The 70,019-nt window shown below is 49.5% G+C and overlaps 1 protein-coding gene and 1 long non-coding RNA gene across 5 annotated transcripts in view; both read left to right on the top strand.

The window, feature by feature from the left end:
- Positions 1–6,653, top strand: part of LOC138067473 (uncharacterized) — an 8,509-nt gene extending 1,856 nt beyond the window's left edge. Inside the window, exon 2 of the long non-coding RNA XR_011141460.1 lies at positions 1–6,653. This exon is cut by the window's left edge and continues 1,236 nt beyond it. This is a non-coding gene — a long non-coding RNA (uncharacterized lncRNA).
- Positions 6,654–18,080: 11,427 nt separating this feature from the next.
- On the top strand, positions 18,081–68,209 carry CREB3L1 (cAMP responsive element binding protein 3 like 1). Of its 4 annotated transcripts, XR_011141459.1 has the most exons (13): positions 18,081–18,250; positions 45,551–45,779; positions 50,623–50,783; positions 52,440–52,518; positions 53,456–53,616; positions 54,227–54,376; positions 55,098–55,156; positions 57,472–57,540; positions 59,967–60,066; positions 64,688–64,808; positions 65,284–65,530; positions 65,924–67,679; positions 67,787–68,209. XR_011141459.1 is itself a non-coding variant. In XM_068945831.1 (12 exons), exons 1-12 carry the CDS (start codon positions 18,143–18,145, stop codon positions 65,958–65,960), a joined length of 1,518 nt encoding a protein of 505 aa, XP_068801932.1. In that variant the 5' UTR covers positions 18,081–18,142; the 3' UTR covers positions 65,961–68,209. The 4 variants fall into 4 exon arrangements, 3 of the variants coding, with proteins under 3 accessions (XP_068801932.1, XP_068801933.1, XP_068801931.1); XM_068945831.1 differs by having other exon boundaries at positions 53,459–53,616; positions 65,924–68,209; XM_068945832.1 differs by having other exon boundaries at positions 64,688–64,802; positions 65,924–68,209.
- Positions 68,210–70,019: the final 1,810 nt, after the last annotated feature.

Below are 70,019 nucleotides of genomic sequence, written 5' to 3'. Positions count from 1 at the left end.
AAGGGGTAATTCTCTGGTGAACTTCTCCAGAGCCAGCTTCTCTGCTGCACTCCATGTGTAGAGCCTTGGGAGTTTAACCCAGCTCTTCATTAAGGTTCCTGGTTTTCCCTATATGCAACCTGGCCTCCTTTGGATACACCTCAGAACCAGTGTTCGCTATGAGACGGTAATATTTTCCAAGGCTGGGCTATTCTTCCATGCCAGCCTCTAGAGGGTATCAAGAAGCAATGCAGAAAGGGCCTGGGCACACTCAGCCACACCCTATATCCAGCAGTAGGATGTTCACAGTCTGCCAATGTAAACTGCGTGAGCAGTGTGCCTCGATTCACAGCCAGATCTCCAGCGCAAGAGCAGTGGATGAAGAGTGGCAGAACTTTTAACTCTTTGTGAGGAGTTAAAAACAGAGTTTACCGTGGAGAATCAAAACTCCTGGAGGGTACTTCCAGATCTGGGGGGAGCATATCTTACAGGATTTCCTATCAGAGTTTCTGCCAGCACAGCCTCCACACATGACGTTTCTGCATTTAGGGCTTATTTTTTTCAGCAGTCGCCTTCAGGTGTTTGTTCCCAGTTAGCTGAGTGCCTCCCAAACACTGGCTTTAACCTCTCTGTTCTCTGCAGTCCCTTTTGAGCACTAAGACCTGGTGACTAGGACCTCCTGAGGCCTAACCCAGTGCTTTCACCCAGGAACCGTTCAATCTGCCTCTTTAATTAATCAGATTATTTAGATAAGGCTTGTGCTCCTCTCCCTTTCTCTGAGGCCACATGACTTCCACTCTTTCCGTGCATCTTCCAACCTTCCTGTCCGCCTGGTGTTGTTTGCTGTTCCCTTTCCTTCTTTTGAGTCTCTCTGTCACCAAGTGTTGCACAAAACGATACTTTCGGATGTACAGTGAAGTGTCATTGTGGGCATTAATCCTGCTCTTAGAGGTCCCTTTAGAAACCTGAAAGCGTTCTTAAAACACCCACAACGATTTTGGCCGAAAAGGTTTTCACTTTTAAGGTGATGAGCAAATATTTTGTCCAAAGAGCCAAAATACTTGCACTGATAATGGTGATGTGCCCCAAGGGAATTGTCATTTGCATATCTTACATTACTGGGCTTTCAGACTCACAGATACCTTGGTTCACACTATGTTTCCCATGTAGCATCGTGGTCATAGACTCGCAGCCCCACTCTTGCAGGAGGAAAATGTTGTATCTTTGGAAAACTTGGGTGTAATATGAAGTGGCATAGCCAGAAATAGAACCCAAGAGCAGTGAGCTTTGCTCACTGTTACCCAGCACATTTTGGACTTGTCTATCCAAAATTTAGGATTAGGTCAGTGGGATAAAGTGGTATAAAATTGCTGTTCTACCTAGTAAGATGTTACATCTGCCTTGCTCTCACAACGTCCTGATGTGGGTGGCCGCAGAAAAGAGCAGCAACTCCTCTGATCTTGAGCCCATTGCTGTAGTGGAAAAAATAACAGAAGTATCATGCAACTGTTAAAAAAAAGCTTCCTAATTCTCCTGTCACTAGGTGCAGTCCAGGAAACTTTGTGTTTATAAAGCGCTGTGTAAATTTGCAGCTCTCTATAAATGTATAATCAATAACAATGTTTACAGTAACAGTGCTTAGTCCAGTTCTGGTAAAAACTCAAGACTGCTCACTTCTTGATAAGATCACTTGCTTTACACAGGCACCTCCTCTCCATGTGAAAACAAAACATGAGGAGCAGAACAGAAGATACTTGTGTTCCCTGACAAGAAAAGAAACACAGAAACAAAATATGTTCCCTGCAGCAGGTGACAATGGCAGCAACGACCCAAGGGACTCTCTTAAAATCTTTCAAGCAGGCCTTAGCCCTTCCACTGAGTGCTGCAAACACACTTCCTGTTCTACGAAATGAAAATCTTAACAGCCATTTCCTTGTTGATGGCATCATGTCTTCATCTCTTCTCACAAGTACATGAGAAGGGGGAAATCCCAGCAACCTGATGAGGTGAGCAAAATTGTGTTTCTGGAGGACAGAGAGAGAAGCCAGGTGCTCTTGTGGCTGGCCCCTCTGAGCTCTGGTCTTCATCAGTAACGCCACCACAGAGCTGGTTTTAGTAGGGTGCAGCCTGGGCAATTTCTAGGGTTCACAGCAGGAGTTGCTGAGTAGGTGGATGGGACCCCACCTCCACCTCTCTCCAGGCTTCCCACAGCTCTAATGGCAGCTCTGCCAGCTCAGGCCTGCCCCGGTCACGTCCAAACAGGCAGGCAGAAGGGCCTTAGCTGGATTTTTGCCACCACTGGCAATAACTGAGTCTGTACCATTTTAAAGCAGCTTGTGTACTGCTAACGGTGGTATCTGATAGTCCTTCTGGCTGTAGCCCCTTCCCATAGGTGAATCCCTTAGTGGTGAAACTGCCTTACGCAGCTCAAGTTGGCTCTGCTCCTGTTTGACCAGGTCTCCTTTAATGCTAGTTTAGGGTTCCCAGATTGTTTATTGCCATTTCCCTTCTGGGCTTGGCTGGCCGCAGTCGTGACCTCTCCCAAGCGGTTTGCTGACAGAGGTGAGACGCTCTCCTGGCAGAGCCAAGGTGAGACCCCAGAAGGAATCTGTCCCTCCTTCCTTACCCACCTCTGTCAGTGAGCCAAACCTCATCTTGCTCTTTGGTAGGTTCACGGTCACCTTTGGGGTTTTTCTTTGCCATGCTTCTGCAGTAAATCAAGTCCATCTGTACCTCCATTCCCTTCTGTTATCTCCTTCCACAATCCCTGCTTGCTAACCTGTTCCTAGATCCAGTGACCTCCAGCACAGGAAGAATCCTCTTTAAGTGCCTATCCCAATGGGGGCACTCACACCATTAAATAATAATCATACGGTAATAATCACCGCAGGGCTGGCAGGGACTTCAGGAAGTTATCAAATCCATCACTCCCTGCGCCGAGGTAGAGTCACCCAGGAACGGTGCCTGACGTGTGTGTGAAATGCTTCTAATGATGGGCATGCCACAGCTTCCCCAGCAGCCCCCTGCGGCCCAGGAGACCTTCCTGGGAAGAAAGCACTTTCTTGAATGCAGCCCAAATTTTTTCTCCTGCAAATTAGGCCAATTGTTACTTGTCCTTCTCCTAGAGGATCTGGAGAACAATTGATCACTGTCTGCTTTATAGCAACCTTTTATATAATAACAAGACAGCTTTTAGAGTAACTAAAAAAGAGGCGTTTGCTCACTTGCAAAGTCAGGAAATTCCCTGCCAATGAACATTCTTTGTTAGGGATCCTTTGCCAGCATAGGCTGAGTGCTAAGCCCCACAATCTGCATTTTCCTTTTGAATGACTCCCACAAAATAAACCGAATATCACATCCAAGGAGATTTATTACATCCCTTCCAAGGGCGAAACATTCCTCAGCTACATTCCACTTCTGTCTTTTGTGCTTAGGAAAGGGGAAAAAAATCTCTGTGATGCCTCTGGATCCCACCCCTTGAGGGCTTCTGTCATTAATAAAGCCGAGCAGCTGGAGCCAGATTTGTCAGACCAGTTCTGAATGGCTGGCTCAATGCTGCTTGCAAGAGCAGCAGCATGAGAGCAGCATTAGGCAGACGGGGAGGAATACTGCCTCTGCCTCTGCCTCTGCTATAAGGTTAATAAATCATGGCACCATGTTTCCCCAGTAAAAACACCTTTTGTTGTTCTGAGCTACACCCTATCCCCTATGGCAGCAGCTGCCAGAGTGGATCTTCTCACTTCCTAGCTGCTCTGGCTTCTCCTGCCTCTGCATGATGCAAGAGTTTGCAATGATTTTTGGGAGCTCAGACGTGCTCTCGGGGACTCTGCTTGAAGCTGTTGCTGCCATTCATCTCTCTAGGCTTTGTAGCGAAGCTTTTATCCAGATGTGCAAAGGAGGATTTGTGTAGAGGCAGGGCAAGGTGGGTGGAATCTCTGTTGTATTATCTGAGCTTAATCAAGCTTTTCCCGAGGCAGTGACTAATTGATTGACCCCTGGACTGCAAAAGGGAGCAAATTTGCTAGAGCTCATTACAAGAACAGAGTTTGGAATTTGCATTTTTTCTTCAGAGATGCAAACCATTGAGTGGTGTCTTGCTTACTGATACCCAGTGAAACAAACACTACTCAGCAAATGCTCGTAGGTGGATTTGGCTTCTTAAATCCAAATGAGAGAAGCACTGGGTCATTGCAGGCCGGTTCATCATCATATCCTCTGCCACCATTTATAGGTATCACTCAGTTGTCGCTCTGAAATTACTATCTGGCCCAGCCTGGGCTGTGAAAGCCAGCCTGTAGTCCATGTAAGTGTGTGTCAAATCCATTTCAGTCTCACAGACTTCCAGAGCATTTCACAAAACTAACAAAAAAAAACCAAAAAAACAATTCACCCACCATAAAATGCAGCCAGTGCAGATCTAGGAGAGACGAGCTCTGCAACAGCACAGGGCAACACTGCATCACAACTGTTTAGGGAGTGGAGAAGAGGAAAAGATGCTGTGTACAAGGGGAACTGTAGGAAGAATGAAAAGAGACTGTCACTTCCTGAATGGCTGGGGCATTGACATTACCAAAAACCCTGAAAGGTCATTTCCAGTTTGATGATGTTCAGATCTGTCTTATACAATTCAACCCCCCAGAGCCACCCACAGCACAGGACAGTCCCTCTTCCACCTGAGGAGGAGTTCAGGATCACGCAGAGTGACAAATGCTGCCTTCTTAAATATCTGCAGCTTGGGGCTTTCTTTGCAGGTCTGCTCTGCAAGTACTAACCTTGGCTTTTTGTTGGTGAGGTTTAACCTGATCAAAGCTCACCCCATCAGGACTGACACGTAGCCAGCCTGTGGAAGAGGCTACAGGAAGATGAGGCAGATAAGGTTACAGAGGATACAGGAAGATTCTGCACTTCCAGAACAGCATGGAAGTGGCACACATGCTTGAAGGAGAACATCATGAGCACAAGGTGGCCAGGGTGGCTGGAAGAGCAGCCTGTGGCCAAGCAACAGAAGGCTGGTAAAGCTCTTCATATCATTTGGAGCCTTCTCTCCACTGTGGCTCCAGTGAGCCATAAAGCCATTTCAGCTGGACTTTGAAGCTATTTAGAGCAGGGAGGGAAAAGCCATGGAGGGCAGCAAGCTGAAAAAGTTGGTGAACATCCTGGGTCTTTTGAACTTTCTCCTCTCAGCGTGTACCTTGCTTCTCCTCTTTTCCTTGCTGAGACAGACCGTTGTTCCATTCCCTTCTATTCTCCATCCCTGAACAAGATGTTCATTCCTCTTTTGAAGAAGTTGTTTCTATGTGTTCTGCAAAGTGTTGAGGAGATTTGGTGGAACTGTCATGCTTAGCAGTAACATGGACAAATGACACCTACCCTATATGGTTTTCACTGTGAACACAACTCTGCAGTCGTGGCTGCCTATCCCTGTTGTGGACCTGTTCGTCTGTAGGACCTGAGCACTTCCGGGTTGCTTAAGAAATGTCTAATACCAGTGAGCACTTTACAGGAAAGTGCCAATTTTCACACTGTGTTTGAAGAGAACTGGTTTGTTGGATCTCTGGGTTTGTCTCGTGGCTGGAAGAATAAGGCTCTAGCTGTACCTATGAGGAATAGGCACTGCCGTTGTCTCTGAGGTGAAATGGCATTTGTCAGTGAGGGGAACAGAAGCAGATGCTGCTGAGGCAAGAGATGAAGCCAAGTGTCTCCTCTCTGGAGCACACTGACTTCCTCAGCTTCAGGAGGACACTTGTGACCCTCACAACCCTTCCCCCGCCTGTCTGCTCTGGCTGCCTCTTTCTTCTTTTCCTCTCTCCTCAACCACACCCACGATTTAACCATTTAGATATAAAAATAAAAAATAAAAAACCACCCAACCCACTAGACAGAGGGTTTGCTAAAGAAGGGTAATTTTAAAAGTAAGTCTTTGAGGTCAGCGTGTAATTGTAACATTGGGACTATGTGATCCAAGACAAAAATAATCCAGTGGGTATATGGTCAAGGAGGAGAGGATGGCTGCCTGCAGCGAGGGCAGAATAGCATGCACGAGATTGATCAGACGGAGCAAAAGACTAGGCAGAACTACTCACTGGCACCAGGACTAATATTTGTGTAGGGTACTGTAAGATTTCTGCATGTGACAGGATCGTAAGAGCTGCTGTACTGGGTCACAGCCTCCCTCGGTCGATAGGCCTGCCTCTGCCAGGAGCTGGCACTGGGCGCTTCTCAGGAGTTTTAACAGCCTTCCACAGAAATGCAGATACGGTGTCATGCGTATTTGTACATTAACCTGCTTGTGGGGAACCCTTCTGTTAACTAACAGCCAGCTGATAGCTGGACTGTTCTGCTGAGGCCTGGCTTTCTAACCGTGCTTCGCTCTCCTGCTTCAGAACTTTCTGAAATCCTGCCTTCTTCGAAGCGTTCGCAGGAGGTTGCCAGCCATGCTCTTCTCCTAGGTGGCATCATGGAGGATGCTTTCGCCCTTATAAATATCCGGTCCTTTTCTCTAACCTCATCACAATTCTTTCTCAGTTCTAATTTATGGCAGTAAGTTACGTGGGGCCGATAATATAATATATTGTAACAGTATTTCCTCTAATGCGTTTTAAATGAAGAAATGAGTCCCTGAATGTGTCAGCTGTCCTCTTGTCCTGAGAGTACAATAAAGGAGGAGGACCCTGTGATGGTGCTATTTTTTGCTATTTTCTCATCACACTGATGAGAAACAGTGGCAGCCACATCACTTGGAAATAGTGATGCTAATCATTAGACTGGGGGAAAGCACCAAATGTCCACAGAGGACCAAGATTTTCCTGGCTCCAGAGGTGGCATGGATAGGACCCAAGGCAGCCTTTCTTCTCTGATGTTCCTAAGACTGAGTTTCTCTCACATTTGCTCCCAGATGAAAGCACCACAAAAAATGAGACTTGTTTTACTGTGAAAGAAGTCAAGTAAAGAAGGGGAGGAATCATGTCTGTACATTGATGCCAAAGGTCAGGGGTTTAGAGCTGTACCTGCATTAATGCCACTCGTTTTTTCATTCCAAGATGCCCAGCCATCAGCTCTCCAAGCTTTCCTTGCATTTCAATATTCCCCCTTCAAAAAACACTGTCTGTGCATGACAGGGGTTTATTTTTAATCAGAGGTCAGCATTGGTTGCAGGGGTCTTTACTTTATGACCTTCAATTCTGTTTCTAGGAGGAGACAGTGGGTTTCAGTACCTTTTTGCTGTGGCCATCTCTGGGTCAGCCCTTCCCAGAACAAATGCCACTGATTCAGGAGGGCTTGCTGCCTCCCCTTTATTTAAATGCTGGTTACACTGCTCAGCCAGGATCCCTTGCAGTTGTAAACCACGCTCAAGGGATGAGCAATTTAGGGTTTGGAGTCATTGTGGACCAACCCTGGAGACCTCATGCAATTGTTTTTCATCTTTCCTACACCCACGGTTTTACTAGATTAGAGTTACTGCAGAACCCAGAGAGTTTCTGCCTTGAATTTGAGTTGGGAAAGACACACAAAAGAAAAGAATTTGTGTTGTAAATTAGATTTCTCAGGTTTCAGTGATTTGTCATGGAAATGTGGCTCAATCTATGCAGTCATAAAAACATTTCACATGTTCAGACTCTTCTTACGCTACTAACTTCCCCGATGTGACATGGAGCAGTGACTGTGGGAAGCAAGGCTAATTTCACATCAGCTGTGGTAGAAAACAGACTCGGCACCCCAACTGGAGAAGCATTAAACCTACAAAATGAGGATCAACCTAGAAAACATGCCCTAGTCCTAATGATTTGTGTTAGAAGATTGGATTGTTTGCTCAAGGTATTTTCTGCCTCTTCCAAAGTGTCCAGTAGGGTATACGCCTCTGCTTTTCGGATTTATTCCCAGTCGCTCCCCCTCTACTTGCTATTGCTCCAGAGCGAAAATGACTCCACTAGATAGAAACCTAAATGCTGCCTCACCCAGCCTGCCACGGCCCCTTTAGATGAATGAGTTAAGTGGCTTTCCATGGTGGAAAACTTTCAGAGAGGTTGTTCTGGGCTCAGTGGGGCCCAGCCCCAGCAAACTAATGGCCTCTGATGTCCTCCTCTGTCCTTAGCTTGGCAGGGTTAAGAGCTGCCTCCCTCTTCACCTGGGAATGAGGCACCTAGAGCTTGGCAAGGCGCTTCCCTCAGAGGCCAGGTCCTGGCTGGGCCCTGCTCACACTCCCTTCTGCCTGTCTCGCAGCAGCTCCAGGGATCAGCCCCGAGCTGTCTGGGCAGAGCAGCCTTTCACAGCTGGGAGAGCCATTTGCTGTTGTAACTGTGCCTCCGCTAAGGGCAGAGGGAGAGCGCTCAGGTGGCTCCCTGCGTGTACTGTGTTCCCCCGTGTTCCAAATGAAAACCATGATTCAGGCCTCAGTCAATGGGGTGGTCTAAAATAGGATTAAAAAGCAATAAGTGATGGCTTCCTCTATTTGCCTGCCTGTGTCCCAGCTGGGGTGTTTGCATTTTCCATTGTTCCCTGCAACCATCAGAACCTTTCCCAAGAAAAAGAGCAAGGAAGATGAGAAGCTTCCTCGTTCCCAGGACTCCAGGAGCCGAGGCTTTAAGAAATGCATTACATGTCATGAGACTACGGATGAAAGAAAGATCTGGCAATCAGCCAGTAGCCCTATTTGCCACACAAAGCAGAACCTCTCATTTCTCTTGCAGATCAGCTGACCTTATAGGCACAGGCGCATTGCTGTGGGCAGCGAGTTCTTGAGCACTTGAGAGAGCCTTTTCCTTAGCAATGCTGTCTTTGGGCATGCCTTGTGCTTCACGTCTGGGCTGCTGTCATACTCGAGCTCTTGATGAGTCAAGAGCTGTGCAGCACACGCAGCACTGAAGGGGCTGTGCTCAGCAAACTGGGGGCATGGGCACTGCAGGACAGAGGAGCCAGAAACCCCACTGCCTTGCCTTGCCTTGCCTTGCCTTGCCTACCCGCCTCAGTGAGCCTGAGAAACCACATCTGCTCTTTGCATCTCTGCTTCCTTGCAGGGCCTCTATCTAGCAGGGGTGAAGGCCTTCCTCAGTGGGGCTTCTGGAAGGCAGCTGATAATTTTTATCTCTTTTATTTTGGAGCTTGATCAGTGCATGAAAAGGGTTGTGATACATGCTTGGCTGCAGCTGTCAGAGACTCATGGACCCAGGAAGACCCTCTGTTCCTTTTTGCAGGTTGAAAAAGCCACACGATGGCTTTCTACCTGGACCGGCTCCCTGCCGGTCAAGCAGGGAGCTCTGCAAACCGCCGTTACCAGGACTTCACCCAAAGTGGCTCTTGCTAAGCAAGAGGGTGGCTGGCCAGCTCGGGTGAGCTTTTCTGAGGCTGGGAGAGCAGCAAGGCCGGACCTGGGCTGCATACATGGGCAATCAGCTCCCAAGCATGGCTGCACGCCCAGGCCTCATGGGCAGCGCCAGCTTCGCGCTGCCAGCCCCAGCCCCGCGCGGCTCGGGGTGAGCATGCGGCAGGAGCCGGCTGGCTCAGGCAGGGAGGGCCGGGCAGGGGAGTTTGCTGCTCAGAGTGACATTTTTGCATGTGCCTGACAGCATCTGTTGCCATGGCGATGCCTATTCGAGCCTGAGCAGAACTGCATCTTCCCTGAAGTTGTGAATTGAGATTAGCTTTATTTATTTAAAAACAACCATAACGAGTGATAGAAAGAGAAGAGACACGTTACAAATCCCCCTTGCGCAGGCTGTAGCCAAATGAGTCAGAAGCACTGCAGGCTTTAATCAGCCCACCTGACGTCAAACCTCTCCATCAGAGGAGAGTGCCGCCTGGAAATGTCAACATGCCCAAATGGAAAGGCCAGAAGGTAAATCTTTTCCTGTGCTCACTCACTGAGTAGGAAAGAACAATTAAAATTCAGCCGGTACCCCAGACACATCTTAATAGCAATCTGATTGAACCCTTTTCCTCTCCTCTTCCTTCCTCATCCCTGCCTTGAGCTGTGTGGTGGGTGACAAGGCCTCTTGGTTTAAAAGGACCTTTCTAATACAGCATCAAACGCCAGATCCTGCAAGAACAAGGTGTTATCACCAGCAACAGAAAATGGGCTCCGCAGATAAACTACTACTGAAACGAGCTCTCCCATAAAAACTAATGTAACTGTGCCATAAGGAGCAGTTACAAGCCTCACACGTGCGAGCGCCCGGGGGTAAGAATAGTAATTTATGCTTGGATCTATGTCGTTTGCTGACGTAAACTACAAGTCCTGGGATGAGGAAGAAAGCAGTGGGAATGAGACTGTATTTGCTATAGAAGGTGCCAGCTGCCTGTCAGCAGATGAACAACCACCCTACCTTGGAGAGCTACACCATGGCGACAGGGAAGCGGTCTTGTTCTGTAACAGAGGAATGACCTACTCAGAATTAAGAATTTCTTTCGTGCTTTTTACATATAACAGAGCTGAAACTGTGGGTCCTGGCGATACCGGAAAGACAAACAACAATGGTGAGAAGGAGTCCTCTGCTTTGGATACAAGAAGCCCATGCGTTAGTGTGTGTCCTAATTGTCGGTTAGATGTGCAAAAGGGAAGGGGTTCAGCCAAGGACACCTCCACCTACAAATTTCTGAAAGGAAAGGAGGCTAGTCCTCCTGTGAGGAAGGCTGGGTGCCTAGGGAAACCTTCCCTTCCTGCCTGCTGGCATTTGCCGGGGTGACAAAGGGACACACACAGACATCAGGGGACATAAGCACGCGGCAAAGGAGGAAGGAAGGAAGAATGTAAGATGCAAACCACACTGCTTAAAAGCAGGGCGCATTGCCAATTCCTCCTAAAAGCTCCCCACATCCAGTGCTGTACAGCAGCCAACGTGGTGGGCTTCTGATCTTCTCAAATCTCTTAACACTTCTCCCCCTTTTATTTTTGTGCTAAATGTACGCTTTTTGTCTTGGTGGATGATCCTGGCAAAGTGCCGCAGACGTTACACTGGGGTTTCTTTTGCTCTGGGAGATGAGTCTCTAATGAAGGTTTCCTCCGCTGTGTCTCTCTTTCCCCCATAGTGAAAGTCTGTAATTACCCACGGAGGGGCGAGGCAGCCAGAACTGAAACAATGTCATTTGAACTGGGGTGAGACATGCCTGAATTGCTGGGTTGTACTTTTCTCCTCTGCAGTACTGCTTGTGGATCCAGACCTTGCTTTTAACTATTTGCAGGGTAGGGAAAGCAGCCCTTCCTCCCCCACCCAGACAAACCTGCATGTGCTAGATCTGCTTGGCTCTCAACGGGGGAATCCTGTTCCACATGGGCAAGATGTGAGTGTCCAGCTTCTCTGCTCGAGGGGCAGAGGAGTCAGCAAAGATTGCCCCTTAGTTGTTTTGGGGGTAGCTGGGGTTTTGCTGTTGACTCCACCTGGCGCAGGCAGTATGTCAAGGCAGAGCTTTTGCAGCCTTCTTGCCCGGACTCTAGTCCTGTTCCAGTGGGTGTTCAGCTCCCTCCTGCACCGAAGCCACCTGCTGCCAGCTTCTTGACACAGGACTTCACATTGGGGTAAAATTTAGTCAAACAGGGTGTGCAGCTGCACCCCATCTGGATCCACCTTCACCCTTTTAGGAAAAAAGATTTTAAATGTAGGAAACCGTTAAGAGAAATGAGGCAATGCAGCCCCCTCAGAATGACTGTTTCACATTGTCCACAAGACCCCGAGAGCCTATGCCTGGGTGCCTTTTGCAAGCTCTCTTTGCAGCCGTGTGGGCTAGAAGCTTAATTAGAGCGAGTAAAAGTTAGGAGTTTGATACTAGTCCGTGATTCTGGGAAGCTCTGGCCTAGCCGCTCTCTTTGCCTGTCCTGCAGCTTCTTGCCGACCTGAGTTTCCTGAAGGGGGTTGATCTAGAGTGCTTTAAGCTCTGTGTCTTTTGTTAAGAAGCAATAACTTCAAATGCTAATGAACTGCTGGAAAGGGATGCCCTCATGCTACAGTTTCTCTTCATTCAGTTAGTCACCCTGAAAGTTGCCTCGTTCTCCAGGGAGACTGCCAGCAAAAAAAAGGAGGAATATCTATGCTTTTTCTGAAGTAAAGACTAGACAAGGCAGATTATGCATAAGGCAAAGAAATGTTCTTAGTCCACCATGAAATGAAAGAGGTACAATATGATTTTCCCCTTTTATCAGTTACCCTCAAAGTGGTCATTTTTCAGTTCTCATCCTTTGGTCCTCACCCATTAACTATTTTGGGACTTCAGTTTCCAGCATAGCTAATCCTGCCACAGGCAGCTCAGTTGCGTTCACAAGAGGGTGAAGGGTTGCCAGGAAAGAACGTTCCTGGGGTCTAATGCCTCGTATTAAAGGGTTTTCTTTCCCTAAATCTTTAATTCCCTGTTTCCCTGCCTGTCACTCACTCCATGTTTGGAAGGCTGATTTAGATCTATCCAAGGGCCCTAAGTTCACCCCAGAAAGAATAATAATTGCAGCACTGAGCTCTGTGGCTTCCCTTTCATTCCCCACATAGCATTAGGGTGCTCACTGAAACCACAGCATTCATGGATCCCTGCCATATGCAAGCATGCAATTAATACACTCACTTTCCCCTGCACTTCCCAGGCAAGAGAGGGGAAAAAAGCACAAGTCGTAGTATTCGTTTTCCTAACATGCACACATGTGTGTCTCTGCCTCACCCGAATGCTCCAGCATGTCTTGCACCTAACTGGACTTAGTAGTTCCTAGCAAAACATGTCTGCTCACAGGCAGAAATTTAATTTGATGCAGCACCAGTTCTGTGTAGCTGCACGCAAAACAACATGCACGAAACTACTCGTTCCCTCTTTGAGCTGCTGCAGCAGATTCATGAACAGTCTCATTTCACAGGTCTCCCTCCTTTCTCCGCTTTTAGCAGAGAGCTAAGGTATGTGTGCTTTCCTTGCTGGTTCACCTCCCTGTCCCTCTCATGCTCACAGGTGGTGCTAGCAGGTGTGCTGGGTACCTGGCTGGGAGGCAGCGTAGACAAGGAAGCAGGAAATAGAAAGCAGCTGAATCTGGCTGGAGGGAAAAGTATGTGTGTGAGAGAGTTTAAACCAGCTGCTGGAAGAAAATCAAAACTGAGGCGATTTCCTGGATGAGGCGGGGCTGTGGGATAGAGGGCAGAGAAAGACTCCAGCATCTGCAAAATCCCTCCTCGAAAGTGACCTTCTGTTAGAAGATGTTTCAGTAAATTCCTCGCCTCCTGTCTTGACTTTTTCACAGCTTTTAAATCATTCCCGCAAAAACCAAATGAAGAAATTGCAGCCTGAATGCTGGATCTGTGGCTACTTGTATGATGGGTCTTACACTCTCTGAGACTGTCTGGCGACTGCAGTACCTCTCCTCTGAACTAGGCTGAAAGTCCTGTCTCCATCCTCACCTTGTTTTGGTGGGACTTGAGGAGCAGAAGGGACCTAGAGCACAGCAGTTGCTCCCTCAATCTGTGGCGCACAGGTCAGTGAGCAAACCCACCACCAAGCAATACCCAGAGGTAATCACATCCAGAGAAGAACTGGAGAGAAATAAAGGCAGGACAGCTAGAAAGAACTACTGATAGGCCAAAATATGGAGCCTGCAAGGCACGGGCTCCGGAAAGCCTTAGTGGCTAGGAAGATGGCTTGTGGTAGAAGCCAGCAGTTCCATTCATATGATCACCAAAGCTGGAAAAATAAACAGACCAAATGGTATCCATTGCCATACTTGAAGTAAAAACTTTGTGCTATGGTGGCAGTCCCTAAAACCAGTCTGAACCCCAAAGCAAACAGTTCTAACAGTGTGAATCAGTCCCATACTGGCTTTCTAGGCTGAAAATGAAGGCAAACATCAGCCAGATGATCCCTCCTGTAACAAGGCAGTATGCATGCAGCAAACCAGAAATCACTGACATATGCAATTTGCCCACATTCCTCAAGAAACACTCATTCTCTATGAGTTTGTCAAACCTCCTGGCTCGGTCTGGAGGGAAACAAAAATTTCAGCTTTGTGGGCTGCAAAATGGACTGGATCGCTGTGCACATGTTCAAGCTCAGAGTCTGGTTCCCTTGCCTTGTATGCGTTGCCCGCCACAGCGCAGAGTGAAGGCAAAGTGAGCGCAAAGTGATATGATGAGGGACTTGCATTTCCTACTCTCTCTCTCTTCACAGGTATAAAGGAAAGCAGCAGCAGCAAGACAAGGCAGAACGGAGCACAGAAGAGTAGGATCCTTTTGTTATGAAAATTTGGTTGATTATTCCATTATCAGCAATGATCTTGGTCATATATGTGCATTTGCAGTATCAAATGCTGCAAAGCCAGGAGGGCCTCTTTGTGGTCAGTTTGGGGCTTGTTCAGTCTAAACATACTTGGTTGCTCTTTCAGAATCTTTCTGTGATCAGATTGCAAATAAACCTAAATATAAAATCAGATAAAATAGGGCTGAAAAGGAATTTGAGCGATCATGTGATTCAGCCCCTGCCCGAAGGGTGGATGTTGATCGGCGATATTTATGTCCCAAGAGATGTCTGCAGAACTTGCTTTTAAAAAAGCTCCAGTGGTAGAGACGTTGCCACCTCCCAGGCACCTAGTCACTATTTTTGCCATTAGGTATTTTTTTCTATGACCTGTTCTGAAGTTTCCTTACTAGGATGTGAGTCTGTTACTGCTTGTCCCCTTCACTGTGGCAATGGAGAGAAATTATTGCCTTCCTCTTTCCCACAATTGTTTGAATGCCTAAAGACTGCTGGCATGAGACTCTTCTCTTTAGACAAAAGAAGCTCAGTTCTCTCAGGTTTTTTTGTAGACTTCCAGTTGTTCTCAGTGCCCTCCTCTGGACTCTGCCCCGTTAGTCCCACCTTCCTCGAGGTGTGCAAGCCCAGAGGGATATGATGTTCTGGCTAACACTGTGTTTTGCACCACTACTCTGCAGGGCAGAAGGGGAGCTCTTATATGTCTTAAAGGTTTGTAGGAGGGTTTCTGCATTTATATCGCAGCATGGCACTTGGCTTTTTCACAGCTACAGACACTGTTAACACTTGTTCAAGCGCTGCAAGCCCTATAGTTCCCAGGCCTCTTCCACAGAACTGCTACTCGGCCTGTCCTTCCTCGCCCTCAGTGTGTACACCCCAGTGAGGTGCACCAGATCGTTCTGAATTCTGGTTATCTCCCTTCACCCCATCAACACTTTCTTTATCCTCAGGTCTCTTTTGGAATACAAAACTGCTAGTCTGCAGAAATAACTCTCCTTTTTGGCTCCAAAGGGTCAGCAGTGATTCTCACTGAACGCAGAGGTAACTACGCTTGTGTTGCCTTTACTGGACTGCACTCATGTCTAACGTGGGAAGAGTGTTACTTGTCTCTTGCAAAGCTTCATAAAAGTGCTGGAGATGGGGTTTCCCTTCACAGTTCTTCAGGATGGGACAGACTAGCTTTGCAGTGCAGATATTGAAAAGGAAGATTTGTTACAATCATTCCTCACCTGCAGAGGTACAGCAACAGCTTCAGTAGACCGAGTCTGAGGCATTTATGTTCAGTACTAAATATATGAAATACAAACAGGGTCTCAGAACAGACAATTTCATATTTTTGAGATGTTTGAATCTTTAGGGCAGACTTCACAGAACTCCTGTTGGACTGTGCCAAAGCATTTTCCCTTTACAATGCAGACAAACAAGTCAGGTTTACTTTGCTTGACCTTTTCTGATGACACCGCCACCCATTCAGTGCAAACAGTTGCTGTAACTCACCGTCTCAGATTCCTCTGCCTGCACTGAGGATAAATACAGTGTATGCCTTGACTTCTCCTGCTTCCTTGTGTTAACTTGGGTGAGGCCCTGAACCACAAACGCTTAATTTCATTGGTAAATCTTAGCAGTTACGGAAGTGATATCCGTGTTTGGTTAGTGACAGGTGGTGGAAGCTTCCCCTGTTGTAGCTCTACAACAAAGCGTTGTAGCACCTTGACCCTCATCTGGAACACCATTACTATTGCAGTCCTTGGTCCTTCTACCCCACCAGAACTGAGAATTCCTCTAACTGTTAAGTTTAAGGAAATATGTCTGTCACCTTCCTTGGAGATAGAGATTCACCGCTTTCTGAAGGGTCTGGACCCATTTCTTCTCCTCATCTTACAGTGGTAAAGGTTTCTATGTTTCCAGCTTTATACCCACTGGCTCCCTTGTTGACAAAGCTATTTCTTTACCATTAAGGAAAGAGGAACAGTCCGGTGAGAACAGCATTATTTTATCTGTTTAATGGCAGTGATTGGACAGTTATTGTGGTACACTGGAGCATGAGGGATCAGGATGCGATGGCTATGCCATTCCAGAAGCGTGAGAGTGTGAGTTGCTCATGATGCCCCATCAAAGTGATGGGAGAGCAGGGCCTGCATTGATCCTATTCACAGAGAAGACGTATTTTGTTTTGTTCCCAGCATTTTATTGCAATAGGATCCAAGTACTGCTTTGCAGAAACTGCAAGTGTCTTCTCTCTTTAGAAGATGATTTCCAAATGCCATTCCTCCCTCATATACGTAAGAAATTAACTGACTTTGTGAAAACAGCAGCACAGTTCCATCCTGGCCGAATTTATATCTTTGGCCGTTTTACCTGAAGGCTCTTTACACTTGACTGAAACATAAGGTAAAAGTAAATGTAACTGAAAGAGCCCTTTGTGTGTACCAGTATAAAGGCTTTTATGTGGGGAAGGTAGCACGTGGAGGCTAGTGTGATGAGCAGCCAAGGAGTGTCTAGGGTAGTGGTGATAGTCCTAAGGTCTTTGTGGAACATGGCAAGAGCCCATGAGGGCCACACAGTGGAAACCTAGCGTCTGGTTCAGACACAGGCCCCAGCAAGCCTCAGAACTGCATTTCCCCACAGTGACCCTCACTGTTGGCAACTTCTAGCTACATTTCTCCCAGGAGAGATGCACTGTTGTCTTTTTTTTTTTAATCCATATGCTTGTGATCAAGAAAGCCACTGCTGGGAGTTGGGACTCTTGGCCACCCTTCGTGGAGCCATGAAGGCAGGAACAGATTAATAAAACATCAGAGTTTCTTCAACAGGATTATTATAAGTGGTTTTCTTGAGTGTTGGTTGGAATAAGGATCTGAGAGGACAGGGATCCATAATCCTATTTATCTGAAGCCATATAATCTTCCTGAAGCTCCTTAATTACAGAGCAGTCGGATGGGCTGCTGCAGCCAGGCCCACCTGCAAGCCTGTTATTGAGAGCCATGGCAAGAAGATCTCCCTGCAGGGCTTGTGGCTGCACTTTAGGAACTGAGCTCTCTGAAGACCCATCTTTTCTGACTCTGCTCCCTGAGGGATACTCAGGGGCCGCCACAGACCGCCATTGCCTATCAGCTTGCAGTGGTATCTCTGGATCTGCTAAAGGGAGGGTTTGCTCAGTTCACCAAACTGAAATCACACTGCTGGGGATCTGTTTTGCCCTCAGGCACCCGCTGCTGTCCGGGGAGCAGCGAGGCAGCCCCAGGGCCTGGTGGCCCAGCCAGCCCCGGGCAGCTGCAGGTCTTGCCCTCCCGGTGGTCCTGGTGGCCCAGGGCCTTCTGAGCATGGCAGCGGGTCACCCAGCCCCTCACCACTAGTCACTGGTGTCCTGGGGCAGATGGGGGAGTCTCAGGAGGAGGCTGGCTGGTACCTTGCCTCCAGCCTGCTCCTCGCTGCACTCCAGATCCCTTCCCGGGGCCCCGCGGGGGGGTGAGCGGGGGCATCGCGGGCAGACGCTGGGGGCACGGCGGGGGATGCCCTGCCGGGCGCGGGGGGGGCTGCAGCGCGGCGCCCGGCGGCGGAGCGGGCCCGGCCGAGGGTGCTGCCCGGCGGCAGCCGCGCTCCCTTAAGGGGGTGTCGGCGAGGCAAGTCCCGCCCCGCGGCCGCTTCCCTATTCATGAGGCGGGGGCGTGCCGGGCCGGCCGGGCGGTGCAGCCTGCCGAGCCCCTCCGGAGCCGGCCACTGACAGCTGGCCCGAGCGGGACCCCGGCGCGGCCCGGCCCGGCCCGGCACGGCGCTCCCGGCCCCCCGCTGGCAGCTCGCTCCCGCGGCGGCGCCGCGCCCCCGGCCGCGGCCCCGCCGCCCCATGGACCGCCGCCGGCCCCTGGGCGGCGGGACCGTGCCCTGCCCTGCCCGCGCCGCGCCGCAGTGAGCCCGGCCGGCGGAGCGCGGCCAGCCGCGGAGCCGCCCCGCCGCCGCGGGCACCATGGACAGTATCCTGGAGCCCTTCCCCGCCGAGCGGCTCTTCCCCGCCGGCGGCCCCGGCTTCCTCGACCTCGGCGACTTCAGCGAGGCGGATTTCCTCAGCAATGTGGTAAGGGGCGCAGCGGGCGGCGGCGACCGCCGGCAGCCCCCGCGCGGTGCCCCCGGCGGGGGCGGCCGCCCCGGCAGGGTGTCCCGGCGGGCCCCGCCGCAGCTGGGACGGGGCACGCGTCGGGGCTCGGCGCCTCTCTCGCGGCGCAGCCGGCTCCCGGGGCGGCGTGTGCCCGGGTGCCTGTCCCGGGGCTTGCGCGCACCGGGCGCGCTCGCCCCGGCGCGCGGCGGGCAGGTACCCGGGCTGCCGGCCCTCCCGCCGCCCACGGCCAGCGCCTCCCGGGGCCAGCCCCGCGCCCCACTGCCCGCAGGCATCCTGCAGCGCGGTACCCCGGCGCTGCCCGCCACAGGCACCCGCCGGAAGAGGACCGATTCTTCCTAACATGCCCTTTTCAAGGACTCCTGCCTTGGAGAGAGGCGTGCGGTCCGAGGGGGAGCGCGCAACCTGCCGCGGCTCGGCTCAGACAGCGCGGGAGGCACGCACGGTCGGGTGGTGTCGGGAGACCTTTCGGCTCAACGCCTCTGTTTTCATGTGGTTATAACTTCTTTGCGGAGTGGCATTTGGGAGATGAAGCATCTCCCGCCTGTTAAAGCTGGGAGGATTTACTTTGGAGCGAAGAGTGAGGGGGAAGAGTGACTTGGGAGAAAAATGTATTGCCGGTCCCAAGAAACCAAAGGGGCATTGTTCACCTCTAAGGAAACTGCCCAGCCTCTCTGTGGAGTCATGCGAGTCCTGAGTCCGGCAGCTCCCTGAACGCTGCCCCTAGGCTCTTTGCTGTCCTGCCTGAGCAATGGGAGCTGTGTCTTTGGTGGAAATTTGTGCTGCAAATCTTGCTGCCCCTCTACCAGGGAGGATGCTGCCCTGATGAGGAAGGGGAAGGGTCTCACATCATGGATGGGTTGGGGTGAAGGTGGGGGATCCTCCCACGCTCGGCAGAGAGGCACTGCCTGCACTCGGGGCTCCCCCAGCCTCCGAGCAGCCTCAGCCACGGGACAGTGTGCCTGCCACAGACCAAGCTTCCAGGCAGAGAGATTTTAGCCCTGACTTGTTATTCCCTTGCCACAATACTGGCACCTCCTGTGCTCTCAGCGCAGCACTGTGAGCATCTCTGAGCACTAGCCTTGCAATGGGAGTAGGGGTGATGCCAGCACTATGACACAGGAGCAGGGGGCAGGGAAAGGGGGGCTATAGCCATTAAGCACCTGATAAATCCTCTTCTGCTTTCCTAAGCAGAAGCCTGAAGCCCTTCCTTTTATGCTGCCTCCCTTATGAAGGAGATAGTAGAGAAGCAGAATTTGCATATATGTTAAGTGTACCACACTTGGTGTGTGGAGACACAGTGGGTCTGTAAGAGAGATTATCAGCAGCCAATCCTGTCTCTCAGAAATCTCACCAACTCCTAATTTCCAAGACGCTGCTGTGCCTCAGGGACTGATGCCAGTTGGGGACTACGGGAGGCAGCAGACTCTCGCCTTGTTCTAGAACTGCCGATGGCAAGTCACCCTGAGACTGAATGCTTGCTCGCACTGTGAGGCCTTGTTTGCTCACAGCTGAAAGACCTGTTGTTATGAGTTCTGTGTTTTCCCTAACTCCATCTACATCCAAAGTGGATGAAGCTGTGCTGATAGAGAAGTGCTTTATGCCAGGACCGTTCCCTTACCTACATGAAAATAATAGGGCGTAACATCAGTCCTTTTATATAGGTCCAACATGGACTGCAATAAGAAGGCAGGGAACCCCTTTAAAACACACAGGGTACCTCCTTATAGTTTGAATATATCTTCTGTGTGCAAGCAGACCATGCGAAAAAGAAGCTTTTGTGTAAGAGTGCCATCTGGTGCCACCTGCCAGGACAGTGTTTTTAAAGTATACACTGATCATGAAGAGGCTGGCTCTTTCCTACCTGATTTCAATGGCCTTTCTGCTTGCAATGCTGCTTCTCAAAGTTGCCTGCTCTGGTCTCCACTTTCATTAGGTTGCAGTGACTCTGGCACTGTTGTGCTCAACTTACAAGTAGAAAAATAAATGCTTTGGTTTTTTTTCCCAATTGCCAGCACCATAAACTTCCCTGGAGTATGAGAGTCAAGCTGATACCTTGTCTTCCTGTGTATGATAAATAGAAGAGATTCTGTAGCTGTTGCTCAGCTATCAAATCTGTTGATGATACATGAGCCAGAACATAATATATCACCCTCTTTGTTCCAGTTCTGCATGATAACATGGTGGAAAGGAATACAGTTACATTTTGCTATTAAATCCAGCAATTCTCATGGGATCTTGAAATCTTTCGAGAAGATCTTCTTACACAGAACTGTGCAGAGCATCACCATGCACAGTAGTGCTCAAAGGCTGCCAGTGCCTTTGCTTCAAAGATGAACAAACATTTCCAGATATTGTTCAGCAAGTATTTTTCTTCAAACAGGAATTTTGGCCATAAAATGCCAGTATGAAACTTTTTCTTAGGAAGATTTCTTCTGTTCAGAATTGAAGCAGAAAGAAAGAAAGGATGGATGAACCTTCATATTCCCTACTGATGAGGCTGTGCTCATTTGGGATGAGAATTACATTCTTCTGAACTACTCTCCTTTCTTGAATGCTAGCATTCTTAACTAATCATCATGTCCTTTAAAAAAAGATTCTCTGCATTGTTCATTTGAAGGTGTGACAAACCGAAGTAATGACAGCACATCTGTTGATGCATCCTTAAAGAGGTCCATGTGCTTGAAAAAGAAAAAAAAAAAATATTGGTTTGAACAAGTCTGGGAGCTGCCATCCAGAGGGACCCAGACAGGCCAGAGGAATGGGCTGACAGAAGCCTCATGAAATTCAGCAAAGACAAATGCAATTTCCTGCACCTGGGATGGACTAACCAGGGGTCTTGGCGGAGAGTAGCTAAACATGCCAGCAGCAAAGGAGGCTAGCTAGCAGTGTATCAGCAGGAGCGTAGCCAGTAGGTACATAGACGGAAGTGATTGCCCCCCCCTTTCCTTGGCAGCTGTAGAACTGCATCCGAAATATAGCCCCCAGTGTTAACCCCGATACCAGAAAGATGTTGATAAATTTGAATGAGTCCAGGGGAGAGACACTAAGATAGTCACAGGCAGGAGGACAGACCCTGCGAGGAGGGGCTGATGAAACTGGGCTTGTTCAGCCTGGAGAAGAGGAGGTTTTGGGGGGATGTAGCAGTAGCCTGCCAGCACTTGTGAGGAAGTTACTGAGAAAATGGAGCCAGGCTCTTTACATAAGTGCATGGCGGGAGGACGAGACTGGAACAGGGAAGGCTTAGACTGGGTATAAGGAAACAATTTCTCACTGTGAGAACAAATAAGAATGGAGCAGGCTGCCCAGAGAGGCTGTAGGAGCTCTGTCCTTGGAGGTTTCGAAGACCTGACTGGATAAAGCTTTGGGCAACCTGGTCTGCATTTAGTGTTGGCTCTGTTTTGAGCAGGAGGTTGGATGAGAGACCTCCTGAGGTCCCTCCCAACCCGCATGAGTCTCTGATTATATGATATTTTGTTTTGAAAAACTTAATGAAAGTGGTGTCTACTTGGTATTTGGAGAGGAGTTCTCCAAGGGACACAAAATGCTTCTTTTTACCTCACTTAGCTTCTGCTAACAAGACTTATATACGAGGACTGCTAACAACAGTATCAGAGTCTCATTTTACTCAGGAAGCTCCTGACTACTCTTGAACTTAGACAACTTTGCTCACCTTTTTTGCCAGAAAGAACCCATCATGAATAAGGCTAATCCTTCATGCAGTGTTTACTTACCAGTTTCACCTGTCTGTCTCCTGTACAGTCCAAACCACACTTCCATATTTCTAGTTGTTCTTGCTAGGATCCATCTGTTCACTTACTTACAATCTATTATAGCTGCAATCAGAGAGCTCTTTCATTCTCTCTCAGCTCTTATCAGTATTGTGAAACTCTTCAAAATGCTTATCTTTTGAGTCAGATTCACCACTATGCTCCACTGCGTTTATGATACTCCAGTGTCAGAATGAAGCCAGGATAAACCAGCAAAACAGGATGCTCGTGTTTCTTTTTAACCCTGTACCCCAGTGGGTTTGTTATTTCCTATGCTTCTGTATTTTATAGTATGAAAAATATCTTCAAAGGGGGCTTTGGAGGTTGGATGTTCATGAAAACACAGTTTTGTTTGGGACTCTATGCTTTTCAAAGCATATTCTGTATCTCCTTGATGCTAGGTGAGTTCTCCCCTGTTAGAAGTTGCAAAATTGAGATCCAAACCATCTCAGTGGTCTTAACCAAGCTCTTTGAGTGAATGCACTGCAATGTGCTCTTTCATTCTGTGATCCCCTAAGCCAAGGCAATGTGACAAGCAGCGTCTTCTGGAGCCTGCTAGGATATAGCAGAATGGCAAAGACTGCTTGTCTTTGAAGGCTGCTCCTTGGGTGTAAATTGGGTTTTGTGCCTGCCATTTGCTCTTTCCATTAATACTGTCATGGCCTGCAGACAGCAGGAGGGTTGCCGGACTGTCTGTACGGAGCAAGCTAAGAGCAGTGCTGGCAGAACTCGTAGAGGGGGCTTCCCCTGAAGGTAAATACAAGCTATTCACCATGATTGACCGTCACTCTTGCAAAAGGCCTGTACACACTTCTATTCCTCTTATGCCTACTAAACAGACATAAAGAGCACCTATGTGGTGTTTAGGTCTTTTGCTGGCCTTTGGTCTGAGTGAGTTTCATGCTGTGTAAGCTCCCTCCCAGCATCTCTGCACATAGTGAGGATGAAGAACTCAGGCAGATTTTCTTATCCATTTCTCATTCTTTCCAGCTGCTACAGAAAGAAGCTCAGCTGTAACGGGAGGCAGACATCTGTCTCTGGGACTGGTGGTAGTCCTGCATGGGGACACATGCAGAAAGTATCATGGCCTTTTGTTTCCTGCGCATGGTAAAGTTTGGTCAGTGACACATCCCTGGCTAGTCAGACAAGTACTGGGCAAGGCAAGAGTCTTTTCTTTAAATTTTGCTTAGAACTTGCCAGTCAGAGATTCCTGTGGGATCTGGACTACAGATACAGAGAGAACTGGCACGGCCATCAGATCTGGCCTGAAGAAAATGAATCGTAAAATAATAGTTCCCAGATTTTCCTTATTTCACAAGTGTCTCTGGATCCATCTCATGGTTCCTCCACCTCATCTCCAAGTTGCTCCTAGTCATCTTGTAGCTGGACTTATATCTGCAGAGGTCAAAGAAGCAGGATGAAAACCAACCCAGTTAAACACAGCAGTTCATGGGGCTCTGAGCCGACATCATCATCGCCACAGGGTCTTCACCAGGAAATGTATTTCCATTTTGGTAAAGAAGAGGGGGAGAGATGTGAACGTCTTTTGGAAGCCTTTAGGCAAATGCTCCCTCCACAGCAACTGGGGATCATTTGTGTATCCCTCCTATCTGGAAAGAAACTGGGAAACATTTGGAATACTTTACCTGAATAAAAATGTTCACCTATTGGACAACTGCCAGTACATGCTCGGGTTCTGCTGCCCAAAACGCTCATCTCAGCCAAAGCTGAAGAACCCTTTAGTTACCCTAATAGGCCCGAGCTACGAGAGAGATTATAACTCAGAGCAGGGACCCAGAAAGGCATGTGTCCAAAAAAGAGTTAAACAATCATCTTGGTGGGGAGAAGCAGGAAGGAGTGTGGTGAAAAGCTTGCAGAGTAAACAAAGGCAACATCTGGCGGGGGGAAAGCACATCTGTGCGTAGAGTCTACTCCCCCCAAAGGATGTCAGCAGCACCAGCTGGGAGATGCTGGAGATTTGTACAGCTGCAGCCATGTCTGCCAGGCAGTCACCATTCCCTCTGGCATGTGGCAATCATTCAGTGCCACCACTGCTTTCAGAGAGAAGGAAACCTGAGGGTTTTATCTGTGCGGACCAGGCTGTGGAAAACCTCTGAGTTTATCTACCAGGCCACTGAATCTCCTCCTGGTACCAGTGCTGAGTGCCTCAAGCATGGCCTATTTGACTGGGAGAACCAGGGAACTTCTCTTGGCAATGTTTGTGGCAAGAGAAATGCCATATCCCATTCTTTAGCAAAGTAATCGTCCCTACCCACCACTCTCACAGAGGAGCATGAACGCGCAGCAATGGAGAGCACGGGCCAGCCTGTGCTGATGGCCTGTGATGCCCCTATCAGGGTGGCAAGGGGCACTCCAGCCCAGCTGAGGTGCTGAATGCTGGGGCAGCGGGTCCCGCCACCCCACACACCCATTTTCCAGAGGCACAATGAGCAGACTAGGAAGAACATTTTGGGGCAGGAAAATACACAAGCACTTTGCCCTCATCAGGTAACTTGAATATCTTAGGAGATTTTAGCAGTGCTCCCAGTCATCTTTTAGCTGTTTATTAGAAAATTTCAGGTCCTGAGGAGTGTCAGGACGCTGGGATATGCCTCAGTGCCTGGTGGATTCTGAATACAATGACAGGAGTGTTCGGTTCATCAATGCAAAGTGTATTATGGTGCCCAGGAGTCCATCCGGCACTGTGCTGGTCCTGCTGAAGGCTGCAATGGAGCTGTCTCTGGTAGAGAGGGTGAATTTCCTTGTAGTCACAAACAAGGAAAGAAGAGAATTTTCTGAAGTAGAGCCTTTAAGGGAAACTCTAGAGTGACTTCATAGCTACAGATGGAGTCTCACTATTCAAAATACATCACACTCCTGTGTTTTCTCGAAGAAATGTCTCGTTTGGGACTCACAGAATCCCAGAACGGTTGAGGTTGGAAGGGACCTCTGGAGATCATCTAATCCAACCCCCTTGCTCAAGCTGGGTCACCCAGAACATATTGCCCAGGACCATGTCCAGACAGCTTTTGAATATCTCCAAGAATGGAGACTCCACAACCTCTCTGGGCAACCTGTTCCAGTGCTCTGTTACCCTCACAACAAAGAAGTTTTTCCTTATGTTCAGACAGAACTTCCTGTGTTTCAATTTGTGCCTGTTGCCTCTCATCCTATCAGTGGGCACCACTGAAAAGAGTCTGTCTCCCTCCATTTGTTCTCAGCACATCCCTGTAAGTTTTAAGGCTGTACTATTTAGTTAGCATTTAGCATATTATTTATTCACTATTTAAAAAATTCTCATAGTGTTAAAGGAAGTCAATGAGAATACATCACTCTCTGGTAGTGTCTGGTAGTGTCTCCCTGACAGCCAAATGGCAGGTTCTCTTCTCTTAGCCACATGTTTAGGATTGTACTTGGTACGAAGGAGATTTGATTCTCAAGACTGGTCTATATCTTTGCATTTTAGCAAAGGGATATCTCATCCAGCTAAAGCCTGTGCATCCTTCATTAGTTTGTCCTGTTGTAGAGAGTCCACCACAGGAAACCAGATGAGATGCAAAACCTGTTGGTGACTCTCCTTGCTGCAGAGATATAGGGGAAAAGGCAGAGCGCTAGTGAGAAAGTGGATTGTTATCGCTCAACTAAGAAACAGCAAAGAGTCATCTTTTGGCCTGATTTGTCTGGGAGACTTCCCAGGGAAACTCCAAGTATGCGCTAAGGGGTCAGATACAGACACCGATCCCTCAACAGTCCTTGTTCCTACATCGTTCCTCACCAGGAGAGGTATCTGTTGGAGGGGCCAAGTGTGTTAGTCCTTCAGTTCCAGGCCAGTCTCAGTCCCGGCATAAGCACATCCCACAGACCCCTGCTTCTGTTGTACTTTCTGCTGGGGACTGTATTTTCCCTTCTTTGCTCATCGGAACTGCTGGGAGTTCGTGTCTGCCTTGGAGACGAGAAGTGATAGTGAGGATGGATCCAGGGCATCCATCTCATGGCTTCTCAGCTGCCCTCCATGCTGGCATGGTGGCTGTCCTGCTGCAGGAGGTGACTTCTGCACACGCCACTTAAACACAGTTGGGAATTCTCTGCCCAAAAACATCATGAAATTGTACTCGATAGTGTTTTCAGCCTGGTGATAGGACAGGGTGGGTGCTTGCTGGAGCCCTTTCCTCACTCTTTCCTGTCTTTCGAGCTCAACTTGTGTGATGAGTTGTTAGATGTTTTCTCAGGTTTCTGTCTGCATGTTTTGCATCAGTCCTCAGAGCAGAAATAGCTGAAAGGATATGAGGAACCCAAGGGCAAGGCCAGAGCAGCAGGGGCTGCAGGTAGTATGCTGAAAGGCAGGCTGTGTCTTTCAACCCAGTTGCTCCCCATGTGTCTGCTGTGCAATGTTTACATCTGTCAAACCTATTCCCGGCTGCTCAAAAAAACAAACTTTTGCTTCGCCTTTCCTGTAGGGACACATCATTTAAGATTTTCCTTTCCTCTAGACTCTTGAGCTTACTTGAACTCTCCAGCCAGCCGTTCTCCTCTCACCCATCCCTTTCTGACTTTTTTATCCACCATCTCTTCTCTTCCTTTGCCATCTCTGCTTTTAGTCCTGTTTCTTAGATGTGCTAAAGGCACATTTGTGTTATGAGTGTTAAAGTCTGTCTTTGAAGTCATCTGGAGATGCTCTGGTCTTGTCAGTATTCAAGTGATAGATGCTGGACACTGATGTGTTGCTCATTCTCATGAAGTCTGTAAATCCACAGGCTCTTTCATTCCTTTCCTTCTCCTCCTTGTAAAAACACATCCCATTTTATCTTTTTACTTTCTAAGACTGCAGAAATTCCTTGTCCAGGATGGGAACAATGTGGACGGCTATTCTGACTGAAATGAGTGCGTCATTTAAACCAGTAGTGGGATAGCTGGGGTAGTTAGTACTGTCTGTAGGGCTCTAATGTGATGTCTTGTATGAGGTCATTTGCTGTGACCAGTCCAACCTATTTCAGAGGAAACTCACCCTTGATTACCTCAGCAAAGTTGCTTTTGGCTTCTTTACACTGTGACTTTGTCTTGATTAGGAAGAATGTTTGTTTAGTTTGGGTCTGGCTGACCTGAGTTAGGAAAGCCTGTTCAAAAATCAGTTATCAGTTTTCCTAGAATAGATGCAAAGTAACATGTTCAGCTCAGCAATCTGTCAGGAACTTCTATGCAACAGGAATGTCAGGTTTCCCTTGGGAGGAACCTGGCAGCTGAGGCTGGAGGATAAATACAGCCTGGGCCAGTTACCAAGCATGTTACACAGGAGGGAATGGGATACAGCATTCATTTTAGACACTTGTAGTTAGATTGTTAGGATTCCTCCTGCAGGTGAGCTTTCTTAGACTGATGTCTGAAGAAATTCCCTCATGCTGTGCTCCCCCACCGCAGCGTCACTGGAACAACTAGCTTTTCCTCCAGGATGCCACTGCAAGTCTAAACGGGAGCATTTGAGCTCAGTAATAACACATCTCTGCTGGCTGAAGCCCAGGGGTCTACCCTGTGAGCCTTCTCCTCCCTTTGCAGTACCTACAGCCCTGCCTCTCCTGGGAGAGCTCCTGGGAGGGGTACATTGAAGCAGCAGGTGAGCAGGAGGAGGAAGAAGACCCAAGTTCAGAGCTTTGATAGTTAATTGCTGCATGTCACAACAGCTTAGTTTTAAATGAGTACCATAAATTCATGACAACCGAAGGAAAGAGCTGGGCAGGTGCTTTTGGCTGAGCTAATTGCTGCCCCAGGGGAGGGGTTGTAAGCTAAGCAGTTCAGGGAGGAGGGAGCTAGCTATGACATTTGTTAAGACCGTTGCAGAAGATTTCTTTCAAAGTATTTTCAGTCTCTCGATCTGAGAGCTCTTTGCCCAGGGAGTGTCGGAAATCTGGCTCTTCTTTCCAAGCAAATGCGACAGACTGGGAGTTGATGAGGTGCTGTTTAGCCACAAATATTGAATTGCCAATTGAATGAGGTTGTGTTCATTTGTTTTTTTTCCTTATGGACAGTGGGGCAGTAACTGGGACGTGAGGCTGTCAGAGACAGGAGAACTGTATTTTAGTCTCAGCTCTGCCAGTTACTTAGCAGAGGACCTTCAGGATGTCACTGGTTATGCTGCAGCTTTTGCTGTCTATAAAATAATGCACATCCTCATTCTCACTTGGGTCACGCAGTGCAATCAGTGGGTGAAATGGACTAATGAAATGTTAGACTGTGATGGGTTTTTGCTAGTAGATACTTGTCAGAAGAGCTTCGTAGGGGCTATTACTTTGCTTCCAGAGTCAAAGTCTCTTTGTGTTACTTTGCAGCTATGGATGATACTTGCAACATTTTCAGTTTGACAACTTCATCCTCAACTGATGTCATTCCTATCCTTCACCCCTCTCCTGTACAGGACCCCTTTGGACTGCACGTGTTTGATTCTGACCCCAGATGCTGCAAGCTAATCCAGAGCAATCTTGCTGTGTCAGTCTGAATGACTAAGTTGGTCAGCATCAGGATTTAAACCAAAGTATTTGGCCCGCACTGTTGCTGGACTGGCCTCTTTGGGCCACATTGAAAACCAAACAATTTGTTCTTTATAAATCCAGTGAATGGGCTGTACTCATACCTCATCCTCCAGTGAACAACCAGATCCTGGCTCAGTTGCAAAACCTAACTCCTTCCTGGGTTTTGGTGCCACTAGCTGAGAGCACCCCATTACATTTCTGCCCAAAACTGCTATTCAGTCAGGGCTGCGCTGAGTTCCCTGGTGCCCAAAGAATGTCTAATCTGGTTTTTATCTAGGAACAAGGTGAAAGTATCAGAATGTCATGCCTTTGTCAGTCCATTATTAGGGCCATGTCCGCCCCTTTCAGGCCTCCCTGCTGCTCAGTGCATAGTAGTTTAGCACTTTCCCCTTCTCCATCAAGAGGTATTTTCCCCACAGTAAGTCTGTTTGGCCTGTTTGAAGTTAGGATTGCTATCGTCCACTTGGAAGAGCGATGCAAAGGTTGTTTTCCCATTCTCTGACTCCTTGTCTCCTCTTTAGGACTTGTCAAATATAATTGACAGCAGTGCAACAGCTGGATTAGCATTAAATAATGAGCAAAAGGCCTGAAGCCCTTTTTCAGACCCAGCAAAGCACACACCTTTACTTCTTTGCTTACATGTTTTCTAGCCCTATTTTTACCAGAGTGGTAGAGAGCTGAGTACCACATGCTTGTCTGGTCAACTTTGGGGACAGAACAAGGAGTGCTACCCTGTTTTTGTCACTAATTAGTACCAGGGTGATGGCTAGAGGCTGCAGGCTGCGAGAGCAGAACTCTTTTCTCCCTGCACATCACTAGAGTCATGGCTGAGCAGTCCGTGGCAGCTGTAAGCAGCTGGGGTAAGCTGTAGCAGAGTGGGAGCACAATGCTCATTTCTTAATTTTCCTGTATGCTTCAGGCTCCAGGGGATGTGCCCTGGCAGCCTCCTCTGTTGTAGCCAGGGGCTGAAATCCCAGGTGAGATCAAGGCTCTGGGTGCTATGTCAACCTCAGCAGCAACATAGTATAGTGGAGTCACCCAGCAGCCTAGATGTCTGCGAGTAAGAGCCAGAGATCTATGTCCTGACCAGTGCCCTGTCCACTGGTCTCAATGCCTTTCTGATATTTGAAGAAACTGGATTATGTAGAGTTGCCAGAGGATTTATTTATTTATTCTGAGGGAAAGGGAAGAGGGAAGGAGGCCAAGAGGGATGGAGAATAGGGAAAGAGAGAGGGAAGAAAAAGTAAAGACAAGAGAGAAGTAGCTATGCAGTTAGCATTCCTGAGCCATCTGGACCTGTTGGCATGGCCCCAGCTGGACAGGCTCACAGGTTTATCCACAGCATGATGTAATCTCCATCGTCCAGCTTTTGATTTTTCTCCTTGCTCTGGATGGCTTTGTATCTGGTGCATGTCTGGAGCGGGCATTTTGATTTCCTGTTGCTATTTGTGGACTTTTCCTGGCTGATCCTCAAGAGCAGCTCAGGCGGTTTGCATTCCGCAGGCTGAAGAAGCAAATGCCATCCTGCCGGAGCGGAGGCTAGCTCTAGCCAGCCTGTCCGCCAGGGAGCGGTAGCCCTGCACAGGGGACCAACTGTGGTTTGCTCTATGCCGTGGGCTGGGGAGAGGATGACACCTCTGCCTGGTGCTTGGGCTGCTGCTACTGAGCTCTGGAGTAGGCCAGCCTTTAACACCAGCAAGAGTGGGGCTGTGGAGAGAGCCTGGCAGGCCATCCACTTCCTGCTGCTTGTGGGCTTCCCTTGTCTGCTTATTCTTGCAGAAAGGGAGGAAGAAGAATTTTATTTGACCCCAGGCCTATTTGTCCCTCCAGTAGATGTGAGCAAAAAGCAACAGATCATGCCCAGCGCTCCTGGCTGCTTTGTGAATCAGTTAGGCTTCCCAGGAACACGGGAAGGGGACTTAGGTGAGGATGGGGTCTGGAGCTGCCCGTGTGCCCACCCTCGCTAGATTGAGGACTGCAGTCCCTGTACGTCTATCCCTCAGTGCCATTTCCTGGGTGCAGTGTCGCAGGGAGGACCCAGCTGTGCTGCTTGAGGCAGTGCAGTCTCATGGGTGGGAGCCAGGCTTGGGTTTCCTCCATGGTCTGTCCGAGACTGGGCATGCCCCACCGAGGCGAGCCATTTCCTTCTCCCTCAGTCCTTCCCAGTCCACAAAACGGAGAGGGTTTACAGTTCTACCTCCACAACTACACACTGTTTTAATGTCTTTAAGATAAAAACGCCACACAGGAGAAAAGCGTTCTTATTCACTACATAAATTCAAGGTGTGGAGGGGCAAATAGTGGAGCCACACATCCCCTTCTGACTTCAGACACAGAGCAACCCCCAACATCCCACATGGCTGGAAAGGTCTGTGATGCCCAGAGGATGAAGATGGGATTGCTCTAGTGTACTACTGCTGCAAGTAAACCTCAAACACAGTTAGTTATACAAGGGACCTGCTTCAGCGAACACTGGTCTCTGCTCTGACTCAAGAGATGTGGGTAGCTGTATGAGGAGCCATTACGCAATAGTCTGACACGAACACACAGTATTCCCTCATGATGCCTCATCCTGCCCACATGCCCTGCTTAGCTTTGTTTCCTTCAGGAGCTTGGGGACAGGGAAGTTGAGCAGAGTGACCTCCAGGCAGCAAAATTTTCTTCAGCGGAGAATTCCACTGCCTGATTCAGAAGTTGTCCTGGTTGCATCCAGAGGGAGCAGGGCTCTGTTTTCAGTAATACCCCAGGGCTGGCCTGTCCACAAGGGCTGGGATGGACTTACTGGAACCGCACAGCTGAGCTTTTCCACCCAACTAAGCTCTGCTGAGCGAGAGAGTAGCTGAAGCAAACGATGGCCTCTTTATAAACCGACTGGCAAAACTCTTGCATCTCTCCTGGGAGCAGGCCAGGGATTCTGAGTCATTGCTTAAGTTGGTTGCAGCCAAGGTAATCTTACCCAAGACATTGAGAGAGAGAGGGAGAGATCCACCCAGGAGTGCCAACAGAAAGAGAAGTAATCATAACCATAATTAATAATAATATAATGATGAAAAGATTCAGAAATGCACTACCCACTCCAAAAATAAAACTTGAGGACAATTCAAATGCTGTAAAGAAAAGAGGAGAGGAAAAGAGCCGAGAAAGACTGTCAAAGCCTGCATGTCAGCTGCAATGCGGGGAGTCCCGTCCAGCTGGCCTTGGTTCAAAGAGCTCCTATTGTCCAAGAGCATTTCCAAGACACCATTCAAAACTTTCAGAAAATGAACCCAAGATGCAGGGTGAGATTTATCACACAATAAAGGCAAGCCAGATGTGTGCACCCTTTTGCAGAAGGGAGGAAGGCAATAGGGGAGCAAAGCAGGGGAGAATCAGGCCAGAGGCTTAAGTGAAGAGATGGCTCCGGTGCTGTGAGTACCCACACAGGACCAGGGGCTGGGCATTTGTGAGGAGTTTCATACATAAGGAGAGCTCCATACTCACGAAAAGCCACTTGTCGTTGTGAGTAAGGGGAAGCAGGGGCAGATTTCACTGATCCTTTTTCTCTTTCGCTGCACATAAAGCATCCATGGATACTAAGAGCCTATCATTGCTTCTGGTCCTGGATGATATACCTGTTTAATAAAGCTGTATCTGAAAGGATGCCCAGAAGCCAAACCACTGTAGATTTGATCTTAATTTTCTAGCAGCCTTTGTTATTTTTTTGCAGCACTAGCCGCCATGACAGGGTTGTAACTTCTTTTCCCACAGGAATTACTCAGTTCCACCCATGCTTCGATTATGTTAAAATCCAACAATTAATTATACAGAAGGAAAATTTAATCTTTCAATCTGCAGCTAACATTCACTTGTATGACTACAACCTGCCATCACTAAATAGATATCCGAATTCTCCTGCCTGCAATGAGACCAGCACTGTTTTTGCTGTCTACAGAACAACCTGTTAGCATGGCTACGCCATACTCCACTCCACAGATTAAAAGGTGACTTGTTTTTCTTCTGAGGAAGATCTCTAGTAGTAAGGGCTTGTTCATCTAACAGCAAAAAGCCTGAGAAAGCCCTTTGTCTGGAAGCTTAAGCTAGACAACTCACTGTTCGAAATGACTCATACGTTTGGTGAGTGTATTTAGCTTCTACAGCAGTTTTTTTTAGAAAGAGGTGGATTTGTTTGAAGTCTTTAAAATGAGACTAGATGTTGCTGTGTGGCTCTGTCGCAGATGAAGAGCTGCAGGAGCCATGAATAAAGGTTCTGCGCTTAGCTATGTAAGGAACCATATCTGCCTTTATCAGAACGGTTCCCCCCAGCCCTCCAGCCTGTGAAGCTAACCATCAGCTCCTTCTGCACGCCCAGGGACATCAGCAAAATGTAGTCTGAAATTCGCAGGTTTCTGCAGAGACCCCTCCAATGCTGCAGCAAGGTGCTTGGCCCAATCCCAGACACAGAAGCTTTCCCGGGTGGGGAGGTGGGGGGTATAATATGTTTACTGTCAAAGGAATATGGGTTCTCTTCTTTCCAGGAGAAGCTTCTGACTTCCCTTGAGCAAACGAACCCAGATACCTTCAGGTTTCTATTTCTTTTCACCAGCTAGAAACATGAGCAAGAGGGAACTCAGGTCCCAGCTGCTGAGCCTTGTCATGGAGAATTCCTGCTCAGTAAGGGTATGGCTGGAGAAGAAAGTGTTGGGAAGGCCTTGGCACAGGCTGCCTTTCTCCTTTGGGACTGATTTTCATCCCACGGCTGATGCGTCTGAGCTATCTCCGACCATCAGATCTGCATCCCTGTCTTTGGAAATGTACGGCTTTGACATCTCACTCACTAACGTCACTGCCTTCGCTCCCTGTATTAATCCAGGCTGCCCCAGGAGTGATGAAAAGCCTGTCTGAGGGGTGTTACCACCCTTCCAGGGTTAGCAAGGATTTCCCCATTCTCCAGAGACTCTTGCTTCTTCAGCTCCACTGCTGAGGTGAAAATGATAGCCTCAGAGTTGGAGCTGAAGTTTAATTTCCTATCTACTGCTCAGGGCACAGGATTTTCCACTGGGATATTGGCAGGAGGTCAGAAATCTGCATTCCTAGCTGAATTGCTTTGAAAACAGTCCTGGTGCCCAGAAGCAGGAACGTCCTTCTCACACACACACACGCACACACGCACGCACACATATGCACGCACGCACACATGCACATGCACATGCACACACAGTTGCGTCCCCCTCCATACAGGCCTGCGCTTATCATGTCGCCAGAGCCATTAAACAGTTCAGCAGCTGGTAGGACCCCACTCAGCCTGCTGGTTGCATATCCCAACTGACAGCAGCTCCTGCTCAGCCTGGCCACTGAAGAGAGTCCATGCTCTCACTTCTCGCAAAACTTGGGGTGAAAACCCCTCATGTGCCTGAATCACAGTTCATTTCTACTCGGGTCCAGACTTACTTGCTCTGTAATTGCCCTTTACAAAGTCCCAAGGAATGAAAGCCACCAGTAGTGTTTCCTATTAGCTGCATGTCTTCACTTTGGGACTTGAACTGAGTATGACTATCTTCCTTTTCCAAGGCCTGCTTTCTTTATGGCTCTCCTGGGACTTGACAGGGGACAAAATGTGAATTATCTCTGATTTTGCTCTCTGAACGTTAAAGAGAAATAGTTTCAATGAGGCAAACGAAGCTGATCATAAAGATAATACAGATCTTTCCTCCTGCTCTGGTTATCTCCTGAAGCAGATTTCTTGTGTCTCCCAGGGTACCTTTCTTAGGCTGCCTTGCAAGCAACGTGCAGAACAAAAGGCCCATAACATGGTGATGACAGGCTGTGTAAGAGCAGAGATCTGCCTGCTCTGGTGGCTCCAGCCCAATATTGGACAGGGCCAGAAGCTTCCAAGAAAGGTGGAAGAAACAGTGGAGTGGAGTTTATTGCAGTTCATTTCCATTATGGAATAAACTTCCCCTTACCATTGACTAGTAACTGGCTTGTGCAGTTGCACCTCTCTATTTTTAATTGTAGTGAATGTTTGTGCTGTATTTCATGTATTTTCAGGATCCTGTGACTTCGGCTTCACTGCAGCATGGCAGTATACTTCACACAGAGCCATGCAGAGCAAAGCAGTATTTTCTTTTATGTGCCCTGCGTGCTGCCTTTTGTCATGTCATGTATGTCTTTCCTCCAAGACCATAATGAGACACCAACAGGCACTCCCAGGTCACTGCCTTCAGGCACTCTTTTAAACCATAGATTTTTCCTTGTGTCCTTTAGGCACCTCCAATCTTTGTGTGCAGCCCTCCCAGATTCCTAATCGTTGGAGCTGATGTTCTCTGCATCATTTGTGTTATGTCCTGTCCTTATGGAGACCCTATGATCAGAAAGGAAATCAGATGAAGCTCTCCCATAGCATGGCATAATCTTACTCGAAGTATTTTCCCTAACCTACTTCTTATGCATTCTAGCCTTTTGTTCACTCTTTTGACTTTCACTGTGCATCAAGCAGAACTTTTCCCTAAACTGTCCAGGCAGACTTGCCACAAACAGTTAAATCTATGTGGACTTTCTCTGGGCAGATTTTGCCTTTAGGTTTGCAGGGTTGGGCCTCAGCTGCATCTCTAGGTTGCACAGGGGTGCTGCATGCAAATGTGTATGGCTGCTGCAATCCAACTGCATTCTGGTGGTCTAGGCAGGGACTGAGGAAGGATGCGTTTGGGTTTTGCAAAGGGCAAGCCTGGGTGGAGGTGTATCAGGGTAACACAGAAGATAGTGCCTTCTCCAAACTGGTGGATTATATTTTCACACCTCACAACATAAAGCTCCAGTTAACCCCTCCCCTTGCTACAGCAGCTGAAAGGCGCATGGGACTCCTTCACTGCATAGAATTAGGGTATGTCTGGGAGCCTGTTGCAAACTCAGCTGAGGCTGCCAAGGCAACCCAAAGAGGCAAAGCACCAATTTGACATGAGGGCGCCTGACTATCCTTCACCTAGGGGCAGTAATGGTTATAAAGCTTCTTTTTCTCAGAGCTACTGCTCATACAAAGTCTCTGCCCAGAGACGGTGCTGTCCTGGGCTTGGGGGAGGGTGAAGAAGAGGAGAAGACTGTGGAGAGCTTGCCCAGGGAGTACCTGTACTCCTGTGGAGAATGCCTCCTTTCGAACACAGCCCATCCGCCACCACGACTTAGAAATAAAGGCTGCTTTGTTTGGTAGTAGGCAGGTGTCTACAGTTCTCAGAGCTCAAGAAAGGCCTTGAAGCCCAAACTTGCCATTTACCTTTCATGGACTCCTAGACATAGCCCCCAAATCCTCTGCCAAACTTGGGTTAAGAATATCTGATCTAACTGTTTCATTTTGAGAGGGTTGTGTCCACTTCTGAGTATGGTTTAAGTCCTACTCTGACTTTTTTTTGCCCAAGTCAGCTACAAGCAAGTTGTAAGCCAAGGGAGATTTGGGATGTTCATTGCATATGTAGTGTACACGCAGCAAAAGCTAGCTGGAAAGCAGAGGCATTCCTCTTATCCTCCAGGGTGCTGCTGCTGGGAGGAGAGATGCTCCTGTCTGCAGACTCAGCTAGTCTCGTGCAACATGCAAACTGCATACTCTAGCTATTTTCCACCCCGGGCCAATGGAGCCTTGTTTGCCCTGGTGGAATCTGACATGTTCACCCTCCTCCCTCACACATACATACCTGCTCAGCACACTGCACCTGTGGCTCCAGGGCACATGGATGGCCACACTGCTATGCCATGTGCCTTTTGATTCCTCTCGTCTTGGGGCTCTGCCCTGTCCCACAGTCATTCACTTAGCAGGGTGCTTCCAGTCCCTTCCACATTATCACTACCCACAACCAGTTGCTAATCCCATTTATGCTAAGCAAACTAAATCCAGATATTAATATACTACTGTCCCTGACTTCTCTGCGATTGTAATAGCAGGTGCCTTTAGTGCCTCTTTCAGGGCTACTGGGAAATCCACTCATGGACTGGGAGATTGCTGCTTTCCATACCTTTTTTTCTCATTTCTTGTGCTTTAGGGGCAAAAATATTTAAGCTAAAAACCAAACTATCCCTGCCTCTCATTCCCCCAGCGTCTGGGTGTCTCCCAAATTCTTCCCCAATGAATGGCAGACTTGAGAAGTTTGAGCTCGGTATTACATGACTGTGATTTCGGCCACAAAATTTTGATGTGGTCTGTATTGTGTGTGTGCTTTTAACAGTATCATACATTCTGTCAGCTGCTCTTTTTTCCACTGGGGTTGTGGGGGAGGAGGAGAAAAATAGAAAACCTTTGTGTCTGATATAGAAGTTACTGCAAGCCATAGGAGTGGTATGTACCGAAAGTGGTAACTCAGTGGAGCTCCTGGAGAGACTGGGACTGCCTCCTTCAGAGACTCATTAAGTCCCAGGGTGAGAAAGAGCCAAGAACATAAAGGGGCAAAGAATCAAGGTCACACACACATGTAATAGTTGCAGGGATAAATGAGGCCACCTTATGGTTCAGGTCATTTAGGGGAAAACAGTACCAGGTGCTAGGCACAGAATATTATTTTTAATATTGTGTCTATTTTGGGCCTGGATGTCTGAGCTCCAATGTTGGACCAGCAAGTCAGAGAGGACGACAAGTCCATTATAAAAAGAGGATAGTGGGACCCAGGTAGCAAGCCCAGTTGGTGTAGCAGCAACAGAGCCTGCATAGTCCCTGCATGAGGGCAAGCGAGCACACAACACTCACCAAGCGAACCTCCGGCTTGAATAGTTCACAAAAGCAAAACCACACACTCCTAAAACAAAGAGCAAAGCCTGGGAGAACTGTGCCCTGGTTGGAGTCCTGGGGTGGTAGTCTGAACTGGATTTCTATGACCTCCCTCCCCCCGACGGCGATTGTTTCATGCTTGTATTCCCCCGTGGAGGAAGGGGGGATGGCTCCCGCTGTATATAATTTGTACTAACATCCTCTGGATGTCAGAGAGGAGGACAAGGTCCTGGAGGGGTTTACGGGTGGGCTAGCTTTCCCTTGCCGTTTGCTGAGGCAAGGCAGTTGGGAGCCTTGCAGCCAAGGTGGAGTGACCCTTAGGAGTGCTCTGCATGATACAGGACAGTTGCTCTCTGGTCCCTCCACTGTAGAAACAGTCCCAAATGCCCTTAAGCTTTAATTCGCCCCAGATGGCCTGTATCGATGGCAGCGTGGTGCTCTGCAGACGCAGTGAAGCCCTGGGGACAGTTCTGTTTAGACCCAACTGTCCCCAGGAAGCGCTGCCAGGGAACTCGGAGGCCATGCTCGCATGGTGCAGCCCCGAGCTGCCGAGTTTGTTGCTTTGGCCGTTTGCAGCTAGTAAGCGGTATGTTGCGCGAGTCGGCTGCAGGGCTGCCTTCCCACCCCACCCCCACGCAAGCACAATGACTCAAAGCCTCGGACTCCTGGGCCTCGGGGAGGCCAAGGTCTCCGGGTAGGAGAGCAAGGCAATGCTCATCTGCCAGTGAAAATGCCGAGCCGCAGCGACAGGCCCCCAGCCAGCCGCAACAGGGGGCTGCGGGGCCGCAGCAGGCTCCTGCGCCTGGCAGCTCGCCACCCCTGCCCCAGTGCACAAGCAGCCACAGTGCAGAAACTTGGGGTGTTGGGGGGGGGGGGGGGAAGAGCCCCCTCCTCAGGAGCCCTGCCCCACTGCCTCGGCCGACGCGGCCCTTCTGGAACTTTCCTTCTCCTCCTCGCCCCGCTCCGCGGCCCCAGAGCCCAGCGTGCGGGGTGACACCCGGCGGGGCAGCACGGGGGCGGGGGGCGGCAGGCTGGCCCCCAGCGGCGGCCCGGCTCTGCGCTGAAGACGCGCCGCCGGCCCGGCCACGGCACCAAGAGGCGCGGGGAGCAGCCGGCCGCCGCCATGCCGGCCGCGGGCCGAGATCGGCGCGGGGCGGGGCGGGGCGCAGCGGGCCCGCGCGGCCGCTCCGTCCTAACCCTGCACTCCTCCCGCGCGGCGCGGCCCCGCTCCGCTGGCAGCCGCCTCCCATTGGCCCGGCTCGCGCGGCGGCGGCCAATGGGCTCCCGCCGCTGCCGGCGGTTGGAAGCGCTCCGCGGGGAGCGCCTCAACGCTCGGCGGCGGGGGAGGGGCGGGCGCGCCCGCCCGCCGCCCCTCAGGCGCCCTCGGCCCCCGCCGGCCCCGCGGCGCCCAGCGGCCCTCGAGCGCTGGGCACGCCGGGCCTGGCTGGGGCGGGGGGCAGCGGGGGTCCCCCGTGTCCCTCCCGCCCTGGGCTCCCCTCATCCCGGAGATGCCTCCCCTCTGGGATCTCTGTGCCGAGCGAATCGGCCCAGCAAGGCCTAAAGGCGGCTGGGGAGGCGGGAAGCAGGCAGCCGCAGGCGCTCTGGGCTCGGCTGCCTCGCGCTTGGTGTGGCCAAGGCAGCCGCAGCGGCCTGGGCTGCCGGCACGGCTGCGGCTGCCTCGCCCCGGCGCCCGGGGTAGCGCCTTGTCCTGGCGCGGCTCCTTAAATCGCCTTCCCCTCATTGTGTCTTGAGCCTCCCTTGTCCCTCCTAGGTCTTGTGGCGCCTAGCGCTGGAAATTGTAAATCCAGGTCCTTGGCACGGATGCTTGATGGAGGGAGGTTTCCACAGTGAGCTGTGCCTGACTCTTGCTGGGACTCCGCAAGGCACTGAGGACAAGGCTGCTGCTGGAGAATAACAGTTCACAGCCCCTTTGGTCTGCAGGGCTGCTTCCCAGGTGGGGGGTGGGGGGTGATGGCACGGCTCATCTGCAGGGAAGCAGCTCCCCTGCAGTTCTTTGGGCAATGCTAAACTCCCTTCCATCCCCCTGCGTTCATTTTACAGAAGGCAATAGATTCAGGGCCCGGCTCCAGAGGAGGTACAGGCAGGCCCTCTGCTGCTTGGAGGCTGGGTGGTGGAGAGGCATTTGGTTAACAGTATAGCCCAAATTTATGGCACTGGAAATCATCTCGGGCATTAGTGGCATTATGTGGGAAAGACCAAGGGGTACTGCTGGTCAGGGTGCCCTGAAGCAGCGTTGGATTTTGCAGATGGACTGGCCTGGAGTGCTTCAGCTGTGCCATGCTGAGCTCCAGGAACAGCAGGAGAGGGTAGGAGGTTAGTATTGAGGTAGACAGGCAGAATGGAGCAGCAGGCAGCTGGAGTACCTCAGGGTGAGAGAAGAGACCAAGAGCAATACAGGTCAAGTTAGGGGGGTGCCAGAGGGGGTTGACAGCCACAAGGTGGTTGAATGATCACTAGTGCCCCTCAGGGTGCAGAGGCACTGACTAGACTGAGAAGAGAAGTGTGCATAGCATCTGTCTGTCCTGCCTGGATCTTGTTAATGCTGTCAAGACCCTCACTTTCATGAGCTCTAAAACTCACTGCATTTTAAAGAGAGCAAAAGGACTGTCTGGAGTATATGGGCTCTTCTTTCCTGGAATGTAAAGGAAACCTCGGCTGTGAAGCTGGAGTGCAGGGGGCTTCATTCCTTAGTGAAAGCAGAGAAGGGAAATGCAGATGTCACAGCTGGGACAGGAGATTTATCTTGGCAAGCAAAGAGGAAAAATACTTTCAAAAAGAAGAGAGAAAACTCATAAGAATCCCCTCCCCATCTGCACTGCCTGCCAGTACGAGCAGAACCTCCAACCTGCAAAGGCCTTTAGTCTCCTGGGCCTGGGCTGCTGCCCAGCTGGATTAGCCCCTTGCCGGTTTCTCTTTGGAGAGAGACCATTGTAGTGGGAGCAAGGAGGCTGTGAGAACTAAGCTAATCCTGGAGGGAGGTTATCTCCAAACAACTCAGCTGGAGGTGGGAAAGGGAAAGTCACAGTCAAGAGATGGGGGTGCTAAAGGGAGAGGGAGATACGGACCTAGCCAGGGTGACCACAGGGGAGAAGAAGTGGATTCAGGGAGAGGACACAGTCCCCTCCTCAGCCATACGTGGTGCCACTGGGCTGTGATCGTGGCACCTCAAGGCATCCCATACACAACTGGGCAGAAGAAAAGGTTCTTACCTCCCCAGAAGGTCTCCAGAACTGTAATATGGGCTCTGGCTCGGGGCAAATAGAGAGCTTGCATTTGGATGTCTGGATGCCTTGCATTAGCTCCCAAGATAACTGTTGTACAACAGGAAGGGGTGTTCGAATGAGAAATGCACGCACGCACACACAGTTTGCTATTTAGACAACCCTGAGCATGAGGTCAGGGTGAAAACATGTGGTGGAAACATGTTTGGAAGAGTCAGTGCCTATGTCGGTCACCAGGAGAGGGAGGGAGCAGGAGCCAAGGGCTGACAGATTCGCACTCTCTCCATGCGGCTGAGGTGGCCTCAGCCCGAGCAGATTCTCCTGTGGCATCAGAGCAGTTTAAGGCTCTCTCTTGGGCTTGGAGATGAGATGATTTTTGCCTCCCCTATACCTGCATACACTGGTATGTCCCCTTCTGGTGCTGCCTCCCCATCCTCCCAAAATTGCAAGGGGGGGAGGGGATGGACAGCCAGAAATCAGGCTTGGATCAGGAAATCCAGTACATCCTCGCCATTGCGTTTCTGTCCCTTGGCTGCCCCCTCCCTGACCGCTCACTGGTAATACAGCTTTGGAAACACATCTCGTGCTATTTCTTGGCTGTGGAGCCTACTTAGAAGGAGAAGGAAGGAGGGTGTGAAAGGGAGGGGGAGATAGCAGGAGGGAATAATGCAAAATGAGACTGTGCTGTGAGCTTTGTATCCCATCTGGAAGCGGTTTTCCCCCAGTACACTTCACGCCCGCTCCCTCTGGGCCAGGATGGTAAGGATCATGTTTCCCAGTTGACTGGTCCCCTTTGCTCAAGCCAGGCCCATCTGCATGAAAGCTACTGGAAATAACTTAAAGGAAAATCTCAGCAGATTTGCAGAGTCCTTCGTTGTCACAATTAGAAGTATATGGCCAATTCCCAGAAGAGCCAGAGCTAGACGATGCCCCCGGGGAGAGAGTCTACACCTTGAAAAGGCTGCAAGATGAGCCTGCTCTGCTTGTGCATCTGTATGTCCCTCCTTCATGTGTGTCCAGGTCCTGTGGACTCTTGTGTGGACCTTCCACTTACATGTGTGCCTCCTGATCTGCCCAGATTTTCACTGCAACAGTGTTAGCAAAGGCACATGCAGGTCCTCAGCTGTGCTAGCCCCAGTCTTGATGGGAGGAAAGGCTAGTGGCTGCCCAGCACCTCCCGTGGCATGTGACCTTCTTGCCAGGACCACTACAGTCCACTTGGTTGGGTGATAAACCTGCTTCTGTTTATTACACAGAAGTAAGCTTCGTTTATTGCACAGAAGTACCATGGAAAAGCTAAGCACCAACCCCGCCATGCTCTGCCATGACTCATGTAGCCATGAGACACTGCAGCTCCCCTGGAGCCTTCTCTCTTGATTTAAGGAAGAAGACAGCTGTGGCCTTCTCTGTGTTTTGCCACATAGGTGCAGCTCTCTCACCATGTTCCTGGAGACTAGATGAGAAAGAGTTGGCAGGTCTTGGGTTAGCTGCCTGAATCTAAGCTTATGAGCGGTGGGTTTGATGGCATTGATCCAAAATAAGCTTTGGGCTGCCTGTCATGCTGGCCATCACAGTTGTATCTGGGCAAGAGGACACTTTTTCCTGTTACCAGGTGGTTACATGCATGGATTCCTTTACTGCTTAGAAGTCTATCCTAAGGTTAACATTATCTGTTGGCATCTCTCCTGTTGGAGAGAACAAAGCCAAGCCAAAATACACAGCAGTCTCCCTGGAGCTTGGGTCAGCTTCCTCCTTTTCCTTTAGTCTCCATTGTGGATATAGCGGGTTATAAAGCTGTGTTATAATCTTTTACTTTGTCCTTCCTTTCTCCTACCTTCTTTTGCCTCCAATCTCTTACCATCTTCTCTGAGTAAAATACCAATCTCCAGCTCTGTGATAGCTATGGGTAAACTTCCTATCTCAGGGTTCCTAGTCCCTTGTGCCATTTTTTGATAATAGCTATAAATATTCCCAGTCACAGAGGATAGCTAACCTCCTTAAACCCAATATTCCCTTCTCTCCACCACTCCCATTTAGAGATGCTGAGCTGGTAAATGTATGTTTGGTGAAAGATGAAAAGGGGCTGCTTTGATGAGAAGGCATTTCCAGGATTTAGCTTTGCTGGAGGATCAGACCCAGGAACTCAGGGAATAGTACCTGCTGCAATATTTCTAGATTTCCAGTGAAGGTGTGAACTTCATTCTCTGCTCATCGCCCATGTTTTCTCCTCACTGTGCGGTAGGTCTCCATCTCTTGGGAGAGAACAGGCTCTTGAGCAGCTGACCTCTTGTGTATCTGGGACAAAAACGATGCTTCCTCATTTCCAAGCAGGGAGGTCCTCCAGAAAGCCTGCTTTGTGGTGTCTAAAAGAAGTACCAGAGATCTGCAATTACTTCTGCCAATGATGTTGCCCATGTCAAGGTTCTGATATTCAGTCCCTTGCCCTCATCACTGATCTGTCACCCCTTAGCTGCCACTGGGGTGACTCCTTGGTGTTAAAATAAACCCAGAGACACATCTCCTCCTCTTCCCTCTGGACAGCTCTGTCTTACAATGGGAAGACCACTGACTGACCAAGAGATCTGACTGCAGTTGGGATACTGCTAAAAGGTAGCGCGTGGAACTCCTGCATAAGTGCAACTTTTCCCTGACTATCTTCACTCCCGCCTCTGCCTTTATTAATGCAAAGTTGTGAAAGAAGTTTGAAATGCAGGAACATCTCGGGCAGTTCTCCCTGCAACTGTCCATCTGGCCCTGCTCCTCCCTGAGGCTTACACAGTTATTCCAATTTTGATGGTTATGACCATGTGCAATTTGGATGCCTCATGGTGGACGCAACTCCACTGTGCTCTCCACTGTGCGTTGGCAGACAGAACTCTGAATCCCTTCACTTTTCTGCAGTTGCGTTCTCACCCTTGCCATAAGGCTATCGTGTCCATATCCTGTGTTTGTTTCTTTTGTTTAGAGAAAGCAAGACACAGAACAGCTGTTATGTGAGCAGGCACTCTTTGGGGTTAATGCTCAGAACTGTATGCTCTCTCACCGCTTTCTGCTATAGGATGAGACAAAACCTGGTTTTCCAGTGCTTTTTGATAAATATCTAACCCCTCTGCTGACTCAGCTGCCTTCTAAAGAGTGGTCGTGCTAGGCACAGATGGGAGTGTTTTCTGTCACTTACTCAAGTGCAGAAGTGCTTCTAGGCAACTTGGAAATGGCTGGCTAGATTTTACCAAGCTATTTCACCAACTCTGCTTCTGGTATGGGAATGAGTGGAGAAAACTTCAGCCCAGGCATTCCTGGGAGGGCCTCAACACTGGGGTTTAGCATGAATGTACCTTCTTCACTTTATATATACATGCACTGTCAGTCCTCCTAGGACAGGTTTGGATGGTGTTGTGTCAGGCTGTCACTCAAGATGGTGAGAGGACGGGACAAGTGGGAAGGAAGCGGAGGGAGAGAAACCACATGTCAGGCAGAATGCAAGCAGCATGGATTCTCCACCCTTCCAGCGTGCTTCAGGGGCATCTGAGCGGCTGGGGAATTATGCCAGGCGGGGAAGGGCACTGCCATGTTGCAGTTTGCTGCAGCTCTCCCTCTCCCCCACCTCCTGGTGGGAGGCATGGGGCTGTCCAGCTGGAGTCTGTTTCACTCCCCAGCCTCACCTAACTGTCTGACAGCCAGTGTTCTGTTGACAGAGAGAGATTGTGCTCAGGTAAAACAAACATACCTTCCTGTAGGAACAGGAACTTGCAGGCTCCAGCATCCGGGTCCCCTGGCCAACTCCTACCTCTGTCCTGCTGCTGGGGAAAGAAAGGACTGAATATACACCATGCCCTCCAGGGCTCCTCTGGGAGCCTGACTCTCCTTTGAGCTGGGCCATCACACTGGAATTCACTGGCATCCATGTCTCTGCTCTAGGACCTGCGTGCTCTCTCAGTCTCCCTCTCATCCATACCCTGTTGCTCTTGGTATTTCAGTATGCTGTTTTCAATGCCTTTCTGCCCACCCAGATGCTTTTCCAGGCGGGAGGGACCCAGTCTGACTTTGCTCAGCTCTCTCCAGTTCATTTAAGTTACACAGTTCTGTCTGTGTAATATAGTCACTTGAATGTATCTGTCTTTTCTTTCCTCTCCCTGAGCCAGAAGCCTCAATCTGCCAACAAATGGGATAATTTTTCAGCTGGTGTTTGGCAACCATCATTTTTCTCCCTGCCCAACCAATGCTTTGTTGCAGCAAATGGAAAAGTTAGTGATCTGACTTCTGAATAGGATGATATGCCTCAAAGGAAGCAGGTTCCCTGTAGCATCAGGAACCCAGCTCCACAGCAGCACTGGCCAGATTTACTGACTGTTACTGGAATGATTAGTGGAATGATTGTTTGTTGTTAACAGCCCATCTGTAGTGTTTAAACTTCATTGGGGAGCAGAATTTCACAGGCATTATCTGGCTGGAGGACAGCCTCATATGGTCCACAGAGGGGCTGTGAAATCCCGGAGGAAATTAAATACAACAGGGGGCCTTCCTGTTATGTTGATCCAACTGATTTGTTTTCCTCTGATAGAAATCAGCAGCTGGTTTGGTGTTCTTTGGGGCATCAAAGTGCCTACTGCTGCTGGCAGAGAACATGAAAAAGTGCTTGTCACCAAGGACAGGTGCCAAAGAGCATGACTTTCTGCTACACTTGCATTTTGTTATCACAGGGATTTCTTGCCTTGTGCTCCTTCTTGTGCTAGATGACATAGTGAGAGGATACTAGGAAGCATAGAAGAGTTTCATGGGTGTTTGTGGCATAAATAAATAGGTGGAAAAGTTGCACAACACCTAGGCCATTTGCATCTTAATTCAAGGTGTTTTTAACAAAACTGATGGGAGCAAGGGATAGGAACTACTTCTTCCCATCCAAACAGGGATTTGCCTAGGGCTTGGCGCTCAGGGCAGGAGAAAGCTTTCAGATCCCTCTTGGAGTTCACACTAACACTCTCTCTCCCTTTGTCCTTCCTCAGCATTTCTCTGAGAACCTGGATCACTTCTCTGACAATATGGAGGATTTCTCCAACGAGCTCTTCAGCAGTTTCTTCGATGATCCTGTACTGGCTGAAAAGAACCCGCTGCTGGACATGGACCTGGATCCACCCACTCCAGGCATCCAGGCAGAGCACAGCTACTCCCTCAGTGGAGATTCTGCTCCCCAGAGCCCCCTCATGCCTGTCAAGACTGAAGATAATGCTAACGGTGAGCATGAGACATGCACACTGCACAGCTTCAGGCACATCTGTTAGCAGAGGCTCTGGCTGTCTTCCGTATATAAGGACAAACTGGCTATTCCTTGGACTTGCGCATGGCTAATCCAGGGAAGAATTTGATCTACTGCTTTCTGAATACAGCCCACATTTTTTCCTTCAGTTTGCTCTCTGACAATTGCATTGCTCCTTTGCTGGGCTGTTATTTATGAGAATGGTAATTGGTTGTGGTTCTGTGCTCTGCCAACTTCTGGCAAGCAACAGGCAATATCTCTTTAGGACCTTGCAAGCCTGGGTGTGGATGCCCTAGATCCAGGTCTGTTTTGGCACCAGTCAGCAGGGTTTTGGCTTGAATGCTGGAAGCATGAGTCTTTGGCTGCAGCCAGTGCTGGTACTTGTGGAAAGCTAAGTGGCTTCCTTACCAGCAGATCTTTTAGCAGGAGACAGAGAGGAACAGTCATTTCAAAACCTATTTTTAAAACAATTCATTTCAGGATAATTTATGATGGCTGGATATTTTTAGAGCCATCCTTGCAGAGAGTCCTGCAATTTGTGGGACTGTGTGGGTGTCCTAGCAGCTGATGGACACCAGGCTGCCTGAAAAAGCAGTGGCATTGGCTCAGTATATACAGAAGAAAGCCATTCCTTTGAGTGAGAGCGAGCCTGGGACAGAGGCTTCCTGTCACGGCCAGGAATGATCCCAGCTCTGTGGTACAAACAGCAGAGCAGGAGGAGAGGAGCGACCCTCCATTGTGTGTTTATTCCCTGTAAAGGGCACAGCCATCAGCACCACATTCCCTAGGGGCCACTCAGAGAGGTGCTGTGAGAGAGGCTCATGGCAGGCTGAGCAAGTTCTACCCTAGCATCAAAAAGCTGTCAATTTGCACACATCTTTCTCACTAGCTTTAAACCCAGCACATTCTTGGAGGGTGCTTGGCCTAAACAGGCAGCTGGGCAACTAACAGAAAGCAAACCAGCATGAGCTTACATGGACACATGTTTATTTTGCTCTGGAAAATGAACATGAGGAGGATGAGGAATGGGGATGAGAAAAGCAAAAAGCATGAGGTTATAGAGAACAGTGAAATGACACATGAAGTCAGGCTGCACAAAGCTAGCTCACGGAACTGTCTCGGGGACACTTATCACCACTTCTGCTCCTCTCATCTGTACCTAGAAATGTCTCTGCTTCAGTAGTCTTTCCAAGGCAAGACCATGATGCTTCTGCGTGGAGGGCGACATTCATCCTTGCGCTGAGGCCAGCACAGAGTGTGCAGCTTATAACCCCGGAGAGCTTGAGATGGACCTGGCATTTGCTCTCTGAGGGTGTAGTTTAGTTCTATACAAGGCCATAAGGCCCAAACATTAGTGAGGCAAATACCAGGGTATTTATGCACCCAGTGCTGCAGTGGGATAATTCAACCCGTCTTTCCAGGGCTATCTTGGCTCATAATTGGATGAGTCATGTTCTAGTGCAGCCTTGAGTCAGGTCCAGTATTTGTAACACTGTGCAGTCCTTTTGGCACAGCTCCGTCCAGTCTCCGTCCTTTTTAGACAGTCACTTCAAATTAATTACCCGGGAATGGCTTTCCTTTAACATTAACTGTGGTATAGCCTGCCTGCTTGGTCTGCAGAGCTCCCCAGGCTCTCTCCAGGCTTGGAGCTGGCTGAGACTTGTTACTTATCAGCTTTCTTTCAGCTTTTCTGCGATCTCCAATGCTTCCTAATCCTAATCCTAATCCTAATCCTAATCCTGCCCTTTCCCACACGGTCCCCAACTAATATGGATCAGCTGCTGGGTGCGTTTTGACCCTGTTTATCAGTGGAGCCTGCTTTCCAGATGGTTTGCACATACAAACTGGATGCTCCAGTTCTCAGTACCAGCGGTCAGTTCTGCAAGGTGTGATTCCATGCCAGGAGCAGAGGGAACTGGGGTTGTGCAAAACAGCATGTGCTGGGCTGGCCTCAGCCTAGTGACTGTACCTCTGTATGGGTCCTGCTTCTTCACTGCTTTTCTCCTCTCCTCCCCACCCCAGGACAGCTATAGATATCTCACAGCCGTACTTGTTCCTGTTATGTATAGAGTACTTGGAGCAGAGGATGAGTTTCCTGGCATCCCTCATCCAGCAGGACACAGTGGTATGTGCAGTGGTTACAGACTGGCCATACCTGCAAAACGTCCTCTCAGGCAGCAGAACACAGATGTGTCCACACATGCCTCCTCCTCAATCCCTCAATGACCCCCTGATCTCTTATGTATTTCTGAGTCTGTAACCCAATCGCTCCCCAGATGAAACTTGGAGGGTGGGAAAGAGAGCGGGGTCAGAATGTAGACAGGAAGTTGGAGGACAGCATATGCTTATTTGGGTGTCTGCTCCTTGGACTGTCTGGACTGACAGCACTGGGGACTGCTCTCTTGTCTAGTCAAGTCTGAACAGGGAGAATCCTTGGTGGTCTGCTCGCCTTTGTCTCGTAACTTGCTTCAGCAGCTGCTCCCACAGGCAGAGGATGCCCCACGTCTCTGAGAGAAAGAGAAATGCAGAGCTCTGCAACAGAAAAGGAGAATGAGGAATAATGGGCTTAAATCACAGTAAGGGAACTTCAAATTAGCCAGTAGGCAAAACCTTCCTGTAGTGGGCGAAGTGAAGCCCTAGAAAATAGTTGATGGAGAAACTGTGAAGCGTCCCATCACTGAGTTAAGATAAAGCTGGACAACCATCTGTCAGGACTGACACAGGTATAACTGAACTTGCCTTGGGGCAGGGGAATGGACTGGAAGCCCTCTCAAGATCCCGTTAAACCTTCATCTCAATGACAGGTTGTGGTCAGGCAGAAGAAGTCAGTCCAAGTTTTCTGGTTGCAAATACTTGTGGCTATGCAACACCTTCCGTCCTTCCATAGTATGGGGCTTGTTTGCATACTAGGGGCAACTAGGACTTTATTAGTTGCGGGTTTGGTGCTCTTAGCAGGACAGAGGAAAAGCAATTCATTCTGTGTCTGCTCAGCAGCCTCTCCTTATCGTGGCTGTGCATTGCACCCACACACCCATGCCTAAGACGCTCCCTGACAATGCTGGCCCTGGTGCGTTATGCGAAGCTCTAGGAAGCTACCCAGGAGCGCCGAAGCCAGGGCACAGAGCAGGGCAGGGCAGCTTGTGTCTCAGCTTGAAGATGTTCTGCCACACTGGAAGCTGGGAGGAAGGACCCTCAGCCAGGTAGCAAAATGAGAGGTGCTAAACCAAAGACAGGAAGATGACATATATCACTGGCAAGGGCAATACTGCATTAACTGATAAAATTTGTGCCTGAGCTTTAAACCCACTATGTGCATGCAAAAGCCAGAGGCAGGATTCTGCACTGTCCTCTCCTGAGGGGCCACAGAACCTAAGATGAGCAAAGATGACATCAAGCTGCCTTTACATTTAGTTTGGATGGCAGCTCCCACGTGAATGGCTGCTGCCTTGTACCCTTCCTTGTGCAGGTTGTTCTGCAGCTGAGGAGGACCTTTTTCCCTCCTCTCCTCTTGCCAGTGCATCTTCTAGACTGGGAGCTGCACTGAAGAGCCGCTTTGGGCAGCCGACATCTAAGCAACTCCCCTGAGTCCACGGTTGCTGTATATGGAGAAAGCAGTGCAGAGTGGCTGGCAAGTGAGCCCCAGTGTGGCCCTGGCACAGGCCTTGACCCAGCTGGGACACTATCTGGTGACACACTTAGCAGGAGTCTGTCATGTGTCAAGACGAATGCATTTCTGGTTGTCAGATAAAAGAGGAAAGGAAGGGATGAGGATTAGGGAGGAGGATCTAGGCTCCAGGCCAGCTAGGAGTAGCTTTTTGGCAGGCTGAAGTGTTTGAAGAGCAATGAGAGGACCAAAACTTACGAGCAGAGCCCAGGCAGCTCTCCTGCCTAGCTGTTTTTTTTCCCTATCTGAGCTGCAGCTTATCTCCTGCTGCCTGAATCACAGCTCAGGGAGCTTTGATGGCACATGCCAGTCAGGTTTGTGTCACAGGCATGTGTGGGGACAGAGAAGGCAGGGGACAGCGGAGCATCCCCACAAAGCTCCATTCAGTTCTCTTCAGACACTTGCTTCCCCTCCACACTGCTCCTCGCTCTGCCGGTGACCGCAGCCAGGCATAGCTGTGGGCAGCAGGCCCTCTGCACTCTGAGCAGTGCAGAAAGGAGAAGGGGACCTCTGAGGTGCGACTGAGGGGAACAGCCATGCAAGAGGTGCCACACACAAGGCGCCACACTGGACTTCCTTCTTCAGGAACGGTCGTCCTTCCTCTCCTCCTGTTGTGCAACAAAGCTTGCTCTTTGCCACAACACCAGCACGAGGCTGGAGCAGCACATACAGCCGCCCATCAGCCTTTCGCTGTTATCACACTTGCCCTCTTGCCAGCTCTCTAGCACAGAGACGGTGCCATTCTTGGTAACACACCTGGCACTTCTATGATGCTGGACGTAACTCCTAAGGAACAGCAGCCCAGCATCCTCCTCTCACTGAACTCTAAATATAAATAAGCTCCAGAGGACCAGACTGAGACATCACTGCGGGAAGAAGCCCGGCAGCTGTCCTCCACAACTCTGGCTATGCAGGCAGAGGAGAGCAGAGCAGAGACACGATCCCTCTAGCTCCATCCTGTCTGGTCCCTGCACGCTGGGGGTTCATTCCTTTTTGTGCTCTGTGTTGTGGGCCTGCGCATGCTTGTGCGGTGACAATGCTAGACTTGGAAAGGCAGCCTCCCCAGATGGGGGGAAGCTGTCTGCATGGGTCTTTTTTTTTTTTTTTTTAAATCCTGTTCTTGCTGGAGTTTGACTCTCACATTGTGCATGTTTCAGAGCTGGAGAATGGAGTATGGTCTCTGGGGCCCAAGCTCTGCTCCATCATGGTGAAACAGGAACAGAACCTGGCTCTAGACCTGCCTGAGTCCCAGCTAGCTGCCAGCTCCATACCAATGCTGAACCTCAACCCTCTGCAGAGACTGCCGGCCCCCGAGGAGGTGAGCCCATCTAAGATCCATTGGGAACCAGGGCTCTCACAGAGCGGCATCCCAGGTGACGTGGACCCTGCCATGTCACTGGAGAGTCCTGCTAGATGATTCAGCTGCTGGGTGGAAAAAGGAAGGTGATACAAAGCCGAAGCCCAAATATTGCATTATTTGTCATTCCCCTCTTGAAATGGCAGTTAGAACAGCACCAAACCTGATGCTAACTAGAAATGTGTTCTTGATCCCTTGAGTGAAGGTACAAAGCAGTTTATCCTTCCAGAGAAAATGATGGAAGGAGGGTTTTCTCCAGCTTTACAATCTGGGTTAAATACAAGCCTGTTTTCTTGGCACAGAACCCAAAGACTTTTAAGCTTGCATGTGCTGGAGGCCTGTCCCCTCCAATCTGCCAATATTTCTGTAGCCACTCTTAGCTTATTTTCATCGACTAGGGATTACATTCTGCCTGGGAGGACAGCGTCAATTAATTTGGTGCCGATGACCCCGCTGCTCCTAAGTACAGACCCCTTTTCTGCCACTGTCTTTTTTTCAAGACCTTGGGCTTATCACACTTTTCTAAACTGCTCACTGGAAATGGTGGTCCCACTCCAGGTCCCGCTTGCTTTTGCCTATGAAGCAGCAGGACTATTATTTCTAAGAAGCAACAGGCCAAGTCTCTTGCTAATATCTAAGTTCTTAAAAAGTCTGTTTGTGTAAAGCAGACTCATTTATGCCATTGGTATGTGGGAGGAAGTCGGGGCTCAGTTTGGCTGGCCTTGAGTCCAGCCGTGTTGGAAAGGAAGGTCTGGCCAGTGTCACACAGACCTGGACTATCTTGTAGCAGCTCCGTAGATAACGGTAGAGCATCTCTGGGGTTCACTTCCTTTTTTCACTCATGCAGAGCTTTTAAACAACCATCCAAAACAAATGGGTACTTCCAGCCAAAACTGTGCACAAACTTCCTCCATTATTTACACAGCTCGAACTTGCTGTGCTCTCGAAGCTCCACTGTGTGTGCTCAGCAGCAGTACCATGGCACTTTCTCAGCTGTGTTTACAGTCTGGGGCAGTTTGCAGTGTATCTGTTTAGTGTAAAAACTCCCCCAGCCTGTGGTGGGCTGGGGGGCTGGCGAGCCTGGGAGCTGAGGGGCAGCACAGCCTGGCTGGGAAGAAAAGTACTCTTTATTTAACTCTCAATCCCCTCCGATTGGAAACAGCTGCCTGGTGGCCCTGGTAAAAATCATGTGAGCAGGGCAGGGGGTTTGTTCTTTTTCTGTGCAAGCTCTATTTTTACTCCCATATCTAATGAAGGCAGATCAAAGAGGGACGTCTCGTGGTAATGCAGAGAGTAAATTGCTTTATCTTGGTCTAGCAAGGGAAGAACGGCCAAGGAAAAAGTGTGCATTGGTTGGCCACATCTACCTGCCATTGTCTCTCTCTCAGCAAATGTATTTGCACTCTGTGCACCCAGCTACAGAGACTTCGGGGGGTTATGTTTGGACTTCTGGTTGCTGCCGTGTGCAGTGGGAGAAGGGCTCAGGGGCATAGCTGTGCAATGCGTAAGAAGAGAGAGCAGGGAGCAGCAGCTGTGAGCAGAAGGGCTGGTGGGAGCCCTCTGTGCAGGGCAGGTATGTGACAGCACCCAAGAGCTCTTTCTGCTTCTCTTCCACAGACTCCCATAGAAATGACTCCAGCTCCTGTGATCAAAGCTGAGCCCAAAGAGGTGAACCAGTTTCTAAATGTACCTGCAGGTAAGAAGACAGAACTTGCTGGTTGACAGACATCCCTCTAAATTACCCAGATGATTCTTACCAAGGGAGGAGAAACAATATCTGAGAACAGAGCCAAGCATACAAGGCAATACTGGGGTACAAACTAACAGAGGAGTGAGTACTGTTCCAGCTCAGATCAGCGTCTGGACCAACAGCCATGCACAGGATTGTTCAGACAGGGACTCCCAGGCAAAACAGGCTACCTCAGAGCTGGAAATATGCAAAAGTGCCTTTAAAATCCTCACAGGGACCTTGTTGTTATCCAAAAAAACCCATTTGAAAGTCAGGAAATTCAGTATCCAGGTTAATTTGAAAGAAACCCAAGCATCTGAAAGTCTGTCAGTGCACAAATAAAAGCACTATAGGAACTCCCACTCTGCCCCTGAGAGACGCACCTTAGGCATATTCACACCTCCATTAAGACCACCAGGGCTCTCTGATACAAACTGCGGACAGTTTTCTAGTGCTTGGCAACCAACTGAGTGACCAGAGCCCCTTGGGTCAAGTGTACTGGCAAGTGTGCGAGCCCTGTGGTGCTTTTGGAAGAGCTCTTCTCTTGCAGAGCTTCCGAAGCATGTGAACAGGCTAGGGAGCAAAACACCAGGCTTTGTACTCTGTTGATCGACACTGGGGTATCTCACTGCTTTGTGAATACCTTTAGTGTCTTGGCAAAGCCCCTGCCAGTTCTCCGATTCCTGCAGTTCCTAGTTCAGCACATTTGAAGTCAGCCTCACCTTTGTCTTGTTGGGCAAAGCTCAGCCCAGCCTTGTTCTCTGACCACCCCTCTTGTTAGGCTCATCACCTTCTCCTTTCAGGCCTGTTTTATGGCAGTGCCTTTCCTTGTTTTACTCCCAGTTCTATGCCTGTCAAAAGAGGCTGACGTGACAGCAATTGACTTGATCTCCTTATTTCTCAGTAGATGACCTGGTGCAGATGCCTCCAACTCCCCCCAGCAGCCACGGCAGTGACAGCGATGGATCCCAGAGCCCCCGGTCCCTGCCTCCCTCCAGCCCAGCCCGACCCGCTGCTCGCTCTTCTACTGCCATCTCCTCCTCACCTCTCCTCACAGCACCACATGTAAGGAGGCAGCAGGACATCATTGAGTCATAGGGCTCCTTCATGCTCAGAGTGGGCAGGAGGCTTTCTGAGGCTCATGTGGGGGATCCTGTCCCTGTTAAGGTCTCCATGCTGAAATGCCCTGGCAAAGCGATGTGATTTCCTAGTGTGAGGGTGTGGGGACAGGGTGGTGTTCACAGGAGTCAGGAGAGGCCCACTGAGTCTTGCACAACGCCTACCAGTGGCTACCTTGTTTTATTAAGTACTATCTTTCGTCCCATACTTTGGGAAAGTGGCCCATGCACTGGGGGACTTCTTCAGGAGATTAATGGAAGAAAAAGGAATAACCAAGAATTCCCATAACCAGACCATGTTTTAACCTTTGCCCAAAAGATCTTTGGCTGGATATTGCAGCACAGACTCACCACGAGGGAGCAGATGCACTCCCAGGTAAAGAGGAAGGAAGCTAATGAATTGTGCAGGAGCGAGAGGCTGAGAGCAGGGAAGAGCACTGCCTATTTGTTGTTTGATCTGTTTGTACTGAGCCCCCAGCTGCTCTGCAAGGCTTTAAGGAGGACTACCAGGATAGGATTCCTTGCTGATACTGATAGGTGCTCCCTATGTATTTCAGAAGTTACAAGGGACCTCTGGCCCTCTGCTCTTGACTGAAGAGGAGAAACGCACCTTGATTGCCGAGGGCTACCCCATACCTACCAAGCTACCCCTCACCAAAGCAGAGGAGAAAGCACTGAAGAGGGTCAGGAGGAAAATCAAGAACAAGGTGAATGTTGCCCAAATACTTAACCATGCCTTTCCCATGATCCCAGAGCACCGTCAGCCAATCAGTGCTATAGTTTCCCTCAGCTGTGGTGCAGCTCAGGGGAGGTGGGACCCTGCCTTTAGTGCACTGGCAAGAGTCTCCCAGCCTTCAGGAATGATGCTGAAGGTGAGGCTCTGCACACAGCTGGATCTGGGGAATGTACATTCTAGCCAGACTCCTCGGAGCACATGGCTCCAGTGGAGGGAGACGAGCCACTGCATGATGAAGGACATGAGTGATGCACACAGAGCTCATTAGCCAGGCAGAGGCTGTGAGATTTTAAGACTGATTAGCCATCATCCTGTGGGAGAACTGATGAGACCCTGGATTAGTCACCTGGTGACTCAGAAGTGGTCTGGGGCAGAAACTGCCTAGATGGCCACAGCACGTACCCATGTGAGTCAGAGGAGGTCAGTACAACCTCAAGGATGCTCTCAGCAGCGAGGGGTTCAGGCATACTCCAAAACACAGTTGTGACCTACAGGCCAAAGAGGACTACATAACTGCAGTTTCCATACCTCCCAGTTTTGGCCTGGAAACCAGTAGGAACGGGAAACTGGGAGATGACTTCCCTATTTACTTCAGGACACTATGTGTGCAGGGAACAGATGAAATCAGGGACCCAGGGACCCAGAAGGAAATGATACTGACTTTCTAATGCCTCCCCCCCACACCCTGACAGATCTCTGCTCAAGAGAGTCGCAGAAAGAAGAAGGAATATGTGGAGTGTCTAGAGAAAAAGTAAGTGTCCTCTTCTCAGAATTACTTTTGAAAAAGGAGCCTTGTTCCTTCTCAGCCCCCACTTTCTAATGCTTTTGGCTCTGATAGCCTTTTTGGTCCCATTAAGCTATAATTATTCTTCCCCACTGCATCTCAGCTCAAAAGTAGCTTAGTCAGGGTCGAGGCTCCCTCGACCCTGAGGGTCGAGGTCAGGGGGAGCCCTGCCACTCCCAGTGTGGTACAAGGATGGTCCCAAACCCTCTTCTCCCAGTGGCAGTAGCACTGCAGCACTGGGATTGACTTTGAGAACTTCTCCTTACCAAGGCTATGAAGTTTAAAATGCCAGTGGAACAGCAGGGATTTCAGTTGTCTCCCTGTGAGACTCAGCACCTGATCCTGCCCTGGAACAACCTGTAGGAGGTGTTCAGCAGACACTGGACTTGCAAGGGGATTGCAGAGAAAGAAGCTTCTTTTCAACACACTATACTACTGAATTGCTCAAAGAGTACGATTCCTTGCAAGTCTGGCTGCACAGAAGTTTGGTTTGGGATCCTGCCCTAGCTCCCCTCCCTCCTAGAAATCCTCTTGCAGGATGAAGATTGCTCTAGAAACCTTGTGTTTCTGACTGCTTAGTTTGGCTGGTCTCCTGCTGAACACAGGCCATTTTGGCTCCTGATAAGGTGGGATTTTGGATAAGAGTCTTGTTTCCCCACTGGAAGTTGCTCCTACTTTGCCATAGGGAGCAGGCCATCTCAGGGCACTGAACACAGCTTTCTCCCCTCACTCTTTGAGGGTGGACACACAAATGTATGATAGCAAGAAAAACCTTGTGCTATAGTTAGTCCCAACAGTCACTTCCTTTCCACCCAGCCCTGCCTGATCTTAGGTTTTCTGCTTGCAACCCTCAGTTCCTGCCTGTATGGCAGATGCAAGCCTAAGGTGATATCACCTGACACTAACAGGGTAAAAAATAACCCCTGAGGGCCTGATCCCGTGATCCTCTCTGTACAAGCAGCCCTCCAACACAAGGGTCTCCCCAGTGGGCTTTCCCAGGCAAAGAAGCATGCAGGGATCCAGGTGCAAACTTACACTTCTATTTAAATACCATATTCTTCCCTGCTTATTAATACCACCTGAGAGCAGCAAAATGGAAAGTTGGGGGGAAAAAAAACAACCCAAAAAGCCAACCTTAATTAACTCTTTTCCCTGATGGTATTTGTTTATCTTGTCTAAGTGCACAGAAATGCCAAATGAAAACAGATGACTCAAGGCACCTTCGAGTTCTCATGCCGTTTCATAAGTGGCTCCTTGGTGTGCATGTGTGTACAAGCATGGGAGCACATCACCGCCTCCTGGTGGCTCACATTGAGGCCCACATCCTGCAAGTTGGGGCCCAGGGAACTGACTGGCCTCACTCAAGTGGCAGGTCAGGGGCTTTCTGTGCTGGGGCCTCTTTCCCAGATGTGGCTGTGGTGCCTGTATGTACTCAGCACTTTGTTATGCTAGTGCTTTGCTGTGACAGCTGACTTTCAAACAATGCCAGGTTTAAATGTGAACCAAAAGCAGCATTCAGTAGATTTTTTTTTAATGCAACAAGCCTTTGGTCAACTTGACTTTCTGTAAGAGCTGGTTTGCACAAAAATTGCACTTGGGCCCTTGACCATTCAGTTTGAAACCTTCATTGTAGGACCAGTTTTTACATGGAACTCCTGGTTCCATGTGCTGGAAACCTCCCATGTGATTGGTTGTGTCCTTGGCCGCTTGTCTTCCTCCAGTCCTGGAGATATCCCCTTCCACTGTCCCAAGCACAGCGTAACCACTTTTCCCCAAGAAAGGGTGGGAGGGCACCTGTAGGTTCTCTGCTGCCCTCAAGTGCCTACACTCAAAGCTGGCCCAGCATTTGCACAGAACTGCCTGGTTTTCATGTGCAAGATGCACAGCCAGGGCAGGTTTGAGAGAAGTCTGGATTTGTCCACTTGTTCATTTCTGATGCTCACCAGCGGGTGTCGGAAGTGACAGAAATGCCTGCGTAGCCTTGGGTCCATCCTGACTTGTCCTGCGTGTAACCCAGTGCTAACAGCTCTTCCAGTCCTAGTGAGAGCCAGAACAAAAGCCTGTGCATGCACTGCTATATGTAATGGATTTCACCTGCAATCTCATCCTTGATCTATGTGGCTGGCTGCAAACAGACCGATCATGAACATTGGGCTGCAGGACCATATCTGCAGGTGATGGATGAGGCTGCTGAGCTTCCACAGCCCAATAGAGGCAAGGACTATGTTTGCTACATCTGCCTGGGCTTCAAAACTAACCTGCTATGGATTTTATCCCTGCAGGGTTGAGACATACACGACAGAAAACAATGAACTCTGGAAAAAAGTGGAGACCTTAGAAAATGCAAACAGGTGAGTGGGGCCAAACTCTGTGGGATGTGTGGGCGGGAACAGAGTCCAGGGGAGCACGGGGGCAGGATGGTGAGAAGAGCAAGGTAGTCCTCCCCCATCTCCTGGCAGGATGGGCGCTGCTCAGCGAAGCGCTGGTTTTCGGCCCGTGGCAGCAGCGAGGCAGCTGGGTTTGGTTAGCGAGCCTGGAATGTTTGTGTTGGGACGGCCAGCCCGTGCTGCAACGAGAGGAGGGAGGGAAGAGTTTTTTTCACGTCTCTTCCTCCTTCTCCCTGCAGCCCTTTGGGCTTCTGCTGCCCTCCCCATAGCCCTCCAGGCCTTTGGCTGTCTTCAGAGCAGCTGCATTGAGGGAGGCCCCTAACAACAGACTCTCAGACCTGATGTTTCTGCTCTCAGGCTCCTGGAGGAAGACAAGGCCCTGGCCACAATGTGGCTATTTTGGGTTCCCCTGGAGAAAGAACTGAACGGACTTGGCAGATATGAGGAAAGCGCCTCCTCTAATGGGATAGAGATACCAGCTCCAACATAATGCAGGGCAGCTCCCCCTGCATCTGAAACCAGTGGGAACCCTGCAGCGCCCCAGGCCCTGGCCTGCCTCTTCCCCTTGCAAAGGAAGCCTGGAGGATCTCACTCCCATCTGCTGCTGCTGCTGCTGCTGCTGCACACCCGAAAGGAGCAAGCTGCTCCTGCAGCCCCAAAGCAGGCCTCTGGCTCCCTTGCCTGAGAATCTGGTGAGCGCTTGTGCTCCCAATATGCAGAGCTGGCAGACTGATTGCCAGGGGAATTTGCTTCTTTGGAAGCAAGTAAGGAAGACTCATGCCCCTGCAGTGGGGATGGGCTGCAGAAGTTGGAGGAGGGCCCAGCTCTTGCTGGGTATGGTAGGTTTGAGCAAGGGCAGGATCAGCTGCAGGGGTGGTGACGGGAAGCCTAATTCCATAGCCCTGTTTCTACCACCCACCAGCTCTGATCAAAGGGAAGAAACACAATCAGGGAGCCTGTTCCCTCCCCCTGCTGGCCCCGACCCTCTCTTGCTGCTAGAGCTTGCAAGGGGCTGCAGAGCACTCCCTGAGGGTCTGTCCCACGCCTTTCTTCTCACTTATGACATGAGTGCTCTGACCCCAGCTTCCAGGCCAGATGCTGTTCCTGGGACCCCAGGGCTCACTGGCAGGGCCTTCGTGAGGCGTGTTGGTGGCTGGAGCCTGCCACCTGCTGGAGACATCACCACCTGGCTTTGCTTGCAGGGCATGGCCTGCCTCCCCGACTTCACTAAGAGCGCAAGCAGCACAGGCAGCCCCCAGTGTCAAAAAAGCACAAGCCCCACCCTGCAAAATCAGGAGACTGGCCTAAAAGCCAGGACGCTTTTTTTCAAAATATACACTGTGTTCCTTCTAATTGGGTTTGGTTTCTGAGTGCTGCCAGGGGGATGCTCTGTGCTTCTCTCCATATGTACAAGGAGCAGAAGGGGCTTTGGAAAGAGACAAAACTGGGATTCTCCTGTGACCTCCTGGCTCCAGGACCTGGCATTTTATAAAAGCTCCAACATATTTGTATAAAACAGCTAGCGCTCCCAGGAGGAAACACTCAGTAGTCTGTATTTCAGCAATCTGGGGCCCTAGGGAGTTGTGTGCTCTGTAGTTAGTCTTTCTTGTCCCAGATTTCTTCACCAGCCCAGCAAAAGGTTCATCTGCTCTTCGTAACACACCTACCACTGTTTAATGTTTATGTGTGCAGACGCCTGTGTTCATTTAAATAGGGCAGAGAGACCTCCGCACGCGTTCCAGCCAGGGCAGCCAGACGATTAATTAATTGCTGAACTCAACATTTGTCCTTGCCCACATCCCTCTGCACAGTTTGCCAAAAGTGAAGAAGCTGGAGGGGCTCAAAACTGTTTTTTGTTTTTCTGTCCACCATATGGTTCGGGTGACAGGTCGAGCTACAGAGCACGCACCTGTGAGTGGAGTGGGAGCAGGCAGGCCTCTATGCTTTGTCTAACCCTGACTGCAAAGTTCAGCCTCCATCCCAGAGCTTCGTTTTCATGGTAGCCCATCCCTCCATTGCTTTGGGAAATGATTGACTGGGCTTTGAGGCACCCAGGAATCCTAAACAAATGGAACATCCATACCCGTGGGTAGTTGTAATGAAGGTTGTGTTGGATCTTCCAGTGAAGAGACTGTGAAAGAAGGTGGTGCAGGAGGTTACCATGGCACCTCACCTGGTGTTTTTCCCCCAGTTCTTGCACAATTCGTATCTCAAACTCACTCTTTTTTGTTTGGTGGGAGAACTTGGGCAAGATAGAACAATGGGGAGAGATGTATCATTACAAGAAGTGAAAGCCAGGTTAAAACAGGAAGGGGCTAGTGGTATTCTTGCATCTCTCATTGCCTATCACCTCTTTATCAAGTGGCAATTTTGTTTTTTTCCTAACCCAGGACTCTGCTCCAGCAGTTACAGAAGCTGCAGGCTCTGGTGGCTGGGAAGGTCTCCAGACCTTACAAAATGGCTTCCACACAGACTGGGACCTGCCTAATGGTATGGGCTTCATTTTCTTCATTCCGTATTGGCCGTTGGCTGTACTTCCCCAGAAGGCTTTGTCTGATTGCCTGTCTCAGCCCTCTTTCCCTGCCCAGCCTCCCCTGGCCTGCTGTTACAGCTGCTCTCTCTTCTTGTGTTAGAGTGACCAGAACTGGGCTCTGTGTTATACAGTGAGTGGTATCAGTTGTTTATGCAGCAGCATTAGAATAATTCCTGCATTTTCGCTATTTTGTTCTTTGGGCAAAAGAGCACTTTATTTGTTTTTCATTGGCTATTGGAGATTCAGCAAAAAATCTTCAATGAGCTCCCATCATAATGGGTAGATTTTCTTTTGCTGAGGTGGTAATGCTTAATGTTTAACTCAGCAGGGTGGACGAACTGTTTGAGTATTCCTCCCAATGGGCATTACCTTGTGTTTATCAGCAAGAAAAGGCATCTGCTCTTGCTCTGCCTGCACATCAGGCTTTGTTAAATCCAGCTGGAATTCTCCCTGTTTGCTCTCTTGACTAACCACAATGATTTGGGGTCATCCAGTTTTGGTAAACCCTACTTGCCTCTCATTTCTCATCGTGGAGCATCATAGTTAAGCAGTCGTGGCTTCACTGTGGAGCTTTAGGGCGTGCCATTCCGTGGCCATAAGAGTCAATTGTTTATGCCTCATCTCATTTTTTGCCTGGGAGACAGTTTCTGACCCATGATAAAAATATCACTCCAACCCTGTGATGTCTTTGAAGGATTGTCACGATAGCTGTTTGTGACAACTTTGTCAAAGTTATCTAGTCATCTAGTTATCACTTCTATGCTGGTAACAGTGATGAAATACAGACAGCTGTTTGCCCCAGTTTCTCAGCACCCGCAGTGTTCGGAGAGCTTATTAGTTCAGTCTTGGTTCAGTTTCCTTGGTTCCAGAGCTCCTGCTCTGTCATACCTAGCACTTTCTGTTTTCAAAATCTGCTCAAACTTTTGCTACTCTTTGCTCCCATGTCAGAATGGATTTTAATGAGAGATTGTCTTTTCTGCTGGCTGCTCTATTGCTTCATTCCCCAGTTCTTTCCACGTTTTTGGGCGTGACCCAGCTGGGTCCAGTGACTCATTGCTCCTTAATCCAGCAACTCCTCAGAGCACCCCTGGCTACAGCAGTTCTTCATCACTATTACCTGGAATGAGCAAATCCAGGAGAGGTACCTTCCAGACATCCCCTGTGCTATGGGCTGATAAAATACCTAATTTAGCTTCTCAGCAATGTCTTATCTCTCCTTGCTGCTCCCTTCATTCCACAGCATCCCAGCCCACACACCAACTCTCTCACAGGCTTCTGAGCTTTGAAGCATTTCAAGAATTTGTAATTTGCTTTTCTATCTTTGATGAGTTCCTTTCATAGGCCTCCTAGTTCCCATTGTCCGTTTTGTCTTCAAATAGACCACTCCTTATCACAGCAGATATGTAGAATAACCATGCCTTGTGGCATTGGAGCGGAGCAGAGGACCCTTCCCTTCTATCCGTATGTCATTCCTTGTGGATGTTTGTCCAGCCAGTTCTTGAAGGCCTCCAGAGGTGCAGAACCCAGAGCTTTGCTATCTTATGCAGATAAAGCTTTCTTGATATCTCATCTGATTCTTCCTGGCAGCTGCTTAAGCCTATTATCACTTCTACTCACTGTATGCAGGATCAGTTTGTTTTCCCTTTGTGCAGCTGCATTTTACATATTAGAAAACTATTGTTTTCAAGCAACTCCTTTCAGTCTGCTCTACTAAATCGTCACAATTTCTTCAGTCTTCTCTTGTAGGCAGAGTTTCTGAATCACTGCTCATTCTCAGTTCTCTTTTTCAGGCTTTCTCCAATTGCCCCACATATTTTTGGAAATGCAGGGTCCAAAACTGAACAGAATGTTCCACGCAAAGGCCTGTGCAGAGCCAGCCAGTCAGCCAGAAGGCCTGTTCAACCTCCCAAGGCTGAGATTTTCCCTTTGCAGAGTGACACTGACTTGTGTCCATCTTGTGCTCCCCTTTAACTCCCAGCTCGTCTTCTGTAGGCCAGCTGCCTGGCCAGTTATTCACTGTCGTGTTTCTTCTGTTAATCTGTCTTGCCACCTCTCAGGTCTCTGCCTTTGTCTGTGTGGATCTGCCTACTATTCTCTTGGACCACTCCTCCTCTCAGTCAAGATCATTTTGAATTTTAATCCTGACCAAAAGCCAGTGTGCTTACAATCTCTCCCCTTTGCAGATTTGACAGTCTGTTGTCCAAGTCAAACTTAAAAATGTTGACTCTTGCAAAAGCCACAACAGATCTCTTCGCTGCTCCGTCTGCTACATCCTCCCCGTTTGACTGCAAATCATTTGATAACTACTCTCTCAGGACTTCTTTTTTGATGAATTTTGCATCCACCTTTCTGACTGGTTTTATAGTAGTTTCCTCTAGATTAGTTTCCTTGGCTTTTTAAAAGGACATTATGTGAGATGGTCAAAAGCAGGGAGATGAACTGTGCTCAGACTCAAACCAACAGCTTTCCTTACGAAATGCTGTAGAACTTGAACCGGAACCAAATCAGAACGTCACTCAAAGTTAACCTGAAAAAGGACAGAATACAAACAATGAAGAGTTGCAAAGCCCCAGCAGAAAGCCTAGCTAAAGCAAGATGTTATGTATACTGCTCTTTCCTTGCCCGTAAAGCCTGTTTTGTTTTAGAAGAGAAGAAAGGGCTTCATGGGGCTGGCTCCCCTTTCCAAAGGCTGTGTATTTGGCTGTGATTATTCAAAGCAACATCTATTCAGAGGTTTTGTTTGTTTGTTTGTTTGTTTTCCCTTGTCTTCACAAGTTCTTTCTTGAATTGAGGGCTTTCAGTGCTTTGTGTGCCTGATGTGATGTGCTTAGACGGGCAGCGTCCATGCAGTCCATGTTTAATTGACTTACTTTAAAACCAGTCATGAAGAGGCTAGAAAGTTAAACTCCCCCTTTGCATAGCACAGTATCACTGTGCTATTATTTGGTGTTCCACATCTTCTGGAATCCACTGGTAGTTAATCTTATCTTGATGTACCAGCTTCTGTGTGTTACTTAGGCATGAGCTGAAAGTAATCGCCTCATTGGTACACTGGAGTTGACTATTTCAAAAAGCAATTAAGAAATGCTGCTTGGATCCCTGTCCCCAGACGTGACGTTTAGCCTGTTTATATATCAGTAGTAGAAAACTCCAACAGATGTATTCTGCTTTGGACTTTCTCAGGCTGAGCACTGAGCTGGAGACAGCTAGCAATATGCCACCCATGGCACATGGGTATTCAGGTAATAAGGATTTGGCTGTGTATTATTTTTCATGTGTCCCCTCTTGCTCTCTACTGGTAGCTCCCTAGACTTTACAGAGCCCTTTACAATCACCACATGCTTCTCATTATGAAACTTGACCATGATGGTAAGATTTACAGACAGGCAATCCTAGGTGCAGGCTTACCAGAGGGAGATTTCCAGGGAGATTTCCTGTGCCATTCTCCTTTTAGCCCTGCCCAGTATTTCTGACTGATTTGCTGGACAGCCAAAAGGCCCAGACGCACGGCCCTGCTTATGTGCAGATCAAATCTGCAAATGCTTCATAGCCATTCTCAGCACAAATTATAGGTTTGGCATATCTCCGAGGCTAAACATGTGCTGCTTGCCTAGAGAGCAGTACAGGTGCTGCCCTGGCAGATGTGGGAGAGCCCTGTACAAACGTGCCCATGCCCTGAGCTGGAGTGATGGCCCCTTGTCCATTCCTCTTCCAGATCTGGGCTGTGCCTGTCCCTGGAAATACCACTAGGCAACTTTTGTTGCACTCCTGTGAGGAAAAACTCTGGGTTCACCCATCTTTTCTTTCTGCCAGGAATTTACAATCCCCTGGCTTTGCTTGCAACTGTGTACCAAGCATGGAGATCTCTGGAATCATTACTCCTGATCTAGCACTTACTTCTATTCAACCCTCAGCTGACAAGTCCGTTACCAGCAAGACCATCTGGCATTGCTTAGGCTCACAGGACTGAAAATTTTCAACTCAAGAACAAGCGAGTCCTATTGTTGCCACTACCAGTAACTAACCCACCACTGTAGTTGGCAAGAGTAAATTTAACCTTTTCCTTTGACATTCTGTTCACACTGTCAGGTGTAGGGCTGCTGCAGTTCTGTCATTTCTGTCCTAGCATACACAATAGTTTCACTTTGCTGTATGCTGTGGTACCTTACAGATTTTTCCTAATGAGTTTGTTTTCTTGCAGCCCACTTCAGTTCCTATTGTGCCAATGGTTAGATCCTCTTTGGTCAAGGCAGAGTCCATCTCTTTTGTTGAGCCTCCTTCTCCCTCCTTCCCAAATCGTTCCCCAGCTATGCCTTCCACCATCTCTCATCAGCTGGATGGGCAAGTTCTCACTGTTGTACCAGAAATACTTTAGGGAAAGCAACAGGAGAAAGCCTCTGACTTCCCCCTCTTAAATTTTCAGCAGAGATTAGCAGAGCAAGCCCTTTCTTTCCCGGGAGGACTACGGTGACCCAGTTGCCAGCTGACCACATGGCCTCTCACAGCCTCCTGTGTGTGCTGGGGGGTGCGTTCCTTGTGGCTGGCTGCACTGACTGTGTTCTGATACCTCCTTGCTAGGTGCTGGCGCTCTGTTTCGTTCTGATCCTGGGATCCATGATGCCCTGTCTCCCTGAGTTCTCCTCAGCATCACAGACAGTGAAAGCAACACCAGCACCAGACATTTACACAACTAGTAAGAGTGAGTCTAACGTAGCACCTCCCGTTAATCCTCTCAAAGCATTTCCAACTCTTCTCCCGACACACAGAGTTCAGGGGTAGCATCTTCCCCTCAGCACCTGCCCTGTCTGCTGGGGCCCTGGCAAGGGGAGGTTCCTGGCCTCTTAGTGGTATGAGCCCTGATAGCAGCGCCTTGTCTAGACCTACTTTCATTCTCTCCTGCTCATTGTCCCAAAACATGACAGATACTAATAGATAGACCATAAGGGAAAAGTCCCAGGGCAGACTGATTGTCTTCTGGAGAGCCTGTGTATCCAGGGGAGCATTTGCCTCACAAAACTGGGGGGAGTGGGGTATCCTGTAGAGCAGGCCTCCTGCACAGTCACACATGGACTAGGCTGTAGTTGGGTGAGCATGTGCTAACCACCACCATGACCCACACCCTATGCATGAGCCCTTGTCCTCGCTGTTAACTCACGCTCTCTCCTTGTTTCCAGTTCAGTCGCGGAGCCTCCTGTTCTATGATGAGGGTGCTGGCTCCTTAGAAGAGAGCTATAGTTCCTTCCTAACCATGGACCATCCTGAGGGGTGGGAGGCCAAAAAAGGGCAATCTGAAGAGCGAAGGCCTCATCTGGCCAGGACACATGAGACGAGCAAATATCTGAGCAAATCCCAGCTGGAGGGTCCTGACCAGAACCAAACTGACCCAACTCTCACCCACCTCAAAGAGCAATTCCATGAGAGGTAAGCAGGTGGGGGCCACCCTCAAAGCCCCAAACCACAGCACAATGGCTAGGAGGGGCCAGCAGACATGTCCCTTCTTCTCCAAGCTAAGGACAGCAGAACTCCCTGGGGCAAGCAACTAGTTAAGGAGCAATGGCTGGAGGAGGCCTTTGCTGGCAGGGAGCAAGTTTGTTTCCCAGAGCAAAAATCTGGGACTTCCATAAAGCAGTATCGGTCTGGCATAGAGCCGAGGAGAGCTAGGTAACTCAGGTGGTCTCAGGTTTGCTGGTCATTCACTGCCTTGAGAAAGGGCTCTATCCTGATCAGAGCAAACTAGCTGGGCACAATAGAGGAGAATATGCCCATGAGGGTGCAGTGAACCTTTACTGATGCCATGTCTTTTCTTTTCCCCAGGGAGACAACCTCCAGTGAGACAGCTGAATATTTGTAGCAGCTGCTGGACCTCAAGGCCTCATCTGTCTGATTGCAGGATTCCCTCCTCACTGAGCAACAGAGGGAACTTGGCGGGAGAGGACACTGCATTCAGACGCTCCTAAACTGGCCTTGGGTTCAGCTTCTCCCCTTCCCCATGGCCCTCTTAGTACTGATCTCTCTGAGAGGAGTCGCGGGACTGCCAGAACCAGCAATAACAGACTGGCAAAGTCCTGAGACACCCTTTCCTCCTGGCCTTGTCTCCTGCTTGAATGAGCACTACCCTATGGGTGTGGGCTCACCCTGGAGTGGAAGGAGGTCGGAGGGAAGCCCCCAAAATATTCAGCACATTCCCCAAAGCCTCCAGTCCAAGGGGGCTGTCCCCAGGCACGTTGCCCTCAGTTACATCAGATGCACCTCAAGGAGAGTGAGTGAGTGCTGGGTTTACTGCCCTGCCTGCGGGACTCAGGGGTGGGTGATGCCGGGGTTGGAGAGATGACTCTGGAGAGTTTGAGCTCATTCCTTCCCCTCCATCTGTTAATATGCTTCTGCCTCCGTTGAAAGAAAACCTAGTTCTCCATTGCTCTAGTTTTCTCTTGATGGATGTGCCTACATAACTTCCATGCCAACTCTCTGCAAAGATCTGCACACAAACGGAGTGGGGGAGACAGCTCCCAGACTCAGATAAACCACCATGAAAATTAACCGGCAGCTTCTGGGCAACCAGAGCTCTCAGAGATTGAGAACAATTTCACCCCACAACCCACTTCCCTTCCTCAGCACCCTTGCTCTGGCAGGGTGATGTTTCCCTTTCTGTCCCCAGCTTGGGCCCTACAGCGCAGTGCTGACCAGGTCAGTGGCCTTCCTGCTTTCCATTCTGTAGCCTGCCCTCTGAGAGCAGGTGGGAGAAACCCGCTCTTGTTACCTGCTCCTCCTCCCGGCTCTCCATTCCCAATTCTGCATCATGCCAAACAGGGCCGGTCTAGGAACCACCAAGAAGAGCTCTGCCAATCCCTTGGAGGGCTGTCACTGGGAGCCATCGTTCCCCTCATGTCCTCTGTGCACCCAGCAGAGTGTTGTGAAAGCCACTGAGGACATTATGCTGGCAGCTCTGGTGACAGGCACTTCTGTCAGGAAAGAGGTGACAGGCAGTGGAATTGGCCGGGGTCATCAAAGACTGTTTTAGGCCTTTTTCTTGTAAGTGCTGGCACCAAAAGTTCCAGCCTCTTCCCGTACCACCCTTCAGGCCAGACTTGCTGAGCGTAGTGCTGAAGCAACCTCATCTCAAGCCAGTGCCATCCCTCTTTAGCACCCAGACATCCGTTTCTGTCACTTCTGCCTTCCCAGGAAAAGCCATGCTGAAAGATTTAAGTGTCCCCTCACTCCTTTTCCCTTGGCTGCCTTTTGCTGGAAGGACAACGTGGGACACAAGCGCCTGAGATCAGGGATGTGCCTGTTGCCCCATGTTTGTACATGGGAGTCCCTGCATGCAGGCCAGGCTCTCCCCGCATCACCACAGCCTCTCCGCCAGCCTCTCCTCTCCCCTCAGACCAGGAGGGAAGAGGGCTTCCTGGAGAGGCAGCATGGGATGGCTATTGCCCAAGGACTGGAAGAAGTGAGGGAAGGGCCTCAGAGCCTTCTCTCTTTTCTCCCCTTTGAAAAAAGTTTTTGTCCCCTGAAGCCATTTGGGAGAAATTTGGACACAGCTAGCTGCAACCATAGATGCTTAGCCAATGGGGTGGGGAAGAGGAAGGCCTTCAGCACAGCTCTGCTCCTCTGAAGGTTCACATAGATCCGCTGGCCACCAGTTACCACTGCACTCCCCATCCTCTTCCTCCACCCCAGTGCAAAGAACCACTGCCAGGCCCAAGCACACCCTCTTCCACCCCAACCCTTCCACTGTGCATGCTCCCATGCCTCCCACTCACACCGTTGTACAGAGACCAAGAGCAGAACTCATTTGTACATAGTGAACCTTATTTTGTATTATTGCCAATCCCTTAAGATATTGTATTTTGGAGACTCTCAGATCCTATTTTCAGTATTGTATTTTATTAAGAATTAGTGCGGGCTTTGCATCTATGAACTTCTTTCTTGTTAGCAGCTCACTTTCCCCCTATACTCCAGCCGCTGCCTCTTTCTTCCAGTTTGTTTTTTTTTGTTTTTGTTTTGTTTTGTTTTTTCAAGCCACCTTTCTCCCTCCTATCACTTGCTCTGCATTCGCTTTAGAGAAGCAAAATAAAAATAAAATAAAAAGATGCAGCATCAGTCCTGGGTTAACGGGTCCTTTCATTCAGGCATGGTTGTCATTCGAGCCCACACGCACAGCTTCTCACCCTGTGCTTCCTGCTGTCCCACTCTCTAGTCGTGTACAGAATTGCTTCAGTGCTGGGACCTCATGCACAGTGCTCGTGGCTAGAAGCAAATTGCAAACTTGCACTGTGATTTCTTTTGCAGTCTGGACAAGTCAATACTGTTCTGCCTCAGTCTCCCCCCTCCCAAAAATGCCACTAACATCTTCCTCTTAGGAGGAGAGGCAGATTGTAGAAAAAGGTTTATAAGGTGCAGTGAGCTCCCCTGATGAGATCTGAGTGTGCTGTGCTGGATTCCATGTGGCAAAGGCAATGCTAGTAGCACTGTGACTGGTGCCATCCCCTCTGAAGCAGTACTTAAATCCCTTAGTTACCTATAAAAGCAGAACAACTGCACTCTGTTTGGGAAGGACTTGGGGCTTGGTTGTCTGTTAACCTGTACATCTGATAGTTCATTTACACCTGCAAAAAGTGATAGGTTACATCCTGATTTCATGTGAAACACAGGCAATAGGGAGCTGGCATCTTCATTTTCAGGAAAGCTCCAAGTGGATTTGTTAAGATTTGCGCACTGAGGCAGCTCCTTCTTACAGTCAGCAACTCCACGGCGGGAAGTGAGGCACATCAAGAGGCAGTAGGGTCTTGGAGATGCTAAAAGGGTCTCCATCTCCTGCCGCTGCCTGGGCTGGTACAGCTCCGCTTGTGCCACCTCAGAGGGGGGTTTCTTTGCCACAGGAGGGAGATCTGAGGCTCGGTGCTTGCAACAATCTCTTTCTGGGGATTATGATTTCCCTTTAGGGATGAGTGAAGCACTAATCTGATGTCACCCATTTATGACAGGGCTGGCTATAGAACAGGGCTTGGGAGAGAGAGGAGCTCTCTTTTCTTGTCTGGGTCTGTACTGTCAAGCCAGGGTTTGATGCAGGGTCCATGGCTGGTTAATCTGACACAGGTTTTACAGAGCTCCTGCAGAGCTCCTTTCCCCTATGCACACCTATAGACACAAGGAAATGCCTGGCTTTCCCTGCAGTTTGTGTCCTGGGCCAGAGCTGTGTTCAGGGGACACCTACAAGCAGATGCTGTGCAGGAGGTGGGTGACAGTGTCGTAAGAGGAGGGCGGGCAGGCCTAGGGGGAAAGAATGGGGTCAACAGAGGGAATATGCTCAGCTACCCTATTGTAGCAGCTCCATTTCCCACTTGGATCCTTTCTGAGAGGCATGTGTTTTCTGCAGGACTGAGCTAGTTTTAAGTAGAGGTTCTGACGTTTTCCCTGTGGCACCTTGTCCAAAAGCAACCTCCTAGCGTTGTGTTAGCGCAATGCTGAGCCACCTTTGCCCACTGTGCCCCATGGTTTCTCCCTGCATTTGCCAGATTTCATCTGAGGGAAGGGCCCCTGCCTTCATTCTCCCTACGAAATGTCAATGAACTCTTCAGACATTACCTTCGGGAGATTCTGGCCTTTTTCATTTGCACCCATGCGGAAACATCAAGGGAAATCAGTGCAAGGGGGGAGCTCTCAAAAGGACATGTTTCCAGGCTTCTGCCCCTTTAACACGGATGTGGCTGGAGAAACCGGAACCCCCACCCATCAGGAGCAAATTTCCCTTCACCCTGACAAATCCTCTTCATTCTGCAGCTCCTGGATAATTCTCTGAGCTGCTCAAAATAGTCACATTAGGATCTTTGATCCCCGCTATGTCTCCCAAAACACAGCCAGCCAATCACACCTACCAGTTTGGCTACAGTGACTAATTAGAGCAGAACAA

This window comes from Struthio camelus, chromosome 5, assembly GCF_040807025.1.
Source record: "Struthio camelus isolate bStrCam1 chromosome 5, bStrCam1.hap1, whole genome shotgun sequence".
In the NCBI taxonomy this organism is placed as follows: domain Eukaryota; kingdom Metazoa; phylum Chordata; class Aves; order Struthioniformes; family Struthionidae; genus Struthio; species Struthio camelus.
Note: the sequence above shows the minus strand (reverse complement) of the source record. Positions and strands in the feature narration are given on the sequence as shown.

What these genes read in the sequence shown, in the direction of transcription:
- CREB3L1 (XM_068945830.1), top strand. Translation starts at nt 18,143, where the DNA reads ATGGACAGTATCCTGGAGCCCTTCCCCGCCGAGCGGCTCTTCCCCGCC. An exon ending in GACTGAAGATAATGCTAACG is followed by an intron (nt 45,780 to 50,622) that starts GTGAGCATGAGA and finishes TGCATGTTTCAG; the next exon opens with AGCTGGAGAATGGAGTATGG. An exon ending in GTTTCTAAATGTACCTGCAG is followed by an intron (nt 52,519 to 53,455) that starts GTAAGAAGACAG and finishes CTTATTTCTCAG; the next exon opens with TAGATGACCTGGTGCAGATG.